This window comes from Carassius auratus, unplaced genomic scaffold (assembly GCF_003368295.1).
Source record: "Carassius auratus strain Wakin unplaced genomic scaffold, ASM336829v1 scaf_tig00045620, whole genome shotgun sequence".
Lineage (NCBI taxonomy): Eukaryota > Metazoa > Chordata > Actinopteri > Cypriniformes > Cyprinidae > Carassius > Carassius auratus.
The window spans coordinates 1-72089 of NW_020526918.1; the positions used below are offsets into that span (position 1 = coordinate 1).

The 72089-nt window shown below is 36.7% G+C and overlaps 2 protein-coding genes across 2 annotated transcripts; both read left to right on the top strand.

The window, feature by feature from the left end:
• The first annotated feature begins 15173 nt into the window (after positions 1 to 15173).
• arhgef39 (Rho guanine nucleotide exchange factor (GEF) 39) lies at positions 15174 to 52380 on the top strand. Its single transcript, XM_026255676.1, has 12 exons — positions 15174 to 15290; positions 18587 to 18779; positions 19774 to 19868; positions 25536 to 25656; positions 28064 to 28182; positions 37986 to 38056; positions 40664 to 40792; positions 43360 to 43589; positions 46679 to 46767; positions 51162 to 51288; positions 51393 to 51505; positions 51715 to 52380. Exons 2-12 carry the CDS (start codon positions 18630 to 18632, stop codon positions 51752 to 51754), a joined length of 1284 nt encoding a protein of 427 aa, XP_026111461.1. The 5' UTR covers positions 15174 to 15290; positions 18587 to 18629; the 3' UTR covers positions 51755 to 52380.
• Positions 52381 to 62007: 9627 nt separating this feature from the next.
• On the top strand, positions 62008 to 65301 carry LOC113088010 (ras-related and estrogen-regulated growth inhibitor-like protein). Its single transcript, XM_026255677.1, has 5 exons — positions 62008 to 62251; positions 62408 to 62464; positions 62783 to 62856; positions 64100 to 64248; positions 64727 to 65301. Exons 1-5 carry the CDS (start codon positions 62200 to 62202, stop codon positions 65010 to 65012), a joined length of 618 nt encoding a protein of 205 aa, XP_026111462.1. The 5' UTR covers positions 62008 to 62199; the 3' UTR covers positions 65013 to 65301.
• The last annotated feature ends 6788 nt before the right edge of the window (positions 65302 to 72089 follow it).

Below are 72089 nucleotides of genomic sequence, written 5' to 3' on the forward strand. Positions count from 1 at the left end.
TACACATTGATGACAAATCATCCAAATTAACATTATGATTTAAGTTTGTGTGTTCTAGGTCAAGTTAATCTGAAGTTTTAAGCATAGCTGACACTGTCAGCATGCAAAGTCGAGGAGGACCCCCCATGAAAACTAGAGCAAATGAACAAACAGCGCAGTTGGCCTGCCGAGCTGCCTGAGAGACGTTTTTAATTAAAACTGTGACATTGTACCATAAAAAGCAGGAATCTAATCATGATGGAATAAATATAATGTAATTATCTCAGGTTATAAATAGCTTTAATTTCATGCTTTGCAAAAAAAAAAAAAAAAAAGCAGTTGAAACGGCATCCGGTTGTTTGCAGAGCTCTGCGCCACCTTCAGTTTGCGCCAAGAGACAGGAGCCAGATCCAATTTCTCCTCTATAGTCTCATGTCTGTCCATTCATCCATCAAACCCTTAGCACTCATTTTCTCATGCCCTTTTCCAACGGACAGCATGTCTAGGGTGTTTAAGGCCTTTCCGGACTAGACTGGGTTTCCCAGAGGGAGTACATTTTTGTTTTTATTTTTCATTTTGTGGTTTTAATCCCATCCAAATTGAACATGGTTTCTCACAAAACAAAATTATGGAGAAAATGGCCTGTTTTCGCCTAATTCAGCGGTCCTCTGAGAAATCTAATCCTATTTGAGAAGAAATGTATGTGATTGCAGTATATTTTCACAACCCTTCTCCTAATTTATTAGAACTTTCGTTTGAATAATTAAAGCTATATTCTGCACTGGTTTGTTATTTATTTGGACCTTTTTAGTGTAAAGTTACAGTTGGTGGTTCAAGTAATGCTGGCAAATCCAATGGATAAAGAGAATTTATCGCAAGGAAAGTCCCATCTCTTTCAGATACAATATTTAATATATTCTTTGATATCAGACAGATTACATTTTATAGATGATTTATAGTATTACATATTACATATTAAATTATTACCCTTAGAATGTGCCCCTACTGATGGTCTATGTGTCGTTGAGTTCCAGTGTTGGGAAATTTACTTTTAAAACTAATGCATTTTGTGGTTCTTCATTAAAAAAAATAACTGTGACTTAGTTGTTTTTTATTGAAAGTAATGAATGCATTGTTACATTTGAGTTACTTTTGTCAACTGAGGTGGGCTTGTTTATTTATCTTAAATACCAAAAAAACTAAAAAGTAAAATTTTTGGGCAACTTTAAGGCCTTTTTCCACTGAACAAGCCTTTGCCTAAGGGAATTGCCTCTACAACCTGACTCCCTATTTCCTTCAACAAAGGGACAGGAGAGTTTCAGTGAATAAATGGGAAAACAAAATAACTTGGGTTACTTATTTTAAAAAGTTTCTTGGATGTTTTATTGTAAATCATAATGCCTACTTTACTTAGCAATCTGCTTACATAACTCACGTTACTTGTAATATGTTGGCCCCAACAATGGTTAGGTCACCCAATACAATCCGAATTGGAAGTCCTATATTAATAACTGTAACTCAAATGTAATTTCGAAAACTAATCCTACCCATATAATGCTTAATAAGCCACAAAGAGGCACATTCTGCTCTAAATAGTATAGACAAACTCTATCACCTTCTTTTAAAAACACACTGAGGCAGATGGTTGAAGCCTCACACCTACATATTAGTCACATTGGGTGAGAATGTTTGTTTGTGAAGCTCAAATTAATGCCTAAGCAGACCAAACAAGAATGTTTGCGATTTGGCTGATTTACAAGCAGTCGCATGCCACCCAGACAAAACAAAGGAATAGCAGACTAACAGAGAAATGTGAGAGGAAAGAGAACACAGGGCTTTAATGACTGGCCTGCAGAAGAAGGTGAACAGGAGGAGGAAGAATTTCTGATGAGGACTCACTAGTGGCACAGGTGCACGAGGTGAGAATAGGAACCGCACTGCATCTAATGATCAGGAGGGGTCCTTGAAGTACTCCTTGGGGAACCCCACTACACATAGAAGAAGATTTGTGTATAATGAAAGAATCCGTGGTAAGATTGTGGTGGAGATATAGTAAGCAGTATGGTTAGATCTTGTTGAGGGGTTGCCTGAAAAACAAGGTTTTAAAGACACCAATAAAAGTTGGCATGTAAATATGTTTCAAGCTAGTTTACCTTTGAAATAATGAACTTATGGTCGAAAATTGTAAATGGAATGGTAATGGAAAAATGTCCAGATTTTGTTTAAATGTAATTTAAACTTTCAGTTGATCACAGAATGGAAGCTTTTTTCGAGTATGGCTCTGTGTGACGTTAGATGGAGCGGAATTTCCTTATATGGGTCCTAGGGGCCCTTCTGCCGGAAGAGCGCGCACTCCCGTATAGCCAAGGCTGAGCACAGACATTTCACTGATCAGAGCGATTCACTGATCAGAGCGAGAGCGTCGCGAAAAGTCACAAAAGAAGTGTGTTTTTGGTTGCCAGGCAGACAACCCCGCACAGATTACCAAAAAAAACAGCATTAAGGGACCAGTGGATGGAGTTTATTTTTACAGAGCATCAACGGAGTTGTGCAAAGTGTTTTTGTTTGTTCCCTGCATTTCGAAGAATGCTTGTTTTACAAACAAGGCGCCGGTTTGACGACGGATTTGCGTATCGTTTATTTTTAAGGATGATGCAATCCCAACGAAAAAGGGTCACAATCGTGTGTTGGAACCGCAGGCGGTGAATAAAACTGCTTAAAATATCTCTGCCTCCTTGTTAGTGCATTCCCTCCCAATGCCGGAGACCCGGGTTCGAGCCCCGCTACTGCTCTCATTCAGTTTCAGCCTCGGGTTCTGATTCTGGATCATAAATAAATGGCTGAATCTGACTGTCAGCCATGGTTTGTTTGGGATGATGGTTTTTTCCTCACGGTAATGTCACAGCTTCCACATGCTCTCAACGCAAAAGCCTACTGGCGCTCGTGATTCTTTAGCTCCGCCCACACGTCACGCCTCCAGCCGGTCGTGTTTTTCTGGGAAAAATCGGTACAGACTATCTTTCTCTTATGAATATAAAAAAAACTAAAGACTTTTTGGAGTTATGAAGGATGCAGTACTACTCTATAGGTACTCAAGATTAACAGGATATTGAGTGAAAACGAGCATTTCACCGCCCCCCCCCCCCCCCCCCCCCCCCCTTAAAGTGAAATAGGTTTAGCACCATTTCACTTTTACCGTCATGCATGTCCACGGCTTCTTGTTGAATTACGTTAGTACTATTATAAAGGAAGGATTGCTGAATGACCCATAAACCCAAATTAATGTCCAGAGGAGGTAAAAGGGTCATAATATTGAGCTCTTCCCATATGTTCTTTCCTTTAGTCAGCTAAGTGGAAGAAAGTCTTCATTATAAGTGTCAAAATATGTTAACCTTAAAGCATAAATGACCTCAGCCTATCGATAGAAGAACTTGTATCACATGATGGGTCATGCACCATGCAGTCATAAAACAGGAGGCTGAAAATAGCCATTAGAAAGCCATTTTATTGATGAAGTCTTTCTATTGCTAACAACTGAGTTACTTAGTGAAAAAGGACGTCAACCTCTAAAGACTTATTTACTTCTGTTGTGTTCCTTCAGCTCCTCATTTATTTGGTATTGATGCCGTCGCATTAATTTCCCCTGCAGTGACATTCTGATAGGAGCAGAACGGATGGAAATACAGGATTGTCCCAGCAAAATTCATCATGAAAAATGCATCCGACACCTGTGTAATTTGCCTAATCATCTTTTCCTAATAAGCTCCCTCCATTAATTATGCACGACTTCCACAATGCAATCAAGATAAAAGCAAATCTGATGACTTAATACGCTTCAAAATAATTGGTTCAGCCAACCACCCTCCACCCCTCCTCTACCACACTCCCCCTTTCCCATCATGCCCCATCTCTGGGACAGATTTTCTTTTGATTCTCTCTCCATTACATCTCTTGGACATTAATTGGGATTAGGGATCATAAAGCGAGTAGTCTGGAGTGTGCAGCGTGTCAGGGTATGCATGACAGGAGTTAGGCCGGGAAGATGTCTGAGGGCAGGAAGTTCACCCGCTGTTGACTGCAGGATTCAAAAATGGTTTTCCCCACTTCCTTTAAGCCCCCCACCTCCTGAGTCCTCCTCGTCTGCTCTGGCTCGCTGTCTCGTTGCAGTTAACAGATGCAGGTGCAGATGAACATGCATCAGGAGGCAGCTGCGAGGGCCTGTCGGTGGGGCTTTGGAAACCTAATGAGAGTCAACCTTTGTGAACTTGCTGTCTTGCCGTGCGTCCCACCTGTCACTTTGTTAAAGCCGATGAGTGCCTTGAATTTAGCGGGCTAAATGAGCAGGAAAAGGATATTGTCATTGCCACACACTGAGGTTTAAATCTGAAGATGGGATGCCCGGGGGCTGATCCTAAGATGAAATACTGGAACAATACAAATAAACAATAAAGTGTGTTTAAAACACAGGGCACGGATTTACTGACCATTTGTGCCTCATTTGCATACTATCGATATTTCAGCAACAAAAAGTAAGTTTTTACATTTAAAAATGTGAGGTCCAAAGACATGTTTTAGGCATGAATGCAATGATCAGACATGACCGGCTACCACAATTTTTTGTTGAAAAATAATGGAAAAGCACCGCAGATCTCAAATGCATTAAGTGGAAATGGCACCTAACCAGTAACTGAAATTATCAAGTTATTGTCACTTTTTTGCGCCTCATAAGAAAAACTTTTATCAATTAGCACCCACAGAAAGTAGGCTGTTAAGGTCGAAACAGATGAAATGATAAAGAAGTATTGCTAAATCAGTTGCTAAAACAAAGCAGACAACATGCAAATAAACATAAATTGAGCATCGCGTTAGTTCAGTCAGGCCACGTTAGTCACGCTTTCATCAGCCGCCCGTCAGCTGTTCCTGACGTGTACCAATCCAGTCTTGACACCGATCACATGCGGCCTTTTTAAATTCCCATTCTTCAGTGTCTCTTCCCTCGCATCGCTGCTTGCAATTAACTCCCTCCTCCAACCCCAACTCCACCAACTGAACCTGTAATCTGATCATACTTTGTTCTTTCTTTACATTCTCTTCATTGGAAGCAGTCTTTAACACATTTTGTTCACAACTCATGTATTTGTGAATTGTAATTATGTATGCTTATAATGGTTCTGTTCTGTACCCCAGGGGGGGCTTGTCTTGCTGCTCTCCCCGCTCTGTCCAAGCACGGCTGCATGGACAGGTGTGTGGAGTGTTGCCCAGAACATAACCATACCGGCAACACTAACTGTATGCAATATAATTGTCATAAAATATACTTGACGGAAGTGGTCCTGATTGAACTATAGGGCGGCATAACTATACTTCAAGGGTATAGGCAACATAGGTCATGGAGTGCTGATGTCCTGCAGAGTTAAGTTCCAACACAGTAAAGAAACGTCACTTGTCTGTAGCCTTCGTAATCCTGAAGACCTTGATTAGCTTGTTCAGGTGTGTTTAATTAGAGTTACAGCTCTGCAGAACAGCGGCACTCCGAGACCGACGTTGCCTATCCTTGCCGTAGTTATTTATTCCCATAGCTTTTTAAAACACCTGTCCAGTTCCACCATTATAGAAAAATATGCATTTTGTGTGGGGTGTGTACTTTTGTTTTCTGTTGACTATGGTAGCAGTAAGTGAAGGCCAAAATGTTAAAGAAGCGCTTATTGCTAAATCAGGCAAATAAACTTAGCTATGTGAATGCACCAATAGCCTTTTAATACACCTTTCCAATTGCGTCATTATAGACAAATATGTGTTTTGTATAAATCCTTACCTCTAATATCATGAGTTTATAGTCTATATCTCTGTCTTCAAGAGCATCTCAGAACTTTGGCTAGCAGCAAGCCTATTCTTTCTTGCCCTATTGCTAATCCATGGCATAATTAAATCCCTGCTACTTTTAAGATATCTGAACAAAGCCCACATTTTCTGATTCCCAAGCGTTCCACCTTTGATCAGCTGCCTTACTCCTGGCATGAGGCTGTGGCTAATGGGAGTTAATGTTTCTCTCGGTTGTGCTACCCACGGAGTGCTGCGTTAAGCCCACATCAATGGTGATTACAAGTGCGTTTGTGGAGGTGGGCTGTAGTGCTCTTTGCATTGAACTGGCCATACCTACCTGTCTTTTTCTTCGCTCAGATTTTGAACTGCTTTGAATTGCACAAAATCTCCTGTGCTGTTTATGGTGCTGTGCAGATGCTCTATTGACTTAACTACATTTTAAAGTAGAATGATAGCAGTTTTGATGTTTTCCTATAGTATAGCTTTACCAGTAACAGCCTAATGTTTTCAACAAGTAGCAATTTACAAAGCTGCTTTTAATGTTAAATTGTTTGCACACGTAGCTTTATTGTTATGTTAGCTGATGCAATAATTTGACACGGACATTGAAGCATTAAAGAAAGCATACTGTCCCCTTTATAGGAGCTTTTCCATCATTAATTTGGAGGCTGCTGAAGTTTTAATCAATGCTGCTGCCACAGTAACAGAACAAACAGCGAGTCCTGAATCCCCCGCTAATTGTGCTTTATAATTTCAGACAGAGCAGGCAGAGCAAAGGGGGCTTCAGTTTGACGTCTGCTCATAGAGACAATGTTGTCATTTTAGCCTGATGTCTCTCCATCAAACTTAGTCTGGCCGTTGTTTCCATTAACTAGTAACACCTCACCACCAGAGAATGTTTTAATCAATTATGGTCTGACTCACTCACAGCTTATAGAGAGACAAACGCATTTATGCCTTCCTCTTTAAACTCTCACCACAAATCATCACGTACAAGTGCTTCTCCCGGTTTGGATGTTACATTTTGAGAATTGGTGGTTTAAAGTGCATGCATTAGGATAGCACACAGTGCATATATCAGGTTAATCACAGCCAATTATGGTCTCGAATTAAGTGTGGTAAAGTTTCACACATAGAAACTCTAAAAGCTTTGTTTGTGTCTTCACTTACGGCCTATATGTGAGCTAGTTGCAATTGCAAACCAGCTGCTAAAAACACGTCTTGTTAGAACACGAAAGATCAATAAGGAAGTTCTAATGGATTTTATGTGGGTAATGATAGAGGGGGTTAAGAGGCTAGGGCATGGGTTAATGGTACTATCAGGACATAGACCAAGTTAAGTGCAAAGGAAAGGTCTACCACCAGAGGTTAATTAACCTTTTTAAACCCCAAGGTGTCAGAGCACACATACATATTGAATAGAAGCTGCCACGAAAAGTCTGTAGGTCACGGCAAAAACATTTTGCAAGTTACAATTAAAACATCATCAGACCACTCCACATCTCGATTTAGGAGCCATTTATGAGGTGAAAACTCAGAAGGCAATTTATTACAGTCAAAAGCTATCTGAACAGAGGGCAGCAGGTTAAATATAATTTGAGGCAATGGCACATGTTGTAATAATAAGACAGAAAGGCCACTGATGCAAGCTCAAAGGCATCTGCTTTTCATTTTTACCTTTTCATTAAGTTTAGTTAATGAAAGATTAATGGGAAAAAATACTGCAAATGATCAGCATTTTTTTTTCTTCATTTCTTTAAAAGAAACTAAAAGCCGTTATAATCAAAATGGTTTATGCTGTTGAAGGCATATTAAAGGAAGGACATAACAAATAATGCACCTTTTGAATTCGGACAGAATGGAAACATGAAATATTAGCATATTTGATATTTTTAAGTATTGTCATTATAAGTCAACGTGGCTAAATAGACCTTATTTCAGTATTTACTATTATCGTATTTTTATTTTATTTTTTTAATAGTAGTTTAGCTATTTTGTTGTGTGTTTTTTTCACAACAGTTTGATATTTAAATATGTATGTTTAGTATTTAATTTTAGTTTTGGTCTTTAGTTTATTTAGTAGTCTATTTAGTTTGAGTTACTTTAGTACTTCAACTTCGTACTCAAGCCTCTTCTTGGTTTTATTGTGATTTATATGGGTTCAGTTGGTTTATTGTTATTTTATTTCATCGATGAGTGAAATACTGCACTTTTCGGAAGAAGAATTGGTTGCAAACAATAATTTCTATGCATGAAGCGGTTGGAAAATGTATTTCCCAAGTGAGCAACACTTTAAACCTTCGCACTAGCATTCAAAAAGTTATTTGAGATCTTTCTGGTAAATATTTGTCTGCTCTAAGAAATAAACTTTTTTTCTCAAACCCTTTGAATTAGTTGGATTGCCTCAGTATAGCTTTTTAATGATGTGAAAGCATGAGATGGTTACCGAAAGTTATTGCCAGCGAGTTTCACGAACACTTCAGCGTTAGTACCGAGAGGTAAAATATCCCCAGTGACCAAAAAGCGCAAACCATGATATACGAATGACTCTGATTTGTGGTAAGTAGCATACAGAGAACCCTGCAGACAACTTCCACTGTGAGTGATCATAAACTGTCTATAATCCAGCGCACACATCTTGCCATTCCCATAGTGACTGGTATCCCTACCAGCGCCTCCATTTGGAGTTTGAAACTCCCCAAGGCCGGCTGTCCCAGAGGGACCACAAGAAGGTAGCAAGTTTTGTGAATTTCTTGCAAGTATATTTGCATTTAACACGGATGGGAGGATGAGGGTGGGTGTGAAGAATCATGAAACTCATGAAGCTGATATTTCCTTATCCTCTCCAGCAGTATTCCCTTTTCCGTCCTTTCCCAAGAGCCTGTCAATCCACACCCAAAACAAAGACAACAAAGGAATCCCCACTGGAACCAGACCATCCTCAGAAGCGTAGCGCCGAGAAGAAACTCTCCACGCCCATGATGTAATGAACGAGCAAGGTTTGCCCCCTTCCCAAAACTCTTTGCAGCTTTCCGACTTCGCTCTTTTTTTGGATATCCCTCTGTTTTTACTTCATGCTGAAAGTTTTTTCCTGCATATTCAGTGCGAGCTTGGAGTTTGAGACTGCTCACTCCGAGCCTCGCACCCACTCTCCTGCGATGAGCGCTATTCCCAAGGTGCGCTCTTTCCAAGTAATTGCCCTGTTTTTCTGAATGCACCGGATCTGGTGCCACACTGATGCAGTGCTTTAATTTGTGGGTAAATAGGCTTTCTGCTGAGTTTAAAAGCATGGCACCCGTTGGGAGAATTAGCTGTGGGGGGAATCTGGAAGGTGAATCATTAGATGAACGAGGCACCTTGTTTCTGGATTTTCAGCTAGGAAGTAAAGCAGGTGGATAATATGGCAAACAAGGGTGATGATGGTAACTGAGCTGACCTCACACATCAGTTCATCACGGTTCGCCTGCTGAGCCATACTGCCATCAACAAAAGAGTTGCTGGATTCTGGTAAACAGCTGAGCTGCTACAGGCAAAAATCACAATGAATAAAGGCTGCATTTGTGACTGCATTTCAAAAGTTTATCTTGGGAAGTAGCTAATATGTCGTTTTTTGACATTTCCAAGAGTGCATTTGCATTGTCAAGTCACATTTGAACGTGGATGAATCCCAATAATGAAAACAGACATATTAGGAACAGCAGAGTGCTAATAATATGTTCAAATGAAACAGGCAACATGAGCCCACTAGACCCTCTTTGCAGTTAATCACTTTGAAATAAAAGACAAAACATCTCAAGAGAATAAACCAATTATAACGAGATAAAAGGCAGCTAAAAATACGGTTGCAATGAAAAAGAATTTGCTGCCTCTTGTTTGTTCACTATGACTTGCACTGCTGCACTGCTAGCACAGCTTTGACTTAAATGGGATCCCAGAGGTCTGGGTACTGGTTAAACACATGCAGTGACAACCCAAGCATAACTCTAAACATTCACTCTGTCCCGCAGGTAAAACGCGGCGTGGACATTTAGTGTCATACGAGTTTAACTTTAGATGCGTCTCCAGTGAAAGCTTGACAGCCGGCCCTCTGTGCACAGAGCAAACTTTTACGCTCTAATTTCCATTCCCAAAAGTGGACACCAGAGAACAAATGTATTGGTGATAGATGCTCACAAATGACAAACACAACACCCTCGCGCTACCTGGAGAATTTTCGCACGCAAAAAATTCAATAGGTGAGCCTTTCGTCACATTGTTTGATGGTTGAATGACAGCTTTCAAGAGAGTTACTGTCCCCCACTTTCAATTAGGAGCAAACCTCATTGACACACATAAAACCCTGCCACCATGTGCTTGCGGTAATTGCAGGCATGACAGTTTATCATTATCCATGAAAACCGCTGGGTTTTGCACTCATTTTTTCAATGGCCCTTCTCAACTGGAGAGTCAATCCACTTTTTTGTGTCTGTTTGTTTCCATGTCATTATTTTTTCCCCAGGGCCAAACAGTCATTTTACTTTAATGAGCTCACCGTTTTCAAACATGCGATAAGTATTGAGAGTCGGGTTGCGGGGGCCGATTGAAAACTTTAATCAAGGCAACCAATAGGCAATTACAATAAATTGCTTTTGAAAATCCTCAGCACTCTTTCAATTTGTTTGCCTTGTTCACTCCCTTCGTTTCTCTGCTGATGTGATTTTGGCATTGTGTGTCATTTACCTTATAAGCTAATGAGTGCACGCACACTTTAAAGGTTTGAATTTAAGTTCAAATAAAGCAGGGAAATTATAAAGTTGGTTCAGATAAGACTTTTAAAGTGTAGAGATTAAAAAGGCTTCACAAGGGCCCGTGTTTGTGTGTTTTCTGTTCTGGGTGGGATTTGTTAAAGAATCAGTTAGATATTAGGGAGTTGGGCAGTCTCATACTAGAGGGCATTTGATTGGACAGTAATTTGTTGCACAAGATGAGACAGTATTTTTAAGATATCTATCTCAGTCTTTTTTTTTTTGGCTGTGAGAGACAAATTTTCAACTACATACTGAAAGTGAGTTTTGACTACCTTTACAAATGTTATTTTCATAAAAATTACTGATGAAAATGACCATTAAGGTTTTTTTTTATTTCATCATTAACAACAAGACGAGATGAAAAGTGCACATCAAGGTGGTAATTACATTTTAAATATTGATAAAATATGACAAGAAAAATAACATGCAAGGTATTAAACAATTAAAAATATTGTAATTTAATTATTTATATACTATTATGTTATATAAGTTATTATTTTCAATTTTCATATTTTTGTTTAAATTTTAGAAATGTAATGTGCATTTGTATTTTTTTTATTATGTTTTTAAATAGTTTTGATATTTTTTTTAATATATATATATATTTCCAGTCTTCTATATTTATTGTAGTTTTCATTGCAAAGGCAACATTTTCACTTTTCACTTCATTTCTTAAGTTTAAGTAATTATTATGTAATATATATTTTATTTCAGCTTTATTTCAATTAAAAAGCTGAACTGAAACACTGAAAAAGTATTGCTTTTATAAAATGTCTGATTTAGGTTAAATTAATGTTTAACTTCTTTTAATATTTGTTTACATTTTGCTGTTAATTCTTGTTGCTGTTTTATTTATTCTTGTATTGTATTAATCATTTAAAGGAAATTTGCATCAAAAGACAAAAACAATAACTAGAATTGCATATAACTGTCCTCCAAGTAAACAGATTTGGATCAAAACCCCCCAAAAAAGATTTCATGGGTTTATAATCACTAGAGATACTGCCTGGGAGACGTTTGAAACAATTTCTAGCATCTAATGCCCTCAGTGTATTACAAATCCCTTTAATTAAGACTAACGAGAACAATCATGTACTTCAGCAGCAAACAGTCTGTTCATGAAGCCACTTAACGTCCGGTCTCACAGCAGGCCTCATTTGTTAAAAATGAAAAGTCCATTTCCTTGCTCTTATCACAACTGTTAAATAAGGATATTGACCTGTAAATTCCTCAGAAGGCTTCAGCATCACAGGGCCCGAACACTATTTGTTGTGATGGGGCCCGTGTTTGTTTTTGTCTAAGTGATTCGATATGTTCTGCAGCTGCAGCATAGTTTCTTATGACATCTCTAAGCTTAGGGTTACCTCTCTTTTTTTTTTTTGCTTCTGAATAATTCATGAACAGCAATCCAATACTATTGAGTTGGAGTGAGGGGGACTGAATTACAAAACATTGCATTCTTTCATCTCATGAAGTTTTGCGAGGAGCAAGGGTCAATTAAGAGTCCTCTGGCTACAGTGAGTATGTATAATGCACCACAGGGCTGAAAAACCTTGGGAGACTTGCTTTACTTGTGTAGATTATTGACGCTCCTACCGCTTTTTCCCCCCTTCCCCTCTCCTCAGGTGAAAAAGGACCCTTTGTCTGCGGTGTCTCTGACTGTTCATGCCTCAGTAGCCTGGAGGCAAAATGGGCCTAATTTGCACAGGTCTGTTTTGGGGGCCAATTATTATAATACCAAATGTTCTGGAAACACAATACAATTGAAAACAATAAAGAGCAGAGCCGCCAATATTGTCAGACATTTTAATGAATCTCTCATTAAAGATGTATTTTAACAGTTTGGCGATTTGCAGTGCTCCTATTTTTCACCTTTTGAGTGTAATTGTAAGATTTAATAGCATATATGAATAATATACAGCCTGTTGTTCTTCCAACACTATCTGAATGTATGCCAAAATTAATGTTTTAGTTTATCTATTCTAGTTCTAACTGAAGATGTTATTGCTTCTGACATTGATGTCTCAGGTATGTTCACAAAAAGCTTTCAGCTCACCAAGATAACATGTACCTCAAGGACGAGGTCTCATCTGGCGCTCAAGGAAAAGTCCTTATGTAAACGGGAACATCGCACATTGTAAGTGTTGTCGTATTTATGAACACGTTGAGTGACAATGGATAATATGTGCACTGTGTCCTGCATGGCTTTAATAGGATACTTCAGCCAAAAAAGAAAATTCTGCCAGCCTTATTTTGTTACAAATTTAAATGACTTTGGAATTCTGTGGAATGCAAAAGAAGACAATTCTATATTTCCAGGCTGCGTGTTGTTTTGGACCCCATTGAGTTTCATTGTATTGGCAGTAAATAAGTAAGTCCTATGGGTTTGGAATGACATGAGGGTGACAGAATTAAAACTTTTGGCTGAACTATCCAATTAAAGTGTATTTAATAGTTTGTATACAGTACATGATTTATAGGTGTTTCATTTCCAAAACTATGTGAAAATAATCAATTGTTGTTTTGGACCTCCTTGTATAAAGCCTGCTTCCAGCATGGAATTTAAAATAATAATAATATTAATAATAATACTAATTCTTAATAATAAGGCTTTTCTGGAAGAAAAAAAAACGTATATATCAGAATTCTGGCTGTTTTTATAGAATTAAATCTTTTTCTTTGAATTCTGAGTTTACAGCTTGCTATTCTGTGGTTTTGTTTCTGTTATAGAATATAGAATTTAAAATTTAATTTAGAATTTTTATCTCACAATTGAAACTTCTAGAGTTCTTAGAGTACCTAATTCAGACGTTTTTTCAGAATTGAGAGAAGAAGGGTCAGAATTGTGAGGTTAAAAAAACTAAACAATGAAACTTACCTGGACTTGTCACAGCACTCACATATTGTTGCTCTTTTGTTGGTTTGATTGCTTCTATTGTCCTCAATTGTAAGTCGCTTTGGATAACAGCATCAACTAAATGACTAAATGTAAATATAAATGTAAATAAAAGCTCAGAATTGTGAGGAAGAAAAGTCTGAATTGTGAGATAAAAAGTCGCAATTACCTTTTATTGTTACTATTATAATTATATATTTTTTATCTCATGGCAGCAAAAGGCTTTCATACCATTGACGTTCATTACACAAAAACACAGAAGAAAGTCAGTCATATAGTTTTGGAACCACATGGGCTTAAGTAAATGATTTTTGGGAGAGCTATCCTTTTAAGAGAAGATCATGCACTCTAAACATGTCTAATTATTAAAAAGTTCATAATTAGATTAGATTCAACTTTATTGTAACTGCACATGTAAGGTACAAAGCAACAAAATGCAGTTATCATCTAACCAGAAGAGCTATAAGCAGTAAGTACAGAATATACAAGGTGTACAATATGTGTAATAACTATACAGATAAGTATTATGGGCATAATTTACAGATTATAAATACTATCAGCATGATGTACAGATAGGTGTACTATGAACATAATATACAGATAGATTATGTAAAAATATATGTATTGGCAGAACTGGACAGAATGCAAGAGGACTATAAAATCATGCCTGTTGGTCATGCTTTACATGCAGATGCTGGATCTGTCATGTCGGTCAGAGGATTGACACTTTCAGATTGCCACACAGACAACACTAGATGTCAGTGTTCTCGCTGATGTCGGACTGCAAGCTTTTTGTTTTATGGGAAGGAGAAGGAGAAGCACATAGTTTGAGAAGTTGTTGCTTGCACTTTAGAACTTGGGGGTCCTAATTGGATTCCTTCTATTAGAGGGACTGTCTATAAGGAGTTAGGGGCTATCACTGTGCCAAGGCTGATCACAGGGCATCACTTTCATCTTGCCAACACTTCTATAATTAGCATAAATTTGCTGAGGTGTGTTTTCTCTCTTCATTTCCTAAGTTGAATCATCAGGAGTAATCTCCCCTTCTTAACTCCTAGGATGCAAAAGTTAAAGGTAAAATTATGGTTTCAACTTATTTAGAAGATATATTTATTTTCTGTTTGCGCTTTGAAGCTGTTGGATTCACCTAAAATGCCTTAGACTCTTCTGAAGGTGCATACCATAAGTTTGAGATTTGACAAAAACTGTGTTGCTTCACAATTTAAGCATTTTTCTCATCTCATGTGTGCTCCAGTTTGTTCTTGATGATCAAAACAATAACATAAGTCATAAATAATCTGTCCAGTTGTAGTCTTGAGTATAAAACATGCATGTCAGTAAGATCAGGCAGGTCAGTCAATAATAGCCTACTATACATTTCTAAGGGGTCATTCTATTTCTATCTTTTTTTTTTTTGAAAGGATGATTATATATATATTTTATATATATATTTATATATATAAAATATTTATATATAAAATATTATCGATTTCTTTTTAGAAATAAGATGAATTATTTAGCTATAGACTATCATTATTAATTTAATTGTTGATGTCAGCCTTTCCACGTTTAAATAAATTTAATTGTTTACACTTATATGGTGGTTCTGAATGACACATCGGGTACAGAAAGCAGCCTTTCGGTGAAATGACCCCTAGCGCTTGACTCTGCATCGTGATGACGTCACGGGGGGCGGCCTAGTTTCGATGTCTGTGAGCACCAATCAGAGCGCAGAAAAACCCGGAACTTCTGAGAGTGCAAGAAAGAGCGCCTGCATTCAATTTGAAAAGAACGAACGACGTCAGGTATGAAATGTTTCTATATTTATACTTTCTTCTATATCGCTTTTTAAACGATTTTTTAAAATGGTTAGCGTATCACGAAGTTTTATAAACTGTAGACTACTTCAGTCTAGTTTTAATCTGAAAAACACATGACAACAGAAGTGTAACGTTACTTCTACAACGTTCTTGTGTTCAGTCATCAGAAAAAGTTTTTTTTTTTAATTAACTCTATTCAAATATGTCATACATAATATGCAGTCCCCTGCGTTTAACCGTGAGCTAATGATGTCTGTCTTTGCGTTCAAAATGGTAACCTCGTTGGTTTGTGTATAATCTGTTTTGAAATCGTTAACGTTATACAAAAATAGGATCCACAATTCTGTTTTTGATCTTCTGTGATATGAAAGTTTTAACAAACATAAAAGCAGCCCACTGCCTGTTGACATTAAAAACTCTTTAATGTAAAAAAATAATGAATTGTTAATCAACTAAAAGCAAGTAAAGCTACTTATTTATTTAACCCTAAGGTTCTGTTTAGGATCTAAGAGACCCTTAAAGCGAAGAATGTTATGTGTATACTAAAGATTGATACTTAATACTTTTATGAATTGTAAGAGCTTATTATAAACAACATTTCTTACTCGATGAGATCATATTTCATTGGCTAGATTACTTGTAAGTCTACTTCTAGTCTCAGATACCCCATATATTAAGCAAGAAATAAATGTAAACTATAGAAGTAAGTTACACCCCTGCGGCCAAAATACAAAGCAAATGCAGCTAAACTATTAGGCACATTTCTTCTTCTTTTTTAAATTATATATATATATATATATATATATATATATATATATAAAAGAAAATAATGATAATTAAATTAGAATTAGTTTTTTCTTCTCAACAATGCCTTGTTGCTAGGTTCAAACAGAGCCCAATATGAATAATTTCAGTATCACTTAGGCTACTGTATATATGCTATACAATCCCCCTGTGAATTGCGATTTCTTGGGCCTGCAAAAATCATGGAAATGATTAAAGTCTTAAAAAGTCATGGAAATTTCTAAAGGGAATCTAGCCTAAATGTTTATGCTTTTGCTTTGCTCTGAAATATTTAATCAGCTAGTTGTTGAATAAACGAAAATAACAAAACCATATAAACTAAAGCTAATAAATAAAAGTGAAATTTAAAAAAAGTGACAACAGTTACTAAAACATTAACTAAAAATGAAAGAAACAGAAAATGTAAAATCTAACTCAAAATATTAACAAAAACTATTATATATAAATTATAATGGCACTGCAGATCCTAGAAACCATCAGGGCAATAAAAGTGAGTGGGAATATTGGGTGCTCCAGCTCCACCTCTCATCCATGTGGCTCTTCTGGGAAACAGACCTGTGGATTTGCCAATGCTGGTCATGTTCCACTGTTTTATTTTAAAGTGTTACCCAGCACCTTTACATTTATATACAATAGTATTTGTAAAGAAAACCAGGGTTTGTATGTGTAATTTTCTATATGTATGCATAAAATCTTATCCTGAACAAAAGAAAGTGGTCTTGTTTAATATAAGCGCTGAGTTATGCAAACAAACCCTGCCAGTTGCTCCATATTTAGTCTTTTTAACTAGGTTCTCCTGACCCCAATCCTCCTCAGCTGGCTTTTAATTGGCTTCACTGGGCCTAAAATGCTGCAATATTTCTCAAAATGTACTGCTTATTTGAGCGTCGAGAGTGATGCAATTTACAGTAAGTTGCTGGTAAAAGTGGACCGTGGCTTCACACGCAGCACTTACCAGAGGCTGCATGGGGCGCGCGCAACTTCAGGGGATTCATTTCACATTCGCTCTGGTTTTGTGGAGGTTTTGTACAAACAAGGGGATGGGCCACACCACAAAGACAGATGGGATGGGATTGGGATCCTCGTGGATACCTGTATGCGCAGCTCTGTCTTTTCGGGTTGATCGGGCTGCCTGTTTACAGTGTGTTATAGAAGGGCTGACGCCAGTCTCTCTCGGGAGGGAACAAGGGTTAATTGCTGTTAAAGTGTTGGTCTCGTTCCTCTTTCTGGCCCTGATGCTCCATTAGAGCTGACACTAATGAGGCAGTGCAGAGAGGACACCCCAGAGTCGAGGGACAGCACCACCGGCTGGGGGAGGGATTCATGATGGAGAGACTTTACTTAGCTAAGAGAGAGAAAGCATGTACTAAGTCATAGATCAAGAGTGTGTGCTGTTCAGTGTTGTTGGGATGTGTGTGTAGGTTTGGCTCCTCTTAATTGGTGGCTTATCCTCTGCATATGTTGTTTGTTTGTCATTACGAATTCATAGGGGACTGGATTGTTGGTCGTCCCTCATACTTGGTCTGTGGAGCCAATGGCATTTGCTTAGTAATTGTACCATATTGATTGTAATTTACAAATGTCAAAATATAGATTTTCAACACCCTAATAATAGAAATGATGAAATTGGCTAAATACGTACTTCTGTAATAATAATAATAATAAAAATAAAAAATAAAGTCGTCAGAAGATGTGAGGCTGATGTAAAATCATTTAACATATTAAATATTTTCATTTTTTTATTTTAATAAGTACTACATATAATTATTTGTATCATATGCAATGAATAAAAGTAAAAAAATTATATTATAAAAAATTATAACATTATCAAATTATGAATTATAAAAAATGCCAGTGTAAGCAAACTCAGTGAAATAAATAAGGCTGAAATAATTTAATAAATCAATTTATTTAGAAATCATTCTTTTTAATATATTGTAATTACTTAAAAATTATGCATAAGAATATAATGAATTTTACATTTAAAAAAAATTACATTAAATATTTTATATTAAAAAAACTCTGAATATGAACAAACTCAGTGAAAGATGAGGATGAAATATTTTTAGAAAGTAATTTAATATTTTCAATTTATTCTATATTAATTCTATTTAAGAACTGTATAGATTTCTATAAATTGTATCAACAATTTATAAAAAATATTATTTTAATTATTATTTAAATCATTTTATTTATAAAATTATGAAATATTAAAATACTAATTTTATTCTATATAAATTATGTAAATATTATAAGTGAAAATATGCAAAATGTTACTATGTATTCTATGTGTGTGTGTGTGTGTGTGTGTGTGTGTGTGTGTGTATGTGTATATATATATGTGTAGATTTCATTGCTGATGGATGAAAAATAAACTATAAACTGAATATGTTTGATGCATTTTATTTGTCATCAAATATTGGTATTTGTCAACTAGTGATTTTGATGTTTTTTTAACAGTGATTTACTGTTTGTAGGTAGTAAAACTGATCTGGAATCAGCACCCTCAACTGGTCGGTCATGAGTTTTGCTCCGAGTCCGTTCACCCCCATGGGCATTCGCAGCATTCAAGAGCAGCGGGACCGCTGGGAGAGGAAGAGGAGCCGCACAGCCCGTGAGCTAGTCCAGAGTGAAAAAAGCTACTGCCACCAGCTGGATCTAATCGTCACGGTTAGTCTCTCAACCAGCCAAAACACAAACACCCATGGGCTGCACTGGTCCATCTTGCATCGAAACAATATGCTGATAGAGAAACACTTGTCAGGGCTGGATTCAGTCATAGAAACAGAAAAACATGTTAATCATCAGAAAATCCTAATCTGAAATTCGAATTATCTTCGCTTTATATTTTGAACTGTTTCACAAGGTTTTCCGTTTACTGAGTGGCCCTTAACACCATCACAGGGCTATTCTTTTGAAACTGATGGTTTATAACCTATTCAAGGAATTTATTTCGCAGCTAATTCGTTTTACTTTTAAGATTGCTGAGATTTCATATCATTTCTGTGCATATTGTTGAATATCAAAATTGGCATTTGAACTTGAAAAGCTAAGATGGAGAACTCCCACGTCAGTCTCATTGCTTTTGAATGCCGCAGCTAATTAAACAACTTTAAAACTTATTTTGAGAAACCACGTCACCTCCCGCCTCTGGTGGAGCTGTGTTAGACATGTGGCTCATTTTAACCCGCTGGAGGTAATGAAGTGAAGTGACATTCAGCCAAGTATGGTGACCCATACTCAGAATTTGTGCTCTGCATTTAACCCATCCGAAATGCACACACACAGAGCAGTGAACACACACACACACTGTGAGCACACACCCGGAGCAGTGGGCAGCCATTTATGCTGCGGCGCCCGGGGAGCAGTTGGGGGTTTGATGCCTTGCTCAAGGGCACCTAAGTCGTGGTATTGAAGGTGGAGAGAGAGCTGTTCATGCACTACCCCCACCCACAATTCCGTCCGGCCCGAGACTAGAACCCACAACCCTTCGATTGGGAGTCCAACCCTCTAACCATTAGGCCACGACTTCCCCTTAAATACATTTGTTCTCGCTTTGTCTCAAGGGTGTGTGACGAGAGGTGACACTCTCGGTAAAATGAAGAGTGTACATGTACGAGTGTAGTCTGAAAATTGAATTTTCATGTTTCTTTCTTTTCTCCAGTACTTTGTGGAGATCTTGAAGGCCAAAGGAACCCTCAGGCAGGACATTAGAGAAAGCATCTTCAGTTCAATTAAATCCATTCATTTAATAAACCAGTAAGTATCCTTTAAATAATTAAGTGTATATTCACGCTCAGGGGAGAGAGACGGCTGAGGGTGGCTGGCTTTGATACCGTTAAAAAAGGACGAGAGGGTAGGGGAGTATTAATTGGGGTCTAACAGGAGAATCAAGTTTGAGAACTTGGAGATTGCCTGGTGTGCCTTATCTTATGTTATTCTCTTTAATTGGATTGAAAAATCGATGCGGATGCTGGATTTAGGCTTGCAGCTGCACTTTCTTCAGAGTATTTTATGTTATCCCTCTATACTTACCATCATGGGTGATGGCGGCTTGTTGTTTGTGTCTTCCAAGCCTTTTGTGTTGATAAAAATAAGCTTTTTGCAATCGCTGATGTTTTAAACATGTATTTTTAATGAAAGGGTTCATTATCATGCGTTCATTACTGATACTCAGTCTTTCCTCCTGAACAGGGCCGTATTAAAAAAGTGTGGTGCCCCTGGGCACTATACCTCAAATGCCCCCCCTCCCAAGACATAATTCAGATGATTTCTCAAATCAAATGTAATTTATTAACTTGTCCAACTACCGTATTTTTAGTCCAAAAATACGTCCTGACAAAACCACTCAATTGACGTCTGTCCATTTTGACTCATTTTCCGTTAAAAAAATTACACATTTGCGCGTACTTGTTGTGGACCAGCTCAACTCTGACAGGTTGGGGACGGAAGGGGGGGGGCTGATACTGGTCATGTAATCTTTATTTATTTATAATTTATTATTATTATTGTTGTTGTTAAGTTAGTGTTCATAAACAAGTTATGTATGGTCTTTTAAGACTTTCAAGTTAATAATAAAACAATTTACAAACAATATTTTTAAAGCTTGTGTCATGTGGTGCCCCCCCTAGTTGTTGTGAATGGTTGGGGCCCCTGGGCACCGGCCCAAGTGCCCTTATGGATAATCCGGCTCTGCTCCTGAACTACTGTAGCAGATTCTCCAGTTATAGGCATCAGGCTATTTAATACAAGGTTTAAAGTCAGATTTTATCCAGTAAGAACTTTGAGATGAGGAGGGCTGGAGGGGAATATGATTATATAATACCAAAATTTGGTAGCTGTTATTTTTTTGTCCGACTTGTTTACATTCTCTTAAGACAAAAAATAATATTAATACACCAAGAAATGCATTTGAACATGAACCAGTGTTGTTTTTGTTAAACTTGTAAAATTGTTTTTGGTAACTGAAATCAAGCTGAAATAAAATATAAATATTAAATGAAAATAATTAAACTAGAAATGTTGCTTTTGTAAAAAACTTAAATAGACAAGTTAAAGTACTATAAAAACTTAAACTGAAATAAAAATGAGTTTACATTTATGTATTTGTCAGATGTTTTTATCCAAAGTGACTTGCATTGCATTTAAGGAAATGTTAAGGGGAAAAGCTATAAATGCATATATAAAGGACTAAACCTTGTATAGAGATAAGCTATATATTACCCTGGACCACAAAACCATTTAGAAAAATTGACACTTAATACAGTTAAGACCTTTTGTGGATCAGGGTCACATATGCATTTTATTTCTTACCCTGGACCACAAAACCAGTCTTAAGTGTCAATTTTTCGAAATCTGAAAGCTGAATAAATAAGCTTTCCTCTGATCTATGGTTTATTATGATCGGACAATATTAGGCTGAGATGCAACTATTTGAGAAAAAAAAAAAAACTGATAAAATCGCCTTTGAAGTTGTCCAAATGAATTTGTAGCAATTCATATTACTAACCAAAAATTAAGTTTTGATATATTTACTTTAGGAAATGTACAACATTTCTTAATGGAACATGATCTTTACTTAATATCCTAATGATTTTTGGCATAAAAGAAAAATTAATAATTCTGACTCATACCATGTTTTTTTGCCTATTGCTACAAATATGCCCCAGTGACTTAAGACTGGTTTTGTGGTCCAGTATCACATATATATAAAAGCTCTTTATAAAATGTATAGTTCCGGTCCTTGATTCTGAGCCGCGTTCGAAGCTGTGGTGAATTACACTACAAACATACACCTTTGGCAACCACTTTCTTGGAACCACAACTGTTTCTGAGGAACTACATCGTTTGTTGGAAGAATACTTTTATATCATTGAACTTTATTCTCTCGGTTTTATTCTGTGAAAACTATGTGTCTGGAATAAGCATTTTATAAAAGCAATAAGCCCTGCGAAGCCGTGGTTTACAGTGAATTTAGAACAGGGGGTTTCTGTCAACAAATGTAAGAAAAAAAACGGAAAATAGTCTATTTATTTATTTATTTTTTAAATACCAATGGTAGAGTGGTCATGGTAAGTGGTGAAACCCAGCTGTGACTCTTCTGTATACAGATGGAGCCGCTGGAAACAAAAAATAATTCATCAGAAAAACTGGCCTGAAGAACAGTTGGCATTGATCTGCCCATGCAGGCTGGTCAGACTAACAACATATTAACTCACCGGTGTCAAAAAGGCTGTTCTTGTTAATTTTATCTGAGGCTATCTATGGTGTAGCGTGTTTTGATGTACTACATCTGAAAGCAAAAGCAGAAGGCCTCTTCTAATGTCCAATAGCCTGCAAGGATTGATCAGGTTGTTACATATATCAAACACCGCTCACCTGAACTGAGGATCAATCATCTCTCTGATGCAAGCTTGAAGGTCTTAATAAAAGGCTGAAAGTGTTTCCAGCATTTTATTAAGTCCTTCACGCTTGCAATAGAGAGATGATTGCCCCTAAGTGCAGGTGAGCAGTGTTTGATATATGTAACAACCTGATCAATCTTACAGAATTTACCTGACAAGCTCGAAGAGAAATTTGCAAACAGGAAAAACCTACTGAGGAGATTTCATTAATGCTAAATTGGCCGAAGTTCTCATTTAAGTTACTGCCGTGTGGCTTCATTGTGTACATATTTCGAATTGCCAAATGAATGGAAGGGGGACTGCCTTTGAGGGCTTTATCTAGGCCCTGTTGATTGAGAATCATAAAATTGTCTGAATAATGAATCACCGTGGGTCCCCGAGGCTCCCATCAGTGCCTGACTGACGGGCCTCTCTACAAACAGAGGCTGAATGAAGATGGAGGGCTGAATTTCAGAGCCCGATGTATTGGATAAATCGGTGCTCGGTTACCATATATCATCATTAGAATCGGTTATTGAAGTGCTGGGTGAAGCATAATGGCAGTCTCTCAATTTAGATCTGTGAACAGTCAGCAGTGGCTGACTAATTAAAAGGAATAAAGTGCTTGCGCACTCCAAAACCACATCATTATCAAGAAGCTTCTTCAGATGCATGTTGATATCTGTGCTGGCTGCTGAAGGTTATTTGAATCCTTAGCTGAAATCATCACTTTTTATCTTGGACTGGTCGAAGCACAGAAAAACTGAGAACAAGGACCGGAGCTGCACTGTAGATTGTTTTTTATCACACACAATATGCACTTTATAGTCGAAAATATAAAAGAAAAAAAAAGTATTAATGCATTTTAATTTATAAACCATTGTTGATTTGAACCTTTAATGATTAGGCCAAAAATAATAATAAAATGTAAAATACTTCTCTTCATGTTTTTCAAAACCTATTTGACTTTCTTTATTCTGTGAAATGAAAAAGGTGATATTTAGTTAGCTGTCTAAGCTGCTCTTTTCCACACAATAAGATTTAATTGTGAATATGCTGTCATGCCACTGCCATTCATCAGAATTATGGCTGTTTATCTGATGAGTGGAGTAAGGCAACAGTGGGAAGAACCCAATTTTCCTAGAATGCAACAGTGAGCACCAACTTGAAAGGGCATAGACTTAAGTAGCACAAAATCAAAAACGTATTTGAGAGAGAAACGAGTGCGCCTAGGGGTTTTGTTAATGAGGGTAAATGTGGTGTGGAAATAGATCAAATGGTATCCGATATGAAGCAAGAGGGTCCTCGTCGCTATTGAAGGGAGGAGGGAGTCTCCTTACAACCCAAACCATGCTTTTGGGTCCTGTACATATTTGTGTTTTTCCGAGTGTCTGTGTTGCTGCTAACTATTCATTGACGATAATTAGTATTCCTTAATTCTCACTTCCAGCAAATGAAGCCACATAGTCCCTTCATTGTTTGGTTGAGTCTGTGCCGAGCCCAGATGTTGCAACCGCTATGAATTAATGTAGATTAACGTGATGCAGGAGGAATGCTAATGTTGTCTTTGTCATCTTTCTGATAGCCAGAGAATTTAATTGCCCTAAAAAAAAAGAGCATAAAAAATGTAAGTCATAATTTCATATTTATCATAATAGCCTCTGGCTGTGAGGAGGAAAAAGGAAACACTATTTTCCCGCCCTTTGCCCTCGTTAGAAGAACTCTCTCGGCTGATCTAGCATCTCCTGATTACGAACAGAGGCTACCTTGGCTTGCAACTTCATTAAAATCTATTTAAATCAACTTCTATCACAAAAAGCTCCTTCTAAAAACCATGAAGTCTCAGGGAACATTATTAGGGTGTGTGTGTGTGTGTGTGTGTGTGTGTGTGTATCCGTATCTGTATTTCTGTTCGGTCTAAGTGGTATGTATGCGCAATAGCTACCTTGCCTAGTTTGGATAATAAGCTCCTTCACAAGTGTCAGCACCCTCACCCTTGAATTATACCCATGTCACCCTAATGTTTCTGACAGCCAGAGCACCAGCTCTCCCATTCCTCTTGAACACCTTGTTTTGTTCCTGGTTTCGCAATGAGTGCGTTCCCGCTACAAAGCACCGCACGCTTGCCCTTGGGCGCTAGCCTCAGCACCCTTGTCTCAAATAAGTGCGTCACCCACAGGGAGAAGCCCTCATATGACACCACACAAATCTGACTAAAAACGCTTCCTTTTGCAAATACGTCTGCCTCTGAACTAATCCTCCTCATTATTTTTGACAAGAAGTGCCTTGATTTCCAAAACCGTATCAGAGTTATCATTGTGTTTGGAGTGCGGTGGCAAGACTGCAGGGTAGGGTAACATTAAAGTGTGCCCTGATATTTATTTTTTTAAGTTAACCGCACTTAATTGTTGATGATTTGACACAGTATGATGATGGTCTTTGTGGATTTGCATTACAGGAAAACTAAATTTAGACTAATTAATGTTAAAAATATATATTTTTTAACATTCATCAATGTGTTTATTGAATGAATTCATTTTTCGTAAAATACAATATTTTAGTTTAAAAGTTTTTCCAGTTTATATATATATATATATATATATATATATATATATATATATATATATATATATATATAATTATAAACACACACCCTTTTCAATAAAATATTATGTATTACTAGTAGTGGCTAACAAATGCATTATTTAATTTATTTATAGATGTGTGTGTTTGTGTGTATTTATATAAAATTGAAAGTATTTTTAAATAAAAAAATGTTATTGTGTATTTAATTTTATATTTATCTATTTTTATTGTTATTGAGTTTATTTGAATTAAGTATAATTAATGGTTTTATTAATAATTAATATACAATATTTGAATTAAAAAAATATAAATTTTCTATATAATTTATATTGTATATAAATATTTAAATATGTATTTAATTTACTGTACATTTGAGGTATGAAAAATTTATTGAAGTCTGATTAAATTACATTGCATAAGGCAAATAATAGTTTGACTTATTACTTGTTTTTAACAGGACCCTACTCACTCATCTAGAGCTGGGGAGGTTTGGTGTCGGGTTTGAGGAGTTCTGCGCTCATCTGCAGCTGTATAACACTTACGTTGACAACATTCAGACGGCTAAAAAAGTCCTCTTGGTAAGTTGAAGTTAAATGTTTCACTAGTTAAATTTGACCCCTTTTCACTTCTGTTCACATGCTATGCGTCTGGCATTGACAAACGTGCTTACAATTGTGACTATTAGTATGTGACATATTTGTATGGTCTTGAGTAATGTGTGCGTGAATATGGTTGTATAAATTAAAGTGAATATTATTACATTTCACTGATTGTGTCACTTTGCATTTCTTTTGATTTAAAAAAAAAACATTGCTGATATTGGTTTTATTGTGAGTAAATGCCTTCTTTTACCTGGATAGAGGTCACCTACTTACACAAAAGCCGATGGCTACAGCTATCGAAATGAAATCATGAATATGTATTTAATACAGATTCTATGGTAATGTGCAGTATTGACAGAATGTCATGCTCTACTTCTAATAAGTGAATGTTTAATCCAAACCTATTAAATCGTTGTACAACTCCTCCTCTATGACACCTTTTTTTTGCCTTGTGGGGGGAAAAAAGAAAAGAAGACACAATGTCAGGTCAGTAACTCAAAGATCGCCATTCAGAATGATTGACGTTTGGAACGGTGAAAAAACATGGAGTCACCTACCTGATTAAGGCTTATGGTTGACACTCTGTGCAAACAGATCTCTCCAGGCAAAGCCCAGCGGTACCATTAGGTCCAACACTACCATCTCATTACGCCTGACTTAAGTGGGCAGCTTCCATCAGTCAGCCAGAAAAAAGTGAGATAGGCAGTCTCTCTTTTTGCTAATTAGCTCCTCCCTCGGCAAGGCACCTGTACCCAAGTGTACGGATGACTGATTCATCATGAAAGAATCATCGGCATGCCTGGCTAATGCTAACTTCTGTTTTCCATGTGCTCATGTGAACAGATATTAATGTCTTAATTAAGAGGAGGAATGTGTCTGCGGCCAATTGACTGATTCTCATTGATTGCAGACTGAGCTGTTTAAGTTAGCATTGATTCCTCCGCTTGGCCGAGACATAGATGTAATTGCTGGAACATGGGCTGGTGGTGTGTTTGCTATGTCGCATGATTCAAAACATGGCTCGTTTGTCCTTCAAAATCCAGCATCCCATGAAGCTTATTAAGAGAATAGCAATCTAGACCAAGATCTCAACATTTTCCCAACAAGTGACTCTCTTTACATATTATTTATACATGTATATTTATATTTAAAATTTTCATTTTAGTACAATCTTCAACCTTGACCGAACATACAGTATTAGGAAGTTTGGTGCAATAATAACTTTAATAAATATATAGTAATATGCTTTTAAAAGATAGCTAGATGGTTTTGCATTATTTTAGGAATGCACAATATATCTATACAAGGAGTCTGCAACCTTTTGGGCATAAAATGCCAATTTCAATTTTTCTGGTTAATCACTGTGCCAATGAGGCCCTCCCATTCCCCACCCAATTTTTTATGCTATTTTTATATTATTTATTAATAATTTTTTTACTGGTGAAAATGTTTAACAAGGCTACATCTATCTGATCAAATATAAATTAATTTATATTTATAAATTAATTTAAAGTAATTCTATTTTAAGATTAAATATTACAGTTTCCTATATTTAATAGAATTCTTTGATAGGTCAAATGAAAACAACAGTTGTAATCTTTAAAAATACTAATAATGAAACTCTCAAAATTAATTTACTCTGGAAATTAATATATTTTGTTAAATATTTAAAATGTTTAATGTTTTTTTTTTCCAGGCAAAATGTATAAATTTGTTTAAAAATTATGTTGTTTTTAATAATAGAATTTGAATATGTTTACCTTAATATAGTTTTGATGACTTGCCTATTATTTTTAGGAAAGCTTTGGATTTGACAGGATTCATTCAGAGTTTTTATTTTTTATTTTGTTTGTTTGGATTCCTCTCACAGTTCGTCCGAGATGGTGTGATTTAATGTTGGTGTGTTTCTCAGATGGAGACCCCAGCTGCTACAGCCATAAATGTTTGCTGAGCAGGTGTTGTACACGGTGTCTGCCGTTTGAAGATGATGGATTGTTTCTTGTGCTTATATGATTAATTTATTTTTATTTATGATTTATTTATTATTTACTTAGTACAGAAAAGTAGCACTGACCTATGCTTTTCTCAGATGGATGCACAATTCAAAACAAATTTGACATAAAATAAAAAAAATTAGCCTGACTTGGTTTGTGTGAATGTATATTTAATAATGAAACCAGGGTTGCTCTATTCAGAAGTTGTGATAAGAGACAACAGAGATGTCTCGTCTCATTGTGCGTCCACACATGCATCATCTACGGAGGTGATATTGTTGGTTAAAGGGTAAACAGTGTTATTGCTAGCTCTATCAAATGTGCTCTTATTGTATAAATTTTTTTTTCACAGAAGCAGATTTTTGATTCATAGTTCATTTCCTTCTCAGGTTCAGATGAAGAAAAGCAAAGCCTTCCGACGGTTTAAAAAGCTCCAGGAGTCGAGGCCTGAGTTCAGTCAGCAGAAACTTGAGGACTTGCTAACGCTTCCACTTCAGCGTATCCAGCAGTAAGTCCTCAAGTACATGTGTAACAGTATTTGAACTTTTAAGTCAACGGTTATTGGTTATCAGCAGATATTATTATAATAGTTTTTCTCTCTTTTTGTTTTTTTGTTTTTGGTTTTGGCCAGTATTGGATATTATGCAATGTCCATGCTTATTTACACTACATTTATATTTACATGACTTTTGTTATCATCTAGTGCTTATTTAATAATATAGTGTAAAAAATATCCATTTTCGAAGAAAAAAAATATATACATGCACACACACACATAAAATTTTAAAATTGACCATTTATCGTTTTTTGGTATTTTACCGATATTAAGCGTTTTTATAGTTTTTTTTTTTTTTTTTTTTTTTTGGTTATTCATGTTTTTTTTTTCGGTTATCAGCTGAATTAGAATATTTAATTGTGCATGCTCATTTCTTTTATTTTCATATTTAGATGGTCACTTGATGCTCATTTAAAGCTTAAAATGTATTTAAAGTTAATATTTGTGTAAAATGTGCTAATAATTTAACAGTTAAATGTACTCTTTAGCAAATATAAAAATATAAATGTTTCTTTTTATGCTTTATAATGTTGTGATGCCTAAATTAGCTTGTTGCATTTAAAGTTATGATTCTTAGTTTTAAGTGTTTTATTATTTATTTATATAATTATTTAAATAATTTCTATAATATTATCATTTAAATCAGTTATCAGCTATTACATTAAAAAATTTTATCAGCTTGTTGTAATGGGAAATAATTATTATATTGGTGCATCCCAAGCTGAAAAGGAAAATAATTTCATATCAGGTTTTTGTTTTGTAGATGTAGACATGAGTGTTTGTGAAAACTTAATTACTTATTATATATTTATACTCTATTCATCTGATGATGGTAGTGGTGCATAAATGACACACTTCACCTAAAGATATTTTGATTTTGTGCTGTTTAATGGATTTCTCAACCACTTATTGCAATTGACGTGCAAAGTTTTCTTCAAATCTCATTAAATGTCAGAGTACCTCAGCCATTGAATTTTCAAGTAAATGAGATGGATTGGTCAGTGGATGTTTTTGTGTATTTAAACCATCTGCTTTGGTGAAGAGATTACGGGATCGACAGCATCAACACGATGGCAGCATTGAAATGCAGTCAGTTCTTGATGGGAATGTAAAGCGTTTTGGTTATGCATCAGTATCTTCTGACACAGGCCAGTCTACTTCACAGTCTTCTGCTCAGCTGTCAAATCACTCTACAACGTCACATTTTGTTGATCGCACTGATGTGTGGATTTACTTTAAAGACGGATTTTGGGAATAATTTGATGGCATGATAACAGAAAACTGTCACCACCGGGTTATGGTTTTCATGCTTGAATTCTTCATCTGTATTTCTGCGCTTTGGAGGAGTAAGTGCACGCCGCGTACCAAGCCTCTCAATGACAGACGTAATTATTGTTTGATGTTATGCTCACACATGCCTTCAGACTGTCCAAGAACTGTCAAAATCCCTTTTGTTAAGCCGCCGTTTTTCTTGGCTGTAATTTCATGCGGTCTTGGTCTCAGCTGTTTATTAGTGTAACAGGGTGCGAAATGAACTAGAACATGCTTAAGAACCAGTGAAAATTACATAGCATTCCTTTATCAAGCAGCTAGAGTCCATCTTAATTAGGCTTTTGTGTCACTCCTAGTTATTAAATGTAGTTTCCAACATGAAAAAAAACTAACGCAATGTCATTCTAGCTATGACGATAATTGTGGCTTTATATTTATTCTTTATAAAAACATTCCTCAGATAGCGCCCACCTGTCATGGTTTTCATTCAGTGGCTAAGCTTCATCATATGCAAAATGACAATCCTGTTTGTTTACAGGCCCTGTTTATGTGTCTTTGTGCATCCAATATAGGTGATTTGATCATGATTTTACATGATTTTACTCCTGGTTGAATCTTGAATCCATCCTTCTATCTAGCTATCACAACGATGCACTAAATTGATCAAAATTGAAAGTAAAGACTTATAATAATGGAAAATATATACACTTTTTTTATTTCAGATATAGTTTTTTTTACTTTCTATTTATCAAAGAATGCTGAAAAATATCACTGTTTCCAAACAATATGAAGCAGCACGACTGTTTTTTTTTTTTACATCAATAAAAATAAGAAATGGCTTTTTGTGCACCAAGTTACCATATTAGAATGTTTTTTGGAATAATGGCTGCTGAAAATTAGAGGTGCGTGATGAATATCGGCCGATAATTAATGCGGATCTCAGTGGTAAATTCTATCAGGTGCATGATCTGCCATAGAGCAGCTGTTACTACACAGAGGCTTTGTTAACTGACAAACTGAAAAAATCCACGAACATGTTTTGATTAGGCTGATTAGATAACTGGCTTTACTGATGAGATGCACATTAATTAATTATCGGCCGATATTATTTTTCGTGCACCCCTACTGAAAATGTAGCTCTGTCCTCAAAGGAATAAATAAATAAATTCAAATAGGAAACCGTTATTTTATATTATAGTTGTGTTCAGTATTTTTTTTTACACTTTTGTATTCCATTTACACCTGTTTTCAACACTGACCACTTGTTATAAGATCACCTAACACCGATTCGCAACATGCCTGCCTTTCAAATGGATGCAAGGTATTTTCTCTCTGTTTTTGTCATCCAGCAAACCGCAGGATTTGTGCTAAACACCATCTGTGATCTTTGTGTCGCACCCTGAATGTTCTCCACCCAGTTATCACAGAGATATTCTCTAATTTCCCTCGGAACTGCTGAGCGCTGACATCTCAATCAGCATGTTCAAAGATGCCCTTGATCTGATCTCATCCTCTCAGGCCCTGATCACCGTGTTTCCTATTGTCCCCCCATCGATTCTGCCTTTACCGTTCTCGGAAAGCGAGGACACATGGGGGGGGGGGGGGCGCATAATTGTATGATGATCTTAAGTGGCACGGCAGAAGAGCTCCGTTCTCGGAGAGTGCAGATAATCAGGAGTACCACCTCTAACAGGGACTCGGGAGGAAATTGTTGTCACTTATTGGGATGAAGGATGATGGATGGTGAGGCTGGCTGTGTGTGGATCATGGTGGCTACTTAAGACATGGAGCGGGACTGTCGGGAGGGAGGATAAAATCATTCCTATTATTAAATGCCATTTACTGCAGCTGCAGAGAAGAGATTCATGTTGAGTCGCTCTCCTCTCAACCCTTCTTCTCCTCCCTGAGGTCTGCCTGACTACAGATGGACAATTTGTCGAGTGTCAGACAGAGAAATGAAGTCCACAAGCAAATATTTATTTATGTTATGGGAATTATAAAAATTCTGTAAAATTGTGTTCACATTAAATGTAAAATAAAACATAAAAAAACTAAAACCAGTTATTTTAAGTGGTAAAAGTAAATTGGAAGTTACAGTATGTAAAGAGATGTTGATTGGTCTTTCGGTCTCATGATCATTTTATCAGTCTGTCCAGTATTATATCTGTCTAGCCATCATTTTATCAGTCTGTTCATCATTCTGTCACTATATCTACAGAAGTTCTTTCAGTTCTATCTAGCATTCTGTCATTTTATTTTTAGGCCCAATTAACACTAGTGTGTGTTCGTTATAAAACGGCGTTTTAGAATGAAAACGATCCTCGTCTACACTGGTGTTTTCACTGCTTTTCAGAAACGATCTGTGCTTACACTACACAACCTAAAACACATGTCACGTGACCATGCATGCAAGTACAGCCATAGATATAAATAGCTAGATTCCCTATTATTTAGATTGCGGACGCGTTTACATGCTGGAGCGATCAAATGGGGTATCTACTGTACCTATACATCTATCGGTACAACAATGCGCATTATTTTATTGTTTAAACGGTCGTCAAGGATACGCAGAGCAAATGTGGGTAGCCACGGCATCATTTTCAAAAGTCTCCGTTTTGGTCCGTTTACACTGAAACGCAACCCTGGAGTTTTCAGACTAAAACGGGGTCTGCTGCGTTTTCAAAAGTCTCAGTTTTTGAGGATCGAGAACACCGGAGTAGTGTAAATGATAGACGTAACCGTAGCAAAAGTAATGTGGTTTTTAAACGAAAACACAGTAGTGTAAACGGGGCCTCAATTTCATTTCTGTCTTTCATTCTCTGTATCGTTCTATTTGTCCATCGTTTTGTCTGTGTTTCTGTCTTGCTGTTTTGTTCTATCCAGCATTCTATGATATCATTCTTTCTATTTATAGTTAGTTCTTTCCATCATTCTGTCTAGTGTTCTGTCATTCTGTCTCTCATTCTCTGTCTGTCTTTCTTTCTATGTGCTGTTTTGTCTGTCTATCCGTCTTTTTGTCTTTCATTCTATCTATCTATCCATTATTTTATCTATCATTCTGACTATCCAACACTTTAGTCTTTTTTCTGTCTATCTTTTGATTATTCTATCAGTCTAACCATCATTCTATCTATAGTTTTATCCATCATTCTATCTAGCATTCCATCATTCTGTCTTTCATTGTATGTCTTTTGTTCTGTCTGTCATTCATTCTATATATTATTCTGCCTGTCTATTTGTCATTGTATTAGTCTTCCATCATTCTCTCTATCATTCTGTCTCTATAGTTCTATCTTTCATTTGATCTGCTTCTCTTATTCTGTCTGTCTGTCTATCATTCTGTCTGTCGTTCTTTCATTTGACCGTTTATAAACTTTTTTAACTATTCAAAACTTAATTTGACAAACTTTCATTTTCTAGTTAAAAAGAGTTCTTTGAATTTAAGTTCATTTTAATTCTAAAACTGCTTCCTTAATCCAGATTCATTATAAATGCAGAGACTATTTTGGCATTTAAGATTCGTAGATGCATCACACTGTAAAATAGTATTTGTAAATTACACTTTAACTGATTACATTTCAAAACTAAAAGCCCAGTTTGCATTTTTTTTATGTTTCTGTGAAATGTCCCTGTCCCTGTATCTGACCATGGCATGGATTGTGTCTAGCATCAGTTCTAGACATTTTAAACCTTATAGTAATAAAACGGCATGTTTTTTTTTTTTTTTTTTTACACACTTCTACATTTCTATAATGGATTTGAACATCCTCAAAATCGACGTAGAGAAGTTCCATATAAGAGGTTAATCTTTCACTTTGTGGCGGAACTCGTCGCTCGGAGCGGGTCAGAAGGTCATGGACGTGTCTCTTTTACATGCAGAGAGCGGAGGAGGACTCGTGTTAATGGAGCTGAGCCATTATGTATCCGATAGTGTCAGGGCTGTTATATGGGCCTGTGCTTACACAGCAGATGGGTTCAATTCAATCGGTGCTTCAAACACAACATAATGAGGAGTTCAGGAGGTTTTCACACCATTTGTGTTTGTTTGCGAAGGTGTTGATTGAACTCATTTAAAAGCAGCTTTGTAGCGCTGTCCTCCTGTGCTATTGAGACGTCGCTCGCTTTTACATGGAAGTTGAGAGGTCGCATCCTTCATATATCTATGGTTTAGTCTTAAAACAAGACCTCGGGTGAACTCACCTCCTCTCTTCTTTTGATCTGTTCAAATGGGTAATGCCAAAGATCACTCGAATGAGCACTACAGGTTTCTTCAGTCTTGTAAAAGCACTTTTTATTTAATATATTTACTCTCAGAACAAGTATTGATCCCTTAAATATAACATTACCCTCATCCTGTCATCCTTGATATGTTGACCTCAGCCTACTACAATGCTTGGCTCCCAAGCAGAGAAGACTTATTGAAATTCTTGGAAGCTATCAGACAATCTACTTTATGTCTTGGCTTTTGTTAATTAGGTTCAGGCACTCGGGAACAGTCAAAGTGCGGTGAAAAACTTGTAAAACTCTTCTCAAACTGCTGCTGTGGCATTATATTCATCTAAGCTTGTTATTTTGTTTATTAAGATCATTGTTTGTGTGCATAGCAAGTTTTCTCAGCACATATCATTTCAGAGGGAACTTTTTACTCCCCCGCCCCAATTAGCAGGTTTAATACACTGAAAATTCTTACTATCCAATCAAGATGACTTGTTTGTGGGATACTGTAACTCAGTTTTATAATTGATATTATTTAAAAGAGAGAGTTCTTGCAGAAATGAAAATGAATCCTCATGTTGTTCCCAACCTGTAAGAAGATATTTTCAGTTTTTTCATGTACACTGGAAAAAAAAAAAATTGTAGTAGAAAAACTGAAATGGTAAATTCTTTCTGTAGGCTGCAGATGTTTTCGTGTTAGCAAGATGACAGTTAGCAAGATGGTTAACCTTGCTAAGAAAAAACAGAGGTTTTCAAGTTTTGTTGTTGTTTATTTCTAAATGTGAAATTTCAAAGAACAAAAAGTAATTTTATTTTATTTATTTACATTTTATTATATTATTATATGTCATATTTCGATTAATTTACAAACAGCAAGTAACACATCAAATTAAACATGAAATTTCAAAGTAAAAATCCTGAAATAGTATTTCCTTTTGTGTGTTAAATAAAAACGGAGCAAAGTTCTTGTTGTTTTTTTTTTTCATTTGTTTTATTTTTCCTGATGTTTTTCAGATAATAACATCAGAATCTTTTTATATATGTAATAACATCAGATTATTTATATATTTGTATATAAATGGCAGTTAACAAATTGAATACACAAATTCGAAGTAGAAAAACTTAAATCATATTTTCTTGGTAAACATACCAATCATCTTTGTTTTATTTACAACAAAAATAAATTTACAGCATGTGATGTTCAAGATTGGATTGATTTTATAAAAAAAAAAAAAAAAGACATTTATTTATGCATGAACTTCATGCAATCAAATCCAACATATTGTGACTCCCATCCCAACTCAAAAAAAAGCCACATTCTTCATACAATCCCAATGTACTCTTAACACAATATGCGTTTTGTTATAATTTAATTGCAGAAGTTGACGTCTTGGAGCCTTCAAAGTCGATGTGCTCAATGCTCATACATCTGCAGCTATTAAAGAGCAGTAATTGTTCACCAGCCAATGCAGTGTTCAATAACCCATGCAGGAGCCTGACAGTGACAGTTGTCTCTTAATTAGGAATTTGAATCTTTAATGCACATGGTTAAAGACAAATAATTAGACAAATATTTCCTCCTCATCCTCTCGTGCGCTGACGTGTGTAACTACCAGGTGACCCCTCGTATCTGCTGCGGTGGTGTGGGGAGTGGCGTTCTGGAGGAAGAGAATGAAAACGTGAAGCTTGTTTCATTTGCATATTACAAAGGAATTAGCACGGCAAGCGCCGGTAACTAGGCTAGCTTTCCTCTTCATTAGAATATCTGAACTGTTATAAATACGCTTCAGATTACGTGATTGTCTTGTTATCTTTTCTTTGCTTTGCTCGCTAATGAGTGGGACAGGGCAGCTAAACGAGCAAGTTCCGTTTACATTATTTGGAATGTGCTTTAATAATGCTCATTAGGCCATTCCCTTTTTTGTTACTCTGCAGCTTTAATTAGATTTCTTTCCCTGTCCCTAATAAGGGCATCCGTGGTTGATAATGCCGGTAATGTATTTGTTACTACAAGATGAGACAAGAAGAAAAAGAAATAAGATTATTTCTCTTTTTAAGTGCCTTTTAATAGAAGGAGGCTTAATTGGGGCTTGTTTGGTTTCCTCTTTTCTTTCATTTCTAACGAGGAATACACTACTGCTCTAGTTTTTCTCGTGTTCAGTAAGCCTGTTTACTTTAGTTTTCATTTAGGCAGTTTTTTTATTTAATATATCTAAAAACAGAACAAGCAGAAAAGTTTGTTGTTTGTTCGTTTTACTGAAGATTTTGCAGGTAATCGTTTAATTTTGTAATTTAATTTAATAGATTTAGTTTTTCTTTTATTTGTTTATTTTCTAGATGTTGCCTAGATTTTTCAAAACTCCAGTCTTTCAGTTAATCAGATATATATATATATATATATATATATATATATATATATATATATATATATATATATATATATATATATATATGATAATAATTTTATTTCGATTTTAACAAACTACATACAAACTCTACATAAAATTTCTTTGCATCTAACAAGTTCCTTGCATTGGGTTTTGTTAAATACTAGATCTTTAAATCTTACATATATTTCATAAAAACAGGGATCTAAAATGTAATCAGATGAGGCCATTTAACACTTGCATGTGGCAAAATTATCATGAATTTTAATTGAATACATTTTTCGACTTCAGCTTTTAACATGAGAAGCTTTGCAGGATATCCCACAAGCCCTGCTGTGAATAAATACACATCCTGTACTCAAACTGACTGTTTTGCCTGAAAATGTTTATCAAATCACCTCTGAAGTCCTGAGAGGGAGGGAGGGAGGGCCGAAAAGGGGAAGTCAGAAAGCCCTGTATCAGACGTTTCTCCTCTCTCTCTCTTTGGCCTTGTAGTCGCAACCCTCTTAAAATCTTGTGTCAGAAGTTGTGCTCCTCTACCCCCCTCTATGGTTGTCACTGGTGATGGGTGACATTGGCGTCTTGACGGCTGCCACCACTGTTTACATAATTTCGACATGGCCGCAGGGAAAAAGAGACTACGGCTGTAACGATCTTCACTTCACACTCCTCCAATTAAAAAGGCCCCAGCTCTGCCACTTAGCATAGTTCTCAGGGAACGGGAATATTCGAACTTAACTTTTCAGCCTGCGGGGATCGGCACCAAAGAAAGATGCCACGGTGGAGTTGAGAGGACGTTTAAGACAGACTAAAGACGCCCCAGTTTTTCTGACAACATCTAAAACGGTGGACGTGACGTGAAATTTGGTGCCAGAAATGCCGAGAATATTTTGCGAGCACTGAAATGTATTTTTGAAGTCAAAATCTATCTTATTGTGAATAGTTTTTGGTTGAAGTAATACTGTATCCAAATATTTTAATATCTATTTCCTTTTTGGCTGTATTTTTATTTTAATACAACTGATCAAGCTCCTAGCATGAAATAAATCACTCTTATTATGCTTAATGAATGCATATGATATTTAGTTTAATGTTCTTTGCTGGAATGTGTCTTCGATTGCTACAGCAATTGCCTGCATACACCTGTGTAATGCTAATGCACTCCCTCCAAAACTTTTCAAGTTCCACTGCAATCGAAGTAGAGAAAAGTGTAGAGAATCATATTCCCAACTGTGACGAACTTTTTTCTGAGAGCCTTCTCATTTGAAAGAGGCCTTTGATGTCTCTAGTCGCTGGAGTTCTGCTTAAGTGAACCGTAATCTCCAGTCTTTATCTCCACCCCTGAAACATGAAATGAATTACCACCAAATTTTCTCCTCTCTCAATTTGGCCCTCACCTTGCAATAGGGGTCATTTCCTTAATTAGGCCCTTGATTTGCCCAGCCATTTATAACCTTTTTGTGTCATCAGGAGAATAGCACAATAATCAATATAAAAAAAAAATTCTGAACAGAGGAGAATGTAAAGTTTGACCCCGTGCACTTGTTTGTGCGACCCTGACAAAAGAAATACATTCTCATTTTTCCTCCTTCAAATCCTTTCCTCATCCTTATAAAATAGCACAAACTCCGTTCCGCCGCATTGTTGGAGGAAGCAGAAATCCGGCACATTAGTGTAATTTTGTAGGCTGAATGGCTCTTTATTCCTTTTCAAAAAGAAAAGCTTTTTTTCTTAAACGTGTCTTAACGTGAGTAACGTCGTCTTACGATGACAGCACTTGTCCGACCTCCGTACCTTACCTTCTCTTGCGCTTTAAGGGTGTATTTATAGAAACGTTGCATTAAGCCTGTGCCGTGTTTTGTTTGTTTGTTGCTTTTTTAGGTACAAGCATTTCTTGAGGGACTTGACAGAGAACACCGGTCCAGACAACCCAGAGTTTCAGCAGCTTTCAAGTAAGAGGCACCGCCGTCTCGCAGTTCGACAAACACTCTCTTATCCTTTTTGCGCTCTGTGACAAAAATGTTGATGGGTTTAGCCTGTCTAGATTTTTATTTTATTTTATCTTTATTGTCAGGATCTATATCAAGCTGCAGAATCGCATTCACCCAGTCACACTTGTTATGCTTGTCAAATTTGCTTTCCACTCTAGTTTGTCACTTACAGAGCAATCTAAAAAGAGATCACTCAACGTGTTTGTGATGATGAGGTGCTTTGCAGAGATAAGCATTGCAGAGGATACCATGGCCTGTTGAAGAAGGTGCAAAAGCTGAAATCGTTTCATACAGTGCCAAAACAAACCTGTGTCTTAAAAGGAAAAAAGTTTTAAAGCTGGCAGCCTAAAAAAGACAGCCTCCCTTGTCTTTGTTAGGGTAACAAAGAACAACTCTGGGCCCGTTGTAGCGCTCACGCATTGTTCTTGGGTTATCGGGTGACTTTGCTTGCCAAAGATGAAAGTATGGCATAGCTTAACGTGAGTCTAAATTCCCAATGTGGATTTTGACATAATTAATAGAGACCAGATCTGAGGATATCAACCATGTGAAATATAAATAAATAAAATCTCCGGCATCAACAGAAGCCCCGATAATGACTCATTTCTATCGTCAAATAAACAGCAAATCCCACTTAAGAGCCAGTGTACACAAGGAATTATTTATGTGTATCAATTAAAATCTCATTGGTTGCTTGCTGCTTTTGCTTACAAATTAAAACAGCCCCTGATTCTAAGATGAAGGTACGTATCCAGATTTGGCCCTCCGTTGCCTCTTCCTCTTCTCATTAGAGCTGCTTTTTAAGTTCACTAGCTTTTTTTTTTTTTTTTTTTTTTTTTTGAAGAGAGAGAAATAGAAAAGGTTTCCTCAACCAGCCTGGGCATATTGTAAAGGGAATTATTTAAAAACAACCCCAGACAAATTATATTGATCTTATTAAGCAAACTAGCAGTGGAACAGCCTTTGTTGTTGTTTTCCAGTTTTCTTTTTGTGTGTTGATTTTTTTCTTTTTTTTTTTTTCTTTTTTTTTTCTCGTATGTAGCGAAGCGCCACTGTTTTAATTATCAGAGTTGCTGCATACGTCAATTGCATGCGTTTTGGAATTTCCAACTTCTGTATTTGCCTACAGCCAAGTATCTTCTGAACTCGTCCGCAAAAGACTGTCAAAGGTTAATTTAAAAAAGTTAACACTCGAGAACTCCTCGGACCGAGTTCTGTTTAAACATACTGAATGTCTAAAATAAGAAGACCGAGAGAAAGTGTTCGTAGAATGTGAAATGAGATGGGATTAATAATGCATCAGCCATAGCTCTGTTGAAACATAATTATAGAGAGTTTTCTTAAAAGGGAAGGACTGAGAGACGTACATAGAGAGGCCCAGTCATCTCTAAAAAGTCACTTTGTTTGCTTTTGCTTGTAATTGTTCTAAAGATTATTTTACTATGAAGCAAACGCCCCGAACGCTGTGTTCATAGTCTGAATTGTTAGTCAATAAGATCAAAGCTGGGTTTAAAATTAGGATCCATCTTCTTGTTTGTTTGTTTTTTTTTCTTAATGAGTTGATGTCTTAATTAGTTAATGAATTCCCGGTACGGGAATTGGTGAAATGTTTTCTCAAAAAATGTTGGTTTCAATTTACATTTAGATAACGTTTTGACGCTTTTATGCTTTTTGACGCTTTTTATTGCAACAGCTTGCTTCCAATAAACCAATGAACCTGCAGAAATCAGTTTTGTACAGAAACCATGTTTATCAGACAGACGCAAACACAAAAGTTTCAGATGTGTAGGCCTTGTGCGTTTGATGGCTAGCACAACATCCTATGGCAAGGTCTTCACCTAATCAGTGGTTTTTGGATGCGTTAATGCACCCTCATCTTTCTCCAGGGGGTTGATGGTGAAATCAAACATTGTGTGGAGGCCAAAAACAAACCGTTATTATCATATGCAATAATGCAGTCTGCATAATGCATGACTGCCTATGGGTGTGCACTTATTAGTGTGTCATGTTGTTGTATTACTCGTTTGAGACTCGTAATAAATTCAAAATTGCATAAAAAGGGCACACTCGTGTTCATAATGAACTATGTGTACTTTTTTGTGAAACCATCAAATTATATAGTTAGGGTAATGATTTAACACTACAAAGAAGTGCATATATTGTTGTTATTTACAATAGATCATAGATTTGCATTACATCAATGCCATTAGTACACACAAACAATTATGCATTTAAACATGTTCATTACTGAATGTGGAGTCAGTAATAAATCTGTGAACAAACACACAAGACTGAAGCTTGTCACTTTTTGATGTCAAATAAGGTTTCGAAATCTGGTTTCATTGATGCGCCTTATCTGCAATGTGTCATAGTCATGTGAAGTGTTTACCTACATGACAGAAAACTAAAAAAAAAAAACTGTTTTTAAATGTACACAGTGTGACATGATTCAGTCTTTCATTGTGTGCTTGGCATATGGTGAAATTTTAGTTTGTTGTGCCTGCACAGTTTAGTTATGTATCCATTCAGTCCCTCCTGCTGTTTATGCCATGTGTCCTCTCGGTGCAGAGGCAGTGAAAGCCGTCTCAGAGGTGGCCCAGCGGATCCAGGACAACGCTCGCAGCCATGAGAACCACCTTCAGCTGCGCAGAGTACAGAAACAGCTGAAGGGCCGAAAGACCAGAATCCTGACTCCAGGTTAGAGACTGTGATCTTCCATTCTTTTTATCTCCCAGAGCTCCGTGGAGAGCCAGAGAGTTAAGCGGATAAAGGAGGTTAGGTGGAAGACTCTTGAAAAGTAGTCTTGTTTAAAAGAGACCCAGCTGTTTGCCCATTATCAATAGAGGTGGGTTTGTTTTTGCCAGGCACAATCGTAGTCTCCATTGAGAGAATTAACTGAATTTATTGACAAGTTCTCACCGCTAATTGGTAATGGAAGGAAAGTGTGTCTTAAGTCAGTTCTTTCCATCTTTGTTCTCTTTTGGTACTTGTGGAGTGGAGGTCCTTTCTTCCTTCTTATTTATCCCAAGGGACAATGCCCATGTGTGAAACTAAAGAGAAGGAGATGGAGAAGGAAGGGAGAGAGAGAAAAAGACAGATAGGGCCTTGTCTTGAATGACTTGGCCTGCCAATCTCCCTCAGGACCAATTAGTGCCTCTCCTCATCTTGTGGGCCGGCAGATAAAAAGGAAGTTGGGAAAAAAGGGAGCGAGAGAGAGTTTGTATTTGCACAAAGGTGGTTGGAAGGCTGGCGGTGAATACCCAACGAGCACTGGGGTCATTTCACACAGTTCCGGATGTAGGAAGAGTGTAAAAAAACCCTCTCATCCTGTTTTTCCAGGACTCTAGAATTCTACAGAGGTCCTTTCTCTTGTCCAATAAGGATTCTTTTCTTCCACTTGCACTTTTTCTGACTTCAGAAGGCCGAACCAAACCAGGCCATCCCAGCTTATCTCACCCAACCCCTCCGTTTCCTCAAATGTGCCCTAACGAAAATGATGCTTGACAGATGAGAGGCTTCTGAGCCCCTGAACAATATTAAGTGGCCGGCTTGGAGATAAGGGCAGTGTAATTCTCAGACGCAAAGCTTGAATCAATGGGACATTGATACGGCAGACAGACTGTCTGTTTCCTTGGAGTCCACGACAGTACATTGCCGCCACCACAGCTTTCCAAGGGCCAAGCTGGAACTCTTCGACCTGCAGAGCGTAATAGAAAGGCAAAGAGCGAAAGATGAGACCATTCCATGTCCTTTGGATGGCACTACAACCCCCCCCCCCACCCTCAGTCAGTTAAGTGCAAATCTTATGACAATTTTCACTGCCATTAATCCAGAAGTGTTATTGTTCAGGTATCTTGTATTGTTTTATCTGCCATAAGTTGTTGGTCCAAAATAGAAGAGTGACCAATTACCATAATTACAGGATTCTGACTTGGATAAAGGACTCACACATTCACATAGAGCTTGAAATTACAACTTGTAGACTGAGAATGTACAGACTTTACATCCCGTAATTACAGTAATTCCAACATGACATGAATGCACCACAACCATAGAAGACCGTCATTTACTCGTACTTGCGGCAATGAATCCAGCATTGTGTGATTGTCAAGTTCACATTGGTACGATTGCCTCCATTCATGTACCCACATAGTGTTTCGGCCTTAAAGTCACAATTGTTTATACAGTTGAGTAACCTAAATCAGACCACAACTTTAAAGAGGGCTCCTGGGCTTTGAATACTGTAGATGAACACCTGAATCCCATTTTAACTGGCATGAAAGGGTAACCTCTCCAACAAAAACTTCTCAAAATTAACAATGATCTGATTTGCCATTCCATCACTTTCAAATCAAGAAGTGCTTTTATGTGTCTCTGGGTCTTTGGCATGGTCACATCAGGAGGACCCCGGCCACTTTGTAGTGCAACGTTTAGCACCCTGCAAACCACTAGGTCCTTTGTAGCTGGGCGGAGGTGTTCTTTGACAGGGAAAGTTGAAAGCATTCAACATGAAGAGGGAGATCTCAAGTTCCTGCTCTTTGAACTGAGCTGATGACGCCTTCCTTGGATATGTCAGTCCAAACCAGGGATGGATATTTGAGGAAGAGGCATACAGTTTCACATTAAACAGAAGCTGGGTTTCTTTCCCATTTTACCTGATGTTTTTTTTTTTTTTTTTTTTGGCACTGGGTGCTTGTTATTGAGTTTGTACACTTATTAGTATTGTGGATGTGCAACTGAAATCATCAGGAATGACTTTCCTGCATGATCCAGATGGAACTTGACCATGTAAATCCATGTTACCACTTTAAAAGAAGCCAAAGAAACCATTAAATCCAATCTGCACATGTCACCTGGCAGTATCACAGAATGTCTTCATTGTTGCCTCATATTAAACCTGTGGCATTTTTAAAAAGCCGTTTGACCCCAACTTGACCTCTCTGCTAATCATAGAGTGCTCGCCTGTCGCTCAGAGCATCCATTTTGAGCTCCGCACTCTTGCTATCGCCAGAGCTGCAATCACAAGGTTCACTGGGGCAATTAAGGAATCAGTTGCAGGAATGAAATTTCATCTTATCTATCCAAATGTCAGCATCTAATTTAGTTTCCATCATGCAACTGCCAATCACCGGGAAGGGAGATTGGTTGTCTCTTTTCCGTGTCATGTAAACCTTCTGCTTTTTATTCTCTGCTTGAAATTGACTTTTAAGGTATACAATAGGTAAGTCCTTCAACTATTTCCCTGTTATCTCTTCTTGTCTTAGGGAGGTGGTATATTCGGGAAGGCTGGCTGAAGACAGTGCCCCCTAAAGGCACGGAGGCAAAACCTAAGATGTTTTACCTTTTCTCTGACATCCTGCTCCAGGCCAAACCGTGCAGTCCCATACATCCTACCAATGGGGATAAGTTTGCCTGCCAGCGAATCTACCCATTAAAAGAGTGCACAGTGGACAAAGTCTTCGGCCACACCAAAAGCCAGGGAGGCCTTATTAGTGTAAGTTTAAACAATCGGATGGAGTTTGCCATGTTTATAAGTCAGATGGATTTATTTTATTAAAATCTGAATCTGGTTAATAATTCAGTTCAGATATTTTGGTATGAAGTGTGGTACTCCTGAACCACCAACTGTACTAAAAGTAATCTGTGTGAAGTTAATCTTATGACAGTGTTCACACTTTTCTTGGAAATCAACTTACTACTGGCATACTTATGATTATCTCTGCATTTTGGAAAATTTATCCTAATAACGGAAGGTTCTCCTAATGAAGCAGGAGGTTTAAAAAATGCATCTCCTGCTTCATTACATGCATCCCCGTCAGATGGGGATTTGGGTGAACTGAAAATGATTGAATGCACAATACATTAGATATTATTGGAATAATTATAATTGATTTTTAGATTTATGTAATCAATGCATTCCATTTTTATTGGTGGATCAGTGTATTCTCTCAAGCCCAATTCTGTGGAGTATAACACGTTTATCCATTAAAATTCCTCATAGGCACTGTTGAAATCCATCAAATATATATGAACCGTACAGTATGTCCCTCCCCACACTTGGTGTTCTCAGAATGCCTTGATCTTCAAGTTAGCAAAAATGATCAAGCTATCATTCTCATTCTTGCACTAATTACTCGAGGTCCTCATAAGGCTTCAAGTTTTAATGTCTCCACATGGCTTGATCTCTTTCCAGGTCTCTGTGCTGCTGCTGCTGTGTGACAAATTGTCTAAATTATCTCTGCACTCTCATAAAACATTCAGACGACTGTATCGTACACCACAAAAGCGTTTATGTGATGCAATTTGGGTTTTGGAAGTGCCTAGTCTGATCAGTATACAGAAATTTATTCTCTTATTTTGGTTATAAAATACCATGAATCTGAGAAATGTGTTTAATGCTCAAAGATTGAATGGCAATTTGGCCCTTTGATGTTTTACAATATTGACATTGACATTTAAGGTCCCAGAACTACCACACTATCATGTTGCAGGTATGCTTTTTTGGCATGTGGAAAAAGGCCATCAGCTGTAAAGAACTGTGAAAAAGCATCTTCCCGAAAGCCTGTCGGCGCTCCACACTCCTCTCCTCTCCTCCGCTTGGGCCGCGGCCGAGGCAACATATTATCTAATGGCTAGAAATGGCATTTCATTAGCCTGTTATCCCACAGAGGCCTCAAATGCATACTCAATAGCATTAGGTGTAATTTCTCATAAGGACACATTATTGATCCACCCGCCTCCCACCAGGACCGAAGGGGAAAGAGGCTGTCAGCGCTCTCTGGCCCCACCCCAGCCAGGCCGTGAAGAATTAGAGCAAAATTACATTTGACAGCTGGAAATGCCATGGCAATCTATATGCAAAGTTTGAAAGTAGTAGTAGTAGAGGAAAATGCGTTATGAAAATTCTGGCTCCCTCTCTTCTATCCATTTGTCTAGATGAGAGAATGTTTTTATACGGATAATTTCTTCCCTCCTTTTCTCTATCTCTCGCATTTCCCATCTTCTCTTTTCGTCTCTCCAGCTTCCTCTCGCGGCTCCCCGTCTTTCTTCCTCCGCCTCCTTGAATATTATTCTGCATCCATTCCCTTTGATGTATAAATAATCAAGTGAAATTATGTGCGTCGAAGAGCCTCCATGCTCCACCGTATGCATTATACAAAGTAATTTCTACCTAAGAGGGTCAAATTTCCTGACAAATCCCTAATTACCGCATCGCAATAGAAGTGGAATATATTTGTGCATAGATCAGGCCACCCGTCTCCCCGTGCGGCGGACCCCTAATATCGTGCTCCGCTTTGCCTCGCTCACTGAACTCGGTAATTAGATAATACTTTTGATGATGGTTCATTTGAAATCTTAATCTATTTAATACCTAATGAGAAACAAGCCAACCCCCCACCACCCCACCCCGGACCGTCATTACTTTTTACCAGGTGTCCATTAAAGACCTGGCTCTGCTCATCATTGCGATTCTGTCCCCAGCCGTAATAAAGATTAAGCCTGATTATTGATATGCTGTCGGTAACTGCTGCCATTTCCTCCACTCGGGCGGCCTCAGGTAAATGCGAAAGGTCATTTAATATTTTCAAGGCCCCAATTATAATCCGCTAATGGGTCCCTGTTGTAATTATTCTGAGGATAATGCCTCTGCCTTTGTTTGGGGTTGGATGGTTCCCGTTGTCTTGTTTGACATGTGTAATCTAGCAGTAAAGTCTGCTCAGTGCGGATGAGTGATGGTAATTGCTGTTGACTCAAGGATGAGCCATCTGAGATGTGCAGAGCTCACAAAACTTGTCCTCGAAGTGCAGATCATTGGCAAATTAGCAGCTGAGAGCATCAACTGGCACATCTGTGTGCCAGTGTTCTGTAATGCTTTGTGGATGGATTAAGTTGTCTCACATACAATGGTGTGTGCAAAAAAAAATTAATCTCAAGGCCAGTTAAGCCTTTACAATGCCTAATTGTGGCTGTTCGTCCTTTACGTCTTTAGGCTATATGCCTGAAGAACTGTGAAGTGAGTACTGTGAATTGTAAGATCACAAATGTTTGAGATTTTGAGACCGTGGTCCGTGTAAACACTGGAGGCAATGCTAAAAAAAACTAGTTCATGGACGCCCTCTAGTGATCCAATGGAATTATGTGCACAACAACAAATGTTGGTTTCATATGCCTTTGAAAGACCATTTTTGAGAAGTTTTAGTAAAAAGTAATTTTATATATTAAAATATATATGAGTGGTTTTTTTATTTATAATGCCAACATTTAAAAGCGTTTGTAATTATTTTACGTTTTTTTTCTTCATCATAATATTGTGACTTTAATTACTTGCCAATTGTGCCCACCAAAAACGTCAGTTTCTCAAAAATTAAAAGCATGGTCATCATAGAAGAGGTTTAATGCATTTCTGAATAAATGAATATACGACATGAACATATTTCATTGACCCTTATACCTAAGAAACAAATGCTTAATCAGTTGAAAAATGATCCCACCAAATTCACTGCTTTTCAATGTCCTTCAGCAGTTTCTATCACACACAAACTCCCAATCTCTTCCTCCAACTGAATATTTTCTCTCTTCTAGTTGACCTTCGCCAGGGCCAAACTACTTCTAATGTCAGATGATCAGGTGGACATTAATGATTGGTACCGTAGCCTCTGCTTGGCAATCGGGTGAGTATATCAGTCCACACAGGGATACTCAAAATTCAGGTTACCAGCCCAAAAATGTCAATCCACCAAGACTGTGACGTTAAAACATCAACACAACTCATAATCATCAGCCTTTTACGCTGTAGTCGGTGTTAGCATAACATCAGTGGCCTTCACTCTCTCACAGGATCTGAGGGCAGGGCCTGGTTGACATGGGCCGAGCTCGTCACAGGGGACAGTCCCAACTCTAAGGCTAGGCTAATTAGTTTAGCACTGTCTGAGTGATTGGGAGGGATAAACTGTCAACTCGTGCCATCTTCATAGTGGGGGAGCTCCTCACATGTGGCCTTCTGCCCAACCTACAGGCCCAGGGGAACACAATTAGAGACTGAGCTGGACAGGATGTGGTAGCTGAGGTCAGAGGTGATCGCTACTGTATGAGGGGGAACACTGTGTGTGTGGGCATGTTTTTGTGACATGTCGGGACACAACCCTGTATAATGACATGGGTATGACACGGGTATTACAAGGAGAGTGTGACTTATGAGGACATAACCCATGTCCCCATTTTTCAAAACGCTTATAAACCATACAGAATGAGTTTTTTTGAGAAAGTAAAAATGCACAAAGTTTCCTGTGAGGGTTGGGGTTAGGGGTAGGGTTGGTGAAGGGCAAGGAGAATATACAGTTTCTACAGTATAAAAACCATCACGCCTATGGGATGTCCCCTCATTTCACAAAAACAAACATCTGTGTGTGTGTGCGTGTATGTGTGTGTGTGTGTGTGTATGTATATATATATATATATATATATATTAGTGCTGTCAATCGATTAAAAAAAATTAACTAATTAATCGCACAATTTTTTAAAATTAATCGCGATTAATCGCGATTAATCGCAATTAAAAGACTGAAACTTTTTGGATATGTAAATGTAAAATGTAAATAATTAATGTAAACTCAAAACAAAGAAACTATTTAAATTCAAAATATGATTGTTTATTGGAATTTTTGTTTAACTTGTAACACAGATTTTCTCATGTAAACAACATACCTGTAATAAACCATCAATATCCTCCAAATTAACTGTTGGCTTGAAAGCCATATTTATTACAGAAATAAAAACACAGGCATGTAAGTACCATTTGAATTTCAAAACAATCAATGCCAATAAAAAACAAAAATGATTTCCATGTTGAATTCTAAGTGGACTGCAAAAAAATTCCAAAGTATAGTCATTGCCAGTGCTTTAAGTGGGCCAGTACGCACAGGTACTCAGTACAGCCACTTCCAAATATAGCTCTTGAGCGTACCGCCACCTCTCCGTGCGCCCAGAACGTGCTTTTAGCGCTCATTTGGACATCTGTTTTAATAGAGGTTTTAATCTTTTACCTGCACTGCCGATTTTCAGAGCGCCCTTCACAATGCAAGCTTCCTAATTCATCCCACCCAGAGCATAAACTACATTACCCATTCACCCTTAAGTTATACAAGTGAATAGCGCATGTGTCGCTTTTCCCACTGTTAAGTGTCAACAACTCAACGTGGCCGGAGAAGGTGTGTGAAACTCGTTGTGAGTTATACTAAAGCAAAATCTTGAGTATTTATTGTCTGATAAACATTAAAAACTGTCTGCGGAGGTTGAGTCGTCCTGCAGCCCCCGCTGGCTGCTCATTGGCTGCAGCATCTTTTTTCTAAGTTCTAAAAAAATACCGTAGACGGCAAGGCACAAATTTAGATATTCATTTATCTAATTAATCTATAGCCTATGCACAAAGACAATATGATCTTTTTGTCCCCTTTTTGTTTTAAAGCTTGATGAAGAGAGAGAGCGCAAGTTGCTGCAGCTGCGAGGACAGTGATGCACGCGCACAGGAGTGATTGACAGTTCGCGGCACTGTGTACAAAAAATACTCCGCTACACAATTATTTCGTTATTTTCCTTTAAGCTTATTAACGTTAGCGGTACAGAAAGGTCTGATTTACGCACTGTTACAGTCATTGTTTTTTTTTTTTAAAACAATGACATTTGAGTTCATGATTTTAATGTTGCTGTTTCTTGTGGCAGACTAAATGAAGAGTAATGTTTCTTGTGGCAGACTGAAGAGTAATCCGGCAGAGTTTTATACTGAAACTTTCCGTCTAAAAGTCCTTCCTTGGTCTTATCCATATTTCTTTGCACGTTGAACACACATAGGCCACAACTGGAAATAAAAAAACTGCAACCGCGTTAATTGCGTTATTTTTTTTTAACGCGTTAAATATTTCAAATTAATCGAATGCGTTAACGCGCTAATTTTGACAGCACTAATATATATATATATATATATATATATATATATATATATATATATATATATAGTTTTATTTGAATTCAATTCACTTTATATTATCCAGACGGTTGTTTTACCTTGAAATTTCTGACATTTGAGAAATGGACCCGCCAACAACCCCAAACCCAGTTTTTACTCAGTTTTTACCATTTTGTCCTCATTTATTTATTTTTTCTTTGCGGTATAGAAACCTAATGTATCATTATTTGACCCATTTAGATTGTGGGATCCATTTGTGTCCTTTTTTAATTACCTTCATATCTGACACAAGCCATGACACTGATCCGTGTCACATGACTTTCAACTGCCATTCAGATTTTGTATTCATTCCACTCCATGATTATCTTCAATGCAAATGTAATCGTTTCCTTTCATGAAACACTATCAGATTCCCGTTATTGATACGGGATTATGTTATTGCTATTGCTTGTGTTTGGGAAATACAATCTATGAGCTTATTTTCAGTTGTTGCATACCAGTAATCTTGATGCCACTGATTATTGACTCAAGACCACAAATGTATCGAGGCCCTTAAAGGCATCTGAAACTTAAGAACATATCATTCCCTCCAATTTCCTTCGCCATATGCCTTAAACTCAACATCACCAATTCAGTCATACAAAAAAAAGTTAGCCAGAGTATGATACATTGTACAGCTGAGAGGTTTTACTTGTAATATCTGTGATGTTTTGGGGGGTTTTCCTCACTAGAGGAATATTATTATACAAGATGAACATGGTTTAAGTTTCACTCACACATATGCAGATACACACCAGTATGAGTTGTTGCCATAGGGACTCAATCACCTTGCAGTCGATGGTTTCGATGACATGAGGTGAAGGCGGCTGGAGCCTTATGACAAAACTGAGCATCTCTCATCGAGGCAGATCCACTCGACTCTATGGTCAGATAGACGCCTCCTATACAAACCAAATACTCCCCTTTCATGGCACCAGAAAAAAACACACACAAATATCCTGCACTATAGACACATTGTCTCGTGTCGGATCAAAAAAAAAAGAAGGTAATGATCAGTGTGTTTTAGAGGACTGAAATTCAGAACATTTTTAGTTACTTAACTTTTATTTTCTTCTACTTCTGATTTAGTTAACCATCCCAGTTTAACACTCTTGTCACTTTCTTTGTCTTTTTTTTTTAAATAATAATAATAATTATTATTATTATTATTATAAAAAAATATATATTGATCCATAAAAAAATAATGTACTGTTGATCCACGGATAGTGAAAATACATCCGTTTATTTTGTAATCATTTATTAACAATAATGAATAATAATATGAAGAATTTTTTAAACATTATTTTTAATTTATCTTTCTCATACTTTTTAGTTGTTGTTTTTTCTGCCACTTTCTTAATCCTACAGTTCATATGTGTGTCTAAATTATTATTTAAATGCTAAATTATTCTTTTTATTTTGAGTAGTATTATAAAAAAGTGGGCGTATATCATTTTCTCCTGTAATTTCAGTTAAACACAAAAAATGTAAATTTACTGCAGCTTAATTTCCCCCTTAAAATGCATATAGTATTAACTGTAATTTGTGTAATTTCATATTATATGCAATTTAAAGGGGAAAATTATTTTTTTTGTGCTTAACTAAAAGATCATAATAAAAACCAAATATTTTTGGGTGAACTGTGCCTCTACTGCAGCAAACTTCGCACAGTCATACCAGAAATACCTAAAAATGCACATTTCATGTTGGAATTCAGTTATGTTTGTGTTTTCATCAGTTTCATCATTAAAAAGTAGCTAGTTAATACTGTTTGGGTTTCATCTCAAAACGGCAGTAATAAGAGCTGGAAGGTTTTTTTTTTCTATGCGAGGTACGAGTTTTACAAACATGTACAACACGTCTCAGTGTAACAAGAGCTGCAGCTTGAAGAGGTGCTCTGAGTTTGTCATCTGTATTAAAATGTCAGATTAGCATCAGGTATGACATGAAAGAGGAGCTAATGATGTGGTTTCCTACTCCAGCTTCTAGATTCCTGTTTTAATGACTGATCTTAACTGTTTCCCTGGTTCAGTTGATGACAGATGGTCTCGTTTTCCATCCCAGGCAGCTGAAGTCAAAGAATACAGTGGTGCACAGGAGAGACGAGCTGTGTAGAAGGCCAATCAGATCGGATCCAGACAGTCAGAACACTCCAGAACTGCAGCAAACACGTGGAATAAAACGGACCGTGGTCAGTTGTTGTTTCATGGTTAATTAAAACTAATGTCAAAATTCTTAATGTTATTACCGTAGTTAATTACATGCATTTAAACATTTGTGGCTTCTCTAATGCAGATGTTGGATGAAGAGGTTTGGGAACACAGAGGGGGTCAAAGCAGCAGTTCCGTCCCTTTAACAGGGGAGAGCGCCACCAAGAGGCTGAAGCCTAATGAAGCTCCTGCTGCAAGGTAGTTTTACTGCATGTTTCACGTGAGCAGACTCTGATATAACAATACTGTGCCATCTCTATTATCTTAACCAGTATATTATTTACTCAAACTTGTAATGATTTTTTTGATGGTCTGAAGAAAAGGTCTTTTTATGTTGTGTATATATGAAAACATGTACCTGCATTGGAAATCTGAATAGCATAATACCGCTCACATTGTTAATGCAGATCACAGGAGTCTTCTGGATCAAGCTGCGTCATACTGTGAGGAGGTTCAGATTCGGAAAAGAGCTGGAAGGTCTGCCCACTGACGGAATGAAGGAGTGGAGGTGATTTAGGATGAATGCAATGTACATCTACTACATACTGCTGCATTTTTTTTTCCATATGCCAAAGAATATGGTGCAATGCAGGCTTAATGCTTTTAAGATTTTTATACTGAGATGTCTTACTATTTAAAGTGTAATTCGATACAGAATTACAGAATTAATGGCAAAAATCGAACAAAAAATACAGAAATATCATGTATAGTAACAGAATCTTTATCCATTCACAGACTCTGAATAGAAATGACTTTAGTGCAAAACCATAGATTACTGTTTATCGTCACATTTTTAATATGAAATAATTTGGTGCAATACGATTTTTTGGTTTGCATGAGATTTTGCTCTGTTAGACACTGGACAAAAGGGAAAACCTGTTTTTATATATACTGAATGTTGTTTTAATTATACTCTCGATACTTAATGCAAATATATACACGCTTGTCTGCTTGTGTTAATTAAACTTTTACTGTTAGATCCGTTTAGGGTTGTGATTGTTACTAACTCTGTTACACTGGCCAATATTATATTTTGCATGTGACTTAATAAAAGCTCAGTGATTTGCTCTAAACAAGCTTCATTAAATCTAAAACTACAACTATTTTTACTGTTCATGCTCTGGTGAGCACTGCCCTCTTCTGGAATATTGTTGATCACTCAGGTCCAGCATGCATGTAGTGGTTTGTTTGTAATGTTAGATAGAATCAGTTGCAGCATCAGTAGTAGGTTATTACCAGAAGAAAGTATATTTAAGTATTTCTTAGTTCTTTGTTTGTTAATTAATGTTAACTATATTTGTAGTTATCTTTCCACACAATCATAAAAATCTTGGAAATATAAGGGAGCTTGAAAACTGATTTCCAAGTCATGTTAAAATCAGAAATTTCTGTAGTAAAATTATTATACATGATTTAAAAATGAAAGAAAGATCCGTTGGCCACATGGTGGCAGCACTCTGCTTTTTTGTAATTTTATAAAGCATTGACCCTGTCTATTTTTAGACTCCTGTTATATTATATTGGATAGGAAATTCATGCATTATTGTTTTCATCTTCATTTTGGCCTTTATCATCACTGCACGCTAAACAGCTGTGAGGTAGAGTCCATTTACGGTTTCAAAACAGGCATTTGGATCACTCCGTTGCGGCTGATGCAACAGCATCTGATTTCTGAAACTGCCAGCAATTACCCGGTTGAATACTTGGCTCAATTTTTGCAATTTGCACCTCATCTTTTCACGTTTGCTCGATGCTGGTGCCAGATTCTCTGCTGATGGTTCTCGCTCCTGCCTTACATTCTGTTGGCAGGTGGTGGAAGATTCCGAATACCATTCATGGTCAGTGTGTCTCGGTGTGTTTTTGATGGATTGAAGCAGGGTTACAGACTGGACCTCAGTGAAAATCTGGGATTCGCAATCTAATTTAAATCCGAATATAATCTTAAAATAAACAATTGTTTAAAATATAGTTTTATGGTTAGAAAATAAAGAATGTTGTTGAATAAAAAAATCTATAGAAATATTCCAATAAAAATGCAGAATAAAATATTTAAAAAATCTAATCATTAATCAAATGTGTGAAATACTTTCTAAAATGCATGCACATTGTTGGGGGGGCAATCAATCAAATACATAACATTTCCGTGTTCTCTGGATTACATTTCGACTACTGGGCAGTAAATCAGGTCTTATCTGGGTCTCTGGCACGCTTCTTCTGGAGGGCTGCTCTGTTTAATTGCTCCGTAACTGGAGTTGAAAGGGGACGGGGTGACAGATGCTGAGGCCAATGAGGGCTCGATGACCTCAATGCTTTCATAGATTGGTAACACAGTTTGAGATCTGTCCCTGCAAGCCTATGTCTGTTCAAGTGCATTAAATATCTTTTTTTTTGTTGTTTGGGTATTTGTTTTGTGCTGTCCTTTTTTGATTTCATTTTGTTTTTGTGTTTTTGTTTTAATAAAAAATAAATGATTTAATAAAAATATCTCACGTGCTACTGTGGATTTACATGCACTTCCACTTGATATCTCAGTCTTTACTCTTGCCACAGTCTCCGGTCTCTTATTTCTGTTTTGGAAATGGTGCATTAACACTAAAACGCGAGGCCCTGTCAGAATAGCATGTGCTGTTGACCCAGACAGTCCCTCTGCTTTTGGAGCATTTCATGCGTGAGGACTGATGCATTAAACACTAGCGTGCTTACCTTTCTTTTCTTGTGAAACGTTCCTAAGGAGCTCTAGTGATTTTAAGACTATTTAGTATTGTCATGGAGAGATGTTTGGCTTTTCAAACCGACCTTACATTACAGTTTTGGAGCTCACGTGAAGAAACGAAGGACAGACTGTCTGGCGCTGTTTACTTGTTGAAAACAAGCAAAGTCATTGCTCTTGACTTGAAATTGTTTGTTTCAAATGTTCTCTCAGTCTTTTTGTACTCCTAGTGATTCATTTTACATAAGGTTGTTATTGTTTTGTTTTGTGTTGCTCTTTTCTTTCCTTTTTTTTTGTTTGTATGTCAATGTATTCGTTTCTTGTTTTTTGTTTTGTTTATCATTGTTATGTTTTGCTTTGTTTTTCCTTTTTGTTTCCTTTTTGTTTTTTGACATGCAAACAAAACAAATGATACGATACAAAAAGTAAACGGTCTACATCGCAAGTGGAAAATCAAACTAATTTTTTTTTGAGGAGTTTTATTTCTGTTGCTGTGTTTTCAAAGATCCAGATGTGTGATATTATTCCTGCTGTATTTTTATGGCACCATCATATGGTAAATCTAGTTTGTTACGTAATCCGCTTGGACGGGCCTCTTCCTCGGCAGCCATCAGCTTCTCACTGAGCCTTGTTTATTCATGTCAAAGGAACATTTTGTTTCTGTCATAGTTCTTCTCTATTAATAACCCAGTCTTAAGCAGAGCAACATCACTCAGATCAGATCCACATCTGCAGCCATCAGCAATGGTGTTTGTCTTAGACTCAATGTGAACCCCTCTGGTCCTCTTTGTAAATGTAATGTTGTAGTTACAAAACCAAAACTCCCCATCGGTTGCCATTGCAGCAGCAAAATGAATTAATATTATGGATACTCACATCAGATCATTTGGGATTTGACCCTAGCGTCCCTTTGGTTCAATGTTATTGCATGCATGGCATTGCATACAATACATGCATTTCCCTGTAAACAAGAGCATGTTCTATTCATTTCCACTTTTTGTAAAAAAAATAAAAATAACATTGATTATAAAATAACATTTTAATATTATAAAGAATAGATGCTCCTGATTAGTCAATCATTATTCAATCATATTTCATTCATGCAAACACTTATAGTCATATGTAAAAACTGACGTCATGGTACCCTTCAGCTTGAACACAGGGTCTAGAAGTTTTGCAGATGATCACAGCAGTTGACCTTTCCAGCAAGCCTGTGATGAAGTGTACCTGCAATACATGAACTCTGTGATGCAGATATAGATATATATATATATATATATATATATTCGTTTACCTGACAGCTGTAGTTAAAATAGGATGTCATATATTGTGATTTAAAGCGTTCATGTTCTGGCCTGTTTGTAATGACAAAAGTCAATTGCACAATTTTGACATAAGACTTCAAAATAGTGATTCATGACTGTTGGAAATGTTTCAGATGATCGTTTAAGCATGACGAATATTATTACTGTATATGTAGGCCTTGACCCATTTGATATGGAAAACAAACATTTCTTCTGTAATGGTAACATTTACATTTACAAGACTTTGTAGTTTAATGTTGAATCAAATTGAAATGTAAAAATACATGTTTTTTTTTTTCATGTTTCTGAATATGCCACTGTATAAAACTAGGTAGATTAATTATATTTAAAGATCAGCTTTAAATATCGAGTTATTAAATGAAGCAATTTTCCCAAATGATAGGAGGAAGCTCAAAGAAGAAAAATATAGCCATTGTATTGAGTGGGCTTTTTGTCATTTTAATGCTTTGAAGAAGGAGATTGTGTGCAGCAAACTTTTTAAAAATATACATTCTATCGATCTTTTTTTTTTTTTTTTTTACAGTGGCCACTGCCTTTATACAATATGCCACATATCATCTGTGAGTAGGCTTGTTCTCGGCCATAATCTGTAGGGAGTTCTGTTTGGAGACAGGTTTGATGAATAGCACTCAAAAATAGGTTATGATGGCGAAATGCCCTGCCTTTGTGAAGGATCTTGTGAAACTGCAGAGAAGCACCGTATTCTCCATCTTATTCGGGCTACTGCATCGGTACTGATGCTTTAGGCAGCCAATCGTTTAAATTGGAGCCAGTAAACAGCAAACCTGGTCTGGAATGGTAAATAAACCACATTCAGATATTGCAATAACTGTTGCTCCCATGGTTTGTTGTGTAGTCGGTTTCTAAAAAACATCATATGTGGTTTGTGAAGCTGGTTGGCCGGTTATGTCTCAGCGCATGTTACACCTCTGTATTTTTGTCTTTTGAGTGTGGTCATTTTGTGGTCTAACAATGTTTTTTTACTTAATGTGATTGCTTTGCAACCAAATGCCTGGTAGCTATAGCTAAGTTATAACCCACTATTAAGTCTGCTTACCTTCATAATCGCATTTGATGTTTCCTTTTCTTAAAAAGCATCATAAGGGTCACATCCTAGCCATTTTTTTCTTTCTTTTGATGTGCCATTAAAGTGTTCTGTGTAAGAACAGTTATATAATGTTGAAAGCATCAAGCATAAACACGCACTTTCACTCACTTTCTTGTCCTAACCCCTCGTGCTATTTTTACAAATGTTTGTGATGGCGTACGGCCTGATTTTCTCAAAATGAAGTGAGCAAGATTAACATCCACGTTTGTTTGTGTAGGCCAGCTGGGTGTATTGTTTGGGTATGAGTTGGTTTGTGTGGCTTCTGTTCCAACACAGGCTTCATTATGTGATTTTGCAGCCATGATTTGAGTTGTTATTTGGACGTAAGAGAAAGTGGAAAAAATGTTAAAATGGCTATGAAACAATTTGGTTGATTATTTGGCCTTTTTTGTTTATAAATTAGATTTAATGGCAAATTTTTGACACTTGTATTTGTAAGCATTAATGTAATATTTTCTTCTACCATTAATATTTTTTAATCCTTATGTTTAGAGGGAAAAAAATAGAGCCTTGACATTTGGACCAAATGGATTTTTGTGTATTACACTGGCACTCTGTATGAAAAGCAGTATATCCACACTATGGATTGATCTTTGAATTCAATCTCACAGAGATTGGCCTCTGTTAACACACTGGCTGAGGAATTGCTATCCACTCCATAAAATGGCTTTTAGTGACACAATGTTAATCGAATGTACCCCTAAAGTGGACCAAACAGGTAAGGTATGTTGTATTTTACACACAAGTGTTTTTAATTGATTCTGCCAATTAATAGTAATTAAAGTCACATTTCACAATAGTATTTATATTATGAAAAATAATAATTATAACCATATAGGCCTGCTTCTTTTAAAATTGTCAAATCATGCAGCCTGTTACAGCCTGTACAATTTTCAACTATTGGACGATAAAAAAAAAAAAAAAAAAGTTTAAAAAGACATCTAAAAAAGACTTTTTAAACTTGGACCAGTAAGCATTTACTTAAAACATGCTAGAAATGATAATTTATTATTACAATACCTACTTACCTTTTGACATTTTTAAATATTACAAATACTCTTTAATGTTTCAGATTAGCTTTTATTTCACTTTTCGTTTTAGTAAAAGTAAAGTTATTTCATTGAATAAACACTTTTTTTTAATCTTTTTTTTTAACGTTAACGAGAATACCCCCCAATTTCTTTAGAACATGTAAAAATCATAGTTATTAATATGTAATAAACATAACATTGTAATATATTTGGTCATCATTCAAGTTTGCATCTTTTAAGCTTTTAGATTTTTTTTTTTTACATTTCATTATAGTAGTTTTTCCCACTTGTCTGAGCCTTCAAAATCAAGTGCTATGAATAATTTCTTCTTTTTTTCATGCCGGAGTGTGTAGATGTAACTGGGAACTGATACTGTACCTTTGTAGAGCTTACTTTCTAAAATACAGGAATAAGGAGCATCAGCTGAGAATAAATATTTATCACCTCGACATGAGCCAAACTAGATATGAAATAGACATGTCAGGGCTGATTGGCCAGCTGGAAAATGTTACAGATATTGCTTCTCTTTTGGTAAGACTGATTCCATTTCTGGCATATTAGCCTGTTGCTATGAGAGACACGCGGCCTTTGAGAAGTCAGCATGTGACAGAAAGCCTGTTTTAAACATGTTGCATAAATATAAACAGCCTTCTGTCTTCTCGCTTAATACAGGCTGAGTATTTGTCTTTCATTTCTAGTGGTGAATTGCTTTTTAATTGCTTCGTATCATGTTCTTTGTTGATTGGCATCGGTTTGGCCTTTCTCTTCCTCCCAGATGATTTTTGCTTGTTTTGAATAGTCTGTGATCACAACCCGTCCATTCCTGATCGGATCTGATCCCTGCAGATCCAGGGAATGCACATTACGCATGTTCTGTCAAACACTGCACATATTAATTCCCTTCAGTAGGGGGATCGCTCGGTTAAGACACAATGGAAAGCAAAAACTTGGATATGTAGAGAAATACATATTTTTTGGGGGGTTGGCTAAATGAATAATGTTATAGATTAGTCGAAGGGTTAGTTTTCTCTAAAAACAATGAGATTGATCGAAAGCCAATGAAGAATATAGAAAGTGTTCACTTTCTTGATGTGTTTTTGGCCTCCTGAGCTTCACTATCTACGTGGATTAATTTGAAAAATATACGCAGAGATAAAAAGCCTCTGCTCCTATGAATTGTTTTTTACTTTTCCTCAAAGATATTTTTTATTTAGAGACGTGCTTTCAATTTTTGGCCAAACCAACTGCAAGCCTCATTCTCTGAGAGCTTCCTCACCTTGACATACTGCAGCTTTTCTTCTTAAGTGAACATGTGCATGTTTGGCACATTAACCTTAATTTACTTTTTTCTTTTTTTTTTGGTCCTTTCCCTTTTTATTTAGCATTTTTAAAACAACATATTGATGATGTGATGCATTAATTAAGTTAATTCCGAGGTCTCCATTGATGCAAGCCAATCTGATCTTGAGTCAGATTAGTTATATTGGTAACTCTCACCTCTTGTCAGTCCGATGAGTCTAATTAAAATGTAAAATTAATGCTGCAGAAGTATGTATACTTGTCCAGTATGCAAATTTTCTGTATTCATACAATACCCAGAGGTGACTATATTTTTCTAAATATGCTTTACTTTGGAAATATTGTTTCAGTATGCCATGCATTCAGGTTGACCTTTTTTTCCAGTGTGATGAATGAACCAGAAGTAATAAGTTATTTAAATAAATGTATTCAAATATATATTTTTACACTTTTTATATATAGTTAATCTGTAAGCTTTCTTATATTATTAAGGTGAATTTATTATTTATTATCTTTGTGCACATTTTATAACATTTTAGAGAAAACTAGAATATTCTCTTGATCACTGTTTTATATATAATATATATATTGAGTCCCCACAAGGATAGCTGACCAGACGTGTGTGTATATATATATATATATATATATATATATATATAATTACTATTTATTTATTTTTTCTGTGCAGACTTTGGAGATTTTTTTTTTTTTTTTTTTTTTTAAAGAAAGTGGTTGGCTATATTTCATACTGAAAATACTCTGAATGTACAAACTCCTCCTGTACATTAGTGCCTGTCAAAATAAAATGTTTTCTGGTTAAACCATGTGTTTCGAGACCAAAGTAGTCAATGCCACAGCTCAGGTGTGACAACAGCTTTAATAATGTTTTGTTCAAATAGCAAACAAGGCATTGTAAATCACAGGTCCCTATTTATCTATGTACTATATGTAAACTCTTCAAGATAAAAAAAAAAAAAAAAACAGGAAAACTTTGCTGTGAGAGATTTGCAGGCTGACTTCAGCCGATTGGCCTTAAGTCATTTTCCCATTTTTATATCTGAGAAGAATTAAGTGTGCTAGATTCAGATGTAATCCACTTTGATTAATGCTCCACGGACAAAAGTAATCAAAACACTCCACTCCATTATTTAAATTTAGAAAAATTATTGCAAATGATTGAAAAGATCGCATTAGAAAAACACGGAGTTGATAGAGCAGAGCAAAATAATGCATTAACAGCATCCATCCATTCTTATAATAATCACTGAATTTGCCCTTTCATAAGATTAGGAGAGATTTTGTTAACCCTGATTTATTTGTTACAATTTTTAAAGGCGTGTAGGACACTCTGACAGTTATAACATTTTATTATATAATAATAATAATAATAATAAAACTGACAGAAAATAAGCGTTTATCTTCTTTGCAAGTATATCTCCTTAATGTTCCGTTTAGCTAATTAATTTTCATTTCATTTAGAAAGATTTTTTTTATATTATCAATGTTATTTGACAGCATTTTGTTGTCATCTACTCAAATGCTTATCTTTGATTTTTAATGTTACTTTTGAGTTACATATTTGTTTAAATTACTTTTACATTTCTAGAGGTTCAGGTTTAAGCAATGTCATTGTAATTTGTAATCTTAATTACAACTCTAAGTATTTCTTTGTTTTATCTCTTAATAATGAAAGATCTGTCTTAAGAATGAGGCTTAACAGGCTGATTTTGACCATAATGCATGCATTGCATAATGCATTTCTGAGTATGTTTTGCTCTTGTCATGAATCTGCTGATACAACAGTCTGTAATCACATGCAGGCTCTGCTCTCACTGATTGCGTTGCTTGTATAATAGCTCTTGATAAGTGATCCTCTTGGCCTTGCAGTGCTGCTTTTTCAGACGTTCATCAAACAGCAGCTGTGCCAACACAGGAACTCAAATGTAATTAATCTGCATTTGTTTTTCAACCCATCAGATTGACTTGTTGATAAGCAAACCTCTGTATGAGATAATGTGGCAGATATGCTTTAAACCACATTTGCCTGCTAAACGTTGTTTATTATGTGTGAGTCATTATGTGGGGGACCATCTTATGTAACAGATCCGCATATACACTCAATCAGTGATGGTCAAAACAACACCCACAGACTGCACAGACCTCACAATTAGTGAAGCTGTTTGTTTCAGCCCAAGCTAGTTAGAGTTTTGGCAGACATTGTATCTTAAAGGGGTCATATGAAACTAAAAACAACATTATTTTGTTTATTTGATGTAATGCAGTGCGTTTATGCAGTTTAAGGATCAAAAACACATTTTCCACATAGTGTACATTATTGTTTCTCATCTATGCCCTGCCTTTCTAATATTTGTCGATTTTTACAAAGCTTCTAATTCTGAAAAGCGAGGTGTATGCTGAATGGCCAGCTGTCTAGTGCATTGTGATTGGCCGAATACCACAGTGTGACGGAGATTATATGCCCCTTACCATACTGTGATGAATAAATATGAAACCCATTACAAACAAGGCATTTGTTGCATCCAGTGGACAAAACTTGTAATGGCATGACCCCTTTAAAATATCTATTTTTGCATTCACAAGTTGAGTACATATTTTTTGCATGTATTAAAGGCTTATTCTGCATGGCCATATTTTAGATCCTTTAATCCAACCCCATACCTACATTTAACAACTACCTAACTATTACAAAACAGCATATTAGGAGTTTACTGAGGGAAAAGTCATAGTTAAATAGTTAGTTAATGGTGAGAATTTGTCCCCAATCTAAAGTGTGACACTTTTCATTATTAAATCTGTTTTTGAAAATGTATAACTGTTATCGTTTTCTATATACTGTTTATTATACATTTAGGTCGTCTATAATATTAATGGCTCGTCTTACTCATCATAAATGAGACCTCTTCTTTAAATCTAAAGCTAAATTGTTCAGTTTGCATTAACATTATTTAAAGTGATTATTTGTTATTGTATTTAGCCTTTTAAATGTTTATAGTCTTTTTTTCATATCATAATGGTTTTCGCATTTCATACAAGAACTAAAAGTTGATGAGGACAACAATGAATCAAATGCAACCGCAAATTGGCAAAACAAAAACAAAGCGCGCCCCTTTCAGCCGTCCACATACAGGATCCTGCGATGTTTTGGCACCAGCTGCGGCTTGCGTCACCGTGGCGTCAGAATCCTGCGAATGCGCGAGCTGAGAGGCAGCGCGAGCGTACAGTGCGAGTCAGACGACCACCTGATCGACCAGAGGATGCATCGGGCCGTTCTCTCTTTCAGTCTCCACTGTTTTTAAAAGCGTTCGGCACAGTGACTGTAATGTGGAGCGTGCGTTGAACAGAATCGACTCGTTTGAGTTTCATTCCTTTGCGCACTGGAAGCGTTTCAAAGAATCATAATGAATGACATAAAAGTTGCAGTTCTGGGATCCGAGGGTGTCGGGAAATCAGGTATGTCTATTTATATATATATATTTCTGTTATATTTGTGCATTTCTGTACCTAAAAATCCTATAAAAATGCGTATTTCATCAATGTTAGCCATGCATTACAAATTACAAAAATATGTTTCTTATTTAGTTTTCTTCTCTACGTTCTTCTCTACAGCACTTATTGTTCGGTTTCTAACCAGGAGATTTATTGGAGAATATGCATCATCATCAGGTATAATTGTTTTTCATATTTTTACTATTGTTGAGCAGAGAAGTTCAATTTATAGGATTGGAAATGTGTGCAGGGCTGATGACATATATAGTGGGTGGAACCAAACGTTTGCAAAGGTCACTGAAAATACCACTTGTGTGTTTTAAGTTTGAATGCATGTTCTTATGTCTGGAAATCGACCACCCAGGAATAAGAGCATGCACTGGCACAAATGGTTGCAGTGCCAAGTTGAAAACACACAGCATGCCAGTGAATCACAGCAGTTTACTGTGTGTGCAGGAATCTTTTGTGTCTGATGTGATCTCTTCTTGCCTTTAGAGTGCATTTACAGAAAGCACATGTCTATAGATGGAAGACAACTTAATCTTGAACTGTATGACCCCTGTTCTCAGGTATGTAGATATGCAAATGTGTATATATACTTCTGTCATAATCAAGGCAGTGCGTTGATAAAGCACCATATGGTTTAGTATGCTAAAGTGAGCATGACTACTGTGCAAATTCCGGTGATCTCTGCCCTGTAAGATTATATTAGGCCTGAATGCTTATATTATTACTTGATATAAATAAACCTCACATTACCACACAGGAGTGAGTTAATAAAAGATGTAGTGTGTATTTTTTAAATATCTTTCCTCCCTGAGCTTTGTATATATTATTAATGTGGTCAAAATACAGTAAATATAGTCTAGGAGGATGAGTGTGTTTTCCACTTGGATAAAATCCAATTATTTAATCAATCTGTTGCCCATTATGTGATTGGATACCATCTGTGCGTCTTGGGGGTCCGGTTGATTATCCTGTTTTTCCTCACAATCCCATTTAATCATATTGCTGGTTCATTAAGCTTAATCAACAGTATTTGTGGCATAAATGTAGATTTCCAGGCAAAATAATTTAGTCTTGTCCTTAGTTTTCGTTAAAGCAGCAGAAATCAAGGTTAAAATAGAAGTGAATGGAGCCAATTTTTGGATGATTTACAGGAATAATTCACACATCATTGAACATTTGCCGAACGTTTAATCAATATCAGGCCATACAATATGTAAATGAGTTTATTTCTCCATCGCAACAGTTTTAGAGAATTTTTGCATTACTTTACTTGCTCACCAATGGATCCTCTGCAGTGAATGGGTGCCGTCAGAATGAGAGTCCAAACAGCTGATAAAACATCTAAATAGTCCATCAATGAATGTCTTATAAAGCGAAAACCTGCATGTTTGAAAGAAACAAATACATGATGGAGATGTTTTTAAACTTCAAATCAATGCTTCCAGCTAAAATATGAGCCCTGTACCTATAATATAGCTTCTTGGCAAAATAAATCCTCTTCAGGTATAAAAACAATATTCACAGATTAAGCACCTTTTACAAGGGGAAAAACAGTCCAAAACTGTTCTACATAAATATGTTGGTGGGTTTTATATGCGAGGACAACGGGAGATTATTAAGCATTATCATAGATTATGGACTGGTATTTGGATCGAAGCAAACGTTTGAAGTGAAAACACCTTGATGATGGATTTGTTTCTCACAAACACACTGATGGACTAGAGTTGTGTGGATTAAAGTATGTAAAGCAATATTCCTTTAAAGACTATCAAACATATCTGGATGTCTGATTTCTTTGTGCAGCCATGCGAGGGGAAGTCCACGCTCAACGATCAGATCCATTGGGCCGACGGCTTTGTGGTCATTTACGACATCAGCGATCGTTCCTCTTTCCTCACAGCCAAAGCCATAGTGCACCTGATCCGAGAGCTTCATCTGGGAGGCTCTAAAAGGTAGTGGTCACTCTCAGTACATGCTGTTCACAACAACACCCTCGGGCAGCAGAAGATGAGCCTATTTCTGTCCATATGAGTGTTGGTGTTATGTGGATCCCCATAATTCACCAGCTTCGGTTCATATTGAGGAAGATTGTTGAATTGCGTATGTGGGTGATTCTGATGGGCGGATGAGCTGGTGACTCAGGGACTCGTGCTGTAGATTCATTGAAAAACATCTATTTTTAGTCTAGTCTTAGCTATTGAGAAATTTTCAATGATTAAGTAGATGCATTTGAGAAGTTCACTTTATAGTAGAAATAAGTGGAATATTGAATGGCCTTCTGCTTTCACTTGGGATTTTTTCTATTCACAATTGACATTTATTTGTTTATTTGTCATTTATATGCTTTTGGGAGTTTCTTTTTGCTCCTATCACATTGGTTCATGTAAATTAAGCATCTTCAGTGATGTTTTTTTTCTTTTGTGACAACAGGGACACAGACTCTGTGATTTTCCTGGTGGGCAATAAGCAAGATTTGTGCCATATGCGGGAAGTGGACAGGGAGGAAGGCCAGAAGTTGGCGTCCGAGCGCCGCTGTCAGTTTTACGAGCTGTCTGCTGCGGAGCACTACCAGGAGGTGCTACTCATGTTCTCCAAGATCGTGCGCAATGCCAGTCTGGGAGGCAGGGCCAAGGAGCGGCGCCGTCGCCCTAGCGGTTCAAAGTCTATGGCCAAACTCATCAACAATGTCTTCGGAAAAAGGCGGAAATCTGTTTAAAAATCAACTTGGACAATTGTTACTGGACTGACGTATGAGATGTGCCGCCGTTGTTTATATAATTCCTTACCGCTTATTGTTAATGCCACACTGTCATTACCAGGTAAATCTTATGAAACACATCAAGAACATGAACACACTTCACCCTAAAATCAAAAGTAAACAAACATTTTCTTTGCTTCAAGAAAATTAAGCCTGTTTTAAAACCATTTTGCATTTGGAGCAATATTCTCATGTCATTTACTTCATAATTTCTCATTGCCGCAATGAAAAAATAAATATATATATATATATATATATATATATATATATATATATATATATATATATATATATATGTATGTATATATGTATGTGTGTGTATATGTGTGTGTGTGTGTGTGTGTGTGTGTGTGTGTGTGTGTAATATTTTAGGATTGCACTAAAATAAAATAAATCTGGACTCATTATGGTAATGAGATTTTTACATTGTGGCAATGACAAAATGTGCCCATTTCTTATCAAAAATAACGTCACAGTGTAAAACATTTAAAATAATGCAAATTTTGTTAATGCAAAATATAATAACATAATTTTCTTCCTTTTGTGTACAGCTTTTTGCCTTAAATGTTTCTTTAATCGCTTCTAAGGATGTTTAAATGTCAGATTTAAAAAGAACAACTAAGAACATCACTGATATTTCAGCTGCCAAGTCAAAGTGAACTCTGAGGTTGTGAACTGTTAGTTAGCTTGTTGTGTAGTCATAGATCAAATGTTTCTTGTGTTTTACGTACCATTTGTTTGTGCAGTATATGAAAATCCTCCCTTGCTGTTTGATGTAATTTAAACACTTTCTAAATGATGTGACAATGACAAGCCATAATGTTTATCGATTTTGAATGATTTATGGATATGTGCATTTAAATGTGACCATTTTCACCAAATATCTTTCCATTTTCTACGAATTCACATTGAAAGGTATTTGTTCACTCAAAGTTGAACAACGGCCCTGACCAGAAAATAAGTGATAGATATGTCTTATTGAAAAGTTTTTCTGAAATGTTCACCAGAATGGCATTATCTTTAATATTATGCAACAGAATTGCTTCGGCAAATTGATTTACAGTTGACATTACAGTGAGGAGATAATGATGAACAGACGGAGGTTTTGAAAAGCACTAATAAAATTAACGATGAATCACTCAGCTGGTTGTAATTTTGTTCTACAAATTCACAGATACACATTACAAATTGCAGATTACTTAAAGGGATAGTTCTGTCATTAATTACCCAGCCTCATGTCATTCCAAACCACTAAGACCTTCATTCATCTACGGAACACAAATGAAGATATTTTTTATGAAATCCGAGAGCTTTCTGTCCTTGCATAATCAGCAAGGTACTCTTGTGAATGGGGACACAGAGTGATTTTTGTTTTCTTTGCACATAAAAAGAATTCTTGTAGCTTCCTAAAACTCAAGTTAAACCTCTTATGTCATATGGCCTTTTAACAATGTCCTTTCAACGCTTCTAGTCCTTGAATGTGGTAGTTCCCTTGCTGTCTATGCAGAGTCAGAAAGCTCTTGGATTTCATCAAAATTATCTTCATTTATGTTTCGAAGATGAACAAAGGTTTTATGGGTTTGGAAAGATATGAGGCTAAGTAATTAAAGACCGATAATATTTAGGTGAACTATCCCTTTAACTTTTTGTTTAATGGAATTCTTGCATACTGTACAATATGCACTATGAACTATTTACTGTTGCTATTAAAACTATGACGCAGTTAACTGATGGTATAAAAGGTCAACCTATGTTGCTTCTGGCTCCTCACACTGGCAATAGAAGGTCTAAACTCTTATTATTTTGGCAAGTGACAATGCCCAAGACAAGCTATTATGTCTTTTGTTGACCCTTTGGACATCTGGCCAATATTCAGCATGACAGTTTCCAAAAACAGCAAGTTATGATGAGTAATATTTGAGCACCAGACTGTGGATTGGGTCCCTCTAGTTCTCATACCTGCAGAAGACAAGAAACCCCTTTATCAACATAGGGGAGAGGAGCAGATGGCTGTTTGTACAGCATTGATTCAAAAGGAGATATGAAACACAAGGTGTTTGCTTATAAGGGTCTTGTCATCACGTATTGATTCCTGGATAAACACTCTCAAACAGCTTAGCATGCTGGGAATTTCACTTTTAAGTGTATTGCAAACTCCCCTTTCTTCTAAGGAGAAGAACCATGCACTTTCTTCCAATTAATATCTAAATGTGTTTTCAAGCTTACCATTATTTTCGTCAAGTAAGACCAATCTACTGGGCCTGTCAACCAAACAGAATTTAATGTTATAGTTACAGTTGTACGTTTTAAAATCCTTAGTTCCGAAGGGACGCTTCAAGCGGACAGTTTTGAGCACTTCGGTTTGTGCTCAAAGTGATTGTCCTCACTCTGAAGTGGCCTTTGGAGGCGAATTTATCCTGTTTGGAATACAGTAGATGGATACCATTTTAGTGCCTCTAGTGATGCCAAATGGAACTGCAATCTATTTGTTTGAGTGACTCAGTTTGGCCCAACATATTAAGTCTGTTTATCCAAACAAAGGTTGACAAGGGTAGTTTTTGAAATTAGTTTGACAGTCTTTATTGACTTTACTATGTTAGTTGTCACTAGTTGTGCACAAATACCTAACTTTACCTTTAAATTTCAACTACTTTGGCCTTTCCATCGGCAGCTGTAGTCGAATTGCTCAATTTATTTGTCGAGGTGCTTTTTTAACATTTGATTTTGTGTATAATAATATTTAATAACACTGTATTCAGTTTTTGCAGGGATAAGGTTATGATTATGGAAGTACGACTGAAATTTTGATGATTGCAACAGTGACATTTGATCAGAGTGGCATTAACTCACCTCGATTTTTCTTCTATCGCAGCTTTCACGTCTTAGCTATGAAGATTCAAATGAACGGCATAGTTAGTCATCTTAATACTCTTGTTATTATTTTGTTGTACTGTAAAAAGAGTAAAAAGAAGAGAAACATGCTGTCATATCTTAGACTTATCCTCCCACCTTAAACTCCGTTATCATTATAAATAATATTTTCATGCTATCATCACTCACCCAGTAAAGTGGCACTGAAGGTATTTGGCACAGGTGGAGAAGAGCCCATGGAGAGGATGGGTGGTGTGTGTGTTTACATGTGCAAACATGTGGACGGATGAGCAGCAGAAAACTCAAAAGAAAGTGGTGTTGCTGGAAAGCAAGGGAGCAGTTATGGGAGATTTGCCGTTCAAGCCTCAGATGTGAACTCGCGCGTGACCCATCTTCAGGTGTTCTTGGCAAACGCTGGATCTTCAGCGGATCCTCAACACCTGACCAAAGCAAAACACAGCCTGGGCCGGCACGCAAAATTACCTGTACGCAACAGAGCATGTACCCATCTCGGATGGAAGTACTGTCTTTTACCTCCATAGAGGATGACGCACTGGCAGAGCAGGTGTGCTGATGTAAAAATGATTCTCACATTTCCCTCTCAGTGCTTCTAAATGAATCATCTAAGTCTTAAATCTTAAAGGTCCATTCACAACAAGAACAATAAAACTGGATTCTGATTGGCTGTCAATGTTTTTGAGAAAAAAAAAAACTCTTAAAGTGATTCCAGCAAATGTCTTTTCTCTGTGTCAGTATCATTATAGCTGTGATTTGGTTGCTGTTCTTTTATATTTAGATAGATTTTTTTTAAACAAAATCATTATCCTTATAGTTACTATATCACATTCTCCATCTTCATTAAAAGAGGGGGTCAAATATATATATAATATTGTAATCACATTGTAAACTGAATTTGTGATTGCGTATAAAATATGGACCATCTTATGGAGTGGGCTAACTAAAATCTGTTAAAAACTTTTTTGTGACCATGATAAACAAGCTATTGATGTGTATTTGTAACAGTAACTATTAATCACAAACATGTAACAATCAGTCTCTCATTAAACGTGTTTACACAAGCCATGCTAATGAAAGCTAGGAGTGATTAGCCATTCATTAACAGCACATCCGCTGGAATTCAGTGTGGGGTGATTTGGACGTGGGGATTCATGAACGTCTGGATTGTTAATGTAAAGAGAGACTTGCGATTGTGTTTTCATTTCCACCGTCACTGCACCTTGCGTGTGTTCTTCTTACAAAAACAACACGTTGCCTGAGAAGGAGATGGAAAGAAAGTACCATGCGCACCATAAACCATAATGGCTGAAAGCTAATTCATAGTTGAGCCAAGAGATTGCCTTGCAGCAGCAGGCTGGAATCTCTTTGATGAGGCCTGCAGAATAAAGACCTTACATATGGTTCTGATTAGCACAGGCGAAAATGATTCTTTGATTCATTTCTGCCAGAGGACCCAGTGCTTGAGTTCAGTGTGTTGTGGTACTGATGTTGTAATGATAATCTTTGCAGTGTTTTTAAATGCATCCCATTCTGTCTGGATGAATGGGGCAACAGATTCTGGCCCCCACATCAAAAGGACTGGACTGTTCTAAACTTTTATTGACCCACATTTGATGCATTTTTACCACATTCATGTATGTTCTATTGGTGGCATGAGAAGCTGATATATGTTAAGTTCAGAGGGAGGTTGATTTGTTTAAGACACATTATCACATTAGCGCATGTGTGTGGAACGCAAAGTGGAGACAAGAATACGCACTTTCTGTGTGCTCACATGACAATAAGAAGATGGAGAGTGTGGTGGGGAATACACAGCGAGATTACAGATCCTTTCACTGCATTGTGATGTAATGCTGCTAACATACTTCAAAGTTCACATGGTAGCTGGCTTAACACGGTTTCTAGCTGGTTGAAAGTGTTTATTTAGGATTAGAGGCAGTTTCAAACTGGTTTAGGTGGTTGTTCATCATCTAAAAGCAGGTGAGGCCTTTCGGACACAAGAGGTAACATACATATATAACATAATATTTATATATATATATATAATACATAACATAAAAATAACACATTTTATATTTTTATATTTGTTTTTCCCATGCTGTTCATGAGCAGACAGTATTTAAATCTAAAGCCTATATTTTTATGACCCACTTACAGTTAAAATCAGTATTGCCCCATTTGAATGACCTGAATTGTTTCTAATTACAGTTTTTTTCAGACTATAAGTCACACCTAAGTATCTAAGTCGCATCAGTCCAAAAATACGTCTTGACGAGCAAAAAACATATATAAGTTGCACTGGACTATACAACGCATTTATTTATATCCAAGAACCAAGAGAAAACATTACCTTCTACAGCCGCGAGAGGGCGCTCTATGTCTTCAGTGTAGACTACAGGAGCACTGAGCAGCATAGAGCGCCCTCTGGCGGCTGGAGACGGTAATGTTTTCTCTTAGTTCATTTCTCTCCAGTCATGTCAAATTAATTTTGATAAATAAGTCGCACCTGACTATAAGTCGCAGGACCAGCCAAACTATGAAAAAAAGTGCCACTTATAGTCCGGAATATACGGTATTCTTTTAAACACTAAAACAGAGTTCTACAGTGTAACTTCCTTTTGACTTGCTGTATCACAGGAGGAAAAATCTTAACAGACCTGATTTTATTTACAGACACTTTAAACTCATGGCACTCAGGTTTAAAGGTAAGAATTGGCAGCAGCTGCGTTTCAATCTAGCACACTGCCGGGAAGTGAGTGCAGAGATGGCACAGATAGCACGCAGCCATTCAGACCCAGTCGCGAACTGGAGCGTACTGCCACAACCACACATCCAGACTGCAGGTATGTGTGCTGAGATAAGGAACAGTGGCTCTCAGCAGCGTTATGGTGGGTTTAACCCAGCTCTGGTATGCTGGGAATGTAGCGGAGTGGAACAGCATAAAGAGAGGAAGCCTGTAGATTTGAACTGAGACTTCATTTAATGCCATTGGTGGAGAAGCTAAGTTTTTGATGAGGTTGAGGCACATTTATTTCCAAATAACTTCATTTAGGTAAACCTGACATGCAAGCTGGTTATATAAGTGTGCTTTTTGAAAGGCCAGCAAGTTACTGGAGCCAAAGTGTGAGCTGTCCTATCCAGTTCTGCCATCCCTGCCAAATCTCCTTCAGGACACAAAGTTTACTTTCAGGAGATCTTGTGGGACTCCATTCTTCTCCGGGCCCTGAGCAGAGCGCAGCGGGAGGAGGCAATGGTACAGAGATTATAGCGACCCACTCATACCCATCAAGATAATATTCTGTTCCATTCCAGCAAACAAGGGGTTGAGACTATAGCAGCGTTGGACATTTTCAGGAATTTTATGTTGTGAATTAAATTTTATTGGAAAAATTTAATCAACTTGATAAATATTTGTCATGGTTTCATCAAATTTGTGACCCTGGACCACAAAGGTGAAAGTGACGTGAAATTCAGCCAAGTATGGTGACCCATACTCAGAATTCATGCTCTGCATTTAACCCATCCATAGTGCACACACAGACAGCACTGAACACACACACACACACACACACACACACACCCAGAGCAGTGGGCAGCCATTTATGCTGCGGCGCCCAGGGAGCAGTTTGGGGTTCGATGCCTTGCTCAAGGGCACCTAAGTCATGTTATTGCCGGCCCGAGATTCGAACCCACAACCCTATAGGTTCAGGAGTCAAACTCTCTAACCACCAGGCCACAACTTCCCCAACAAAACCACTCATAAGGGTCAATTTCTCGAAATTAAGATTCATACATCATCTGATAACTGAATAAATAAGCTTTCATTTGATGTGTAGTTTGTTAGGATCGGACAATATTTGGCAACTATTTGAAAATCTGGAATCTGAGGGTGCCAAAAAAAAAAATCTAAATACTGAGAAAATCACCTTTAACTTTGTCCAAATTAAGTTCTAAGCAATGCATATTACTAATTAAAAATTAGGTTTTGATATATTTATGGTAGGAAATTTACAAAACGTCTTCATGGAACATGATCTTTACTTAATATTCTAATGATTTTGGCCATGAAAGGAAAATCGATCATTTTGACCCATATAATGTCTTTTTGGCTATTGCTTAAAATATACCCCAGCAACTTAAGACTGG

Coding starts and splice junctions, on each gene's coding strand:
- arhgef39 (XM_026255676.1), top strand. CDS start 18,630: ATGAGTTTTGCTCCGAGTCCGTTCACCCCCATGGGCATTCGCAGCATT. Junction 19,869..25,535: donor TCCATTCATTTAATAAACCA/GTAAGTATCCTT, acceptor TGTTTTTAACAG/GACCCTACTCACTCATCTAG. Junction 51,506..51,714: donor AATGAAGCTCCTGCTGCAAG/GTAGTTTTACTG, acceptor TTGTTAATGCAG/ATCACAGGAGTCTTCTGGAT.
- LOC113088010 (XM_026255677.1), top strand. CDS start 62,200: ATGAATGACATAAAAGTTGCAGTTCTGGGATCCGAGGGTGTCGGGAAA. Junction 62,465..62,782: donor AGAATATGCATCATCATCAG/GTATAATTGTTT, acceptor TCTTGCCTTTAG/AGTGCATTTACAGAAAGCAC. Junction 62,857..64,099: donor TGTATGACCCCTGTTCTCAG/GTATGTAGATAT, acceptor TTCTTTGTGCAG/CCATGCGAGGGGAAGTCCAC.